General features: G+C 35.5%; 4 protein-coding genes and 1 long non-coding RNA gene across 7 annotated transcripts; 3 read left to right on the top strand and 2 right to left on the bottom strand.

The window, feature by feature from the left end:
- The first annotated feature begins 6,863 nt into the window (after window positions 1-6,863).
- LOC113302090 (SUPPRESSOR OF ABI3-5-like) lies at window positions 6,864-14,474 on the top strand. Of its 3 annotated transcripts, none has more exons than XM_026550937.1 (16): window positions 6,864-6,985; window positions 7,836-7,972; window positions 8,177-8,217; window positions 8,544-9,306; window positions 9,391-9,462; window positions 9,640-9,732; window positions 9,804-9,883; window positions 10,603-10,750; window positions 10,960-11,041; window positions 11,123-11,214; window positions 11,308-11,376; window positions 11,477-11,647; window positions 11,964-12,159; window positions 12,550-13,470; window positions 13,794-13,984; window positions 14,129-14,474. In XM_026550937.1, exons 2-16 carry the CDS (start codon window positions 7,925-7,927, stop codon window positions 14,303-14,305), a joined length of 3,144 nt encoding a protein of 1,047 aa, XP_026406722.1. In that variant the 5' UTR covers window positions 6,864-6,985; window positions 7,836-7,924; the 3' UTR covers window positions 14,306-14,474. The 3 variants fall into 3 exon arrangements, with proteins under 3 accessions (XP_026406722.1, XP_026406721.1, XP_026406723.1); XM_026550936.1 differs by having other exon boundaries at window positions 10,600-10,750; XM_026550938.1 differs by lacking the exon at window positions 7,836-7,972 and having other exon boundaries at window positions 6,897-6,985; window positions 10,600-10,750.
- Window positions 14,475-14,988: 514 nt separating this feature from the next.
- Window positions 14,989-18,673, bottom strand: LOC113302274 (phosphatidylinositol N-acetylglucosaminyltransferase subunit P-like). The gene is made up of 5 exons (XM_026551166.1): window positions 18,653-18,673; window positions 17,535-17,780; window positions 16,008-16,080; window positions 15,529-15,647; window positions 14,989-15,325 (listed from the first exon to the last, which is right to left on the bottom strand). Exons 2-5 carry the CDS (start codon window positions 17,716-17,718, stop codon window positions 15,201-15,203), a joined length of 501 nt encoding a protein of 166 aa, XP_026406951.1. The 5' UTR covers window positions 17,719-17,780; window positions 18,653-18,673; the 3' UTR covers window positions 14,989-15,200.
- Window positions 18,674-26,174: 7,501 nt separating this feature from the next.
- On the top strand, window positions 26,175-27,857 carry LOC113302089. The gene is made up of 2 exons (XR_003336648.1): window positions 26,175-26,950; window positions 27,215-27,857. It is a non-coding gene; the product is annotated as an uncharacterized LOC113302089 (long non-coding RNA).
- A 19,540-nt stretch (window positions 27,858-47,397) lies between these two features.
- LOC113302085 (UMP-CMP kinase 4-like) lies at window positions 47,398-50,810 on the top strand. Its single transcript, XM_026550933.1, has 10 exons — window positions 47,398-47,542; window positions 48,158-48,213; window positions 48,342-48,399; window positions 48,773-48,890; window positions 48,989-49,145; window positions 49,396-49,476; window positions 49,596-49,703; window positions 49,785-49,856; window positions 50,135-50,181; window positions 50,465-50,810. Exons 2-9 carry the CDS (start codon window positions 48,190-48,192, stop codon window positions 50,141-50,143), a joined length of 627 nt encoding a protein of 208 aa, XP_026406718.1. The 5' UTR covers window positions 47,398-47,542; window positions 48,158-48,189; the 3' UTR covers window positions 50,144-50,181; window positions 50,465-50,810.
- A 211-nt stretch (window positions 50,811-51,021) lies between these two features.
- On the bottom strand, window positions 51,022-52,453 carry LOC113302087 (50S ribosomal protein L18-like). Its single transcript, XM_026550934.1, has 2 exons — window positions 52,201-52,453; window positions 51,022-51,522 (listed from the first exon to the last, which is right to left on the bottom strand). The coding sequence occupies exons 1-2, from the start codon at window positions 52,384-52,386 to the stop codon at window positions 51,124-51,126; spliced, it is 585 nt and encodes a 194-aa protein (XP_026406719.1). The 5' UTR covers window positions 52,387-52,453; the 3' UTR covers window positions 51,022-51,123.
- Between the last annotated feature and the right edge of the window lie 19,636 nt (window positions 52,454-72,089).

Raw genomic sequence — 72,089 nt, 5'->3', positions numbered from 1 at the left:
TTGAATTTTTGATTATATATTAATATTATATAGTTTTTTTTTAATCCACATTTGGGGAACCCCTTATCCAAAATAATTTTGGTATTTGCTAAACTACCCTTGACTAATTAGTGTTAATTATGTTAGTTTGTCAAGGTGAATTAGATAATAGATTAGTGTATTTAGATTAAATTTTAGATTTTGGTTTTATCTTTTCAGGTGTTAGTTATAGAAAAGACAGTGTAAAAGAAGAAGGAAGTGTTAGTTATAGAAAAACAGTGTAAAAGAAAAAGGATTTTGGGAGATTTGAGTGATATGAGAGATTCTAGTGAGGAATTCAATATCGAGGCATATCTCACCAAGAAGAAGGTGCTTACATTGATTTTGATAAGGACTCTCAATTGAAACCTTATGTAGAGAATCAAACTTCCATTCATGAAAATCCCCAAATCAAACCCTGAATCAAACTTTAAGTCAAGCTTCAAATGAAGGACCAAGTGAAAATTCATACAAGGTAACTGAACAAACTAATGATACAAGTACTCCTAATAATAAAGTATTGGTGTCTTAGAGGTGATTTATGTGATTTATGTAGGTTTAATTCGTGAATTTTCACACCCACAGCCGTCATAGTCGGTACTGTCTTCATTATAACCATATGCCAACATTTGGTATTCCACCGATATTCTGGTTCAGTCGGCATTATTCCGCATGGTCGAGGATATAAAACAATGCCGACTGTTTGCTCCAAAATTCGACATTGTTGGAATCTTCGGCATCTATGATGAATGTCCCTTGATATTGGAAACAAACTTTCGGTATGAAACGTCATTGATGACATATTCATATAATGCGACTGCGTTGAAAAAATTTTCCCAGAGCAGTCGGCATTGATTATTTCTCAATATGACCCACGACAACGCTGACTTTTACACAACCGACATTATTTTAGTTTTTTTCTCTTTGCCGACTGTTGTCATTTTTTGCATTTTTTTTGGTTAGATCGTACTTCATCATGGCGAATACCTTAATCCCATGCGAGAGTTGGGTCCAGATAATTCTGATAAGTATGCGACCGATTTGGAATTTGCGAGTAAAGAGGGGCAATTAAGTGGGCTAAATAAACAACTCTCAAGAATAAGTGTATATTAGTGAGAAAACAGTCAAGGAAAAGATGTGCGGTTTGAGATGACTTACGAGAAAGGTGGGTTATACGCTAAGAACATCCATGAGATAAAGGATTTTGTATTCCAAAAGAAGGCTAATAGAGTATACAAGTCTATTACGAGGAAGGATGCCCCTTCAAGCTTGTATTCAATTTGAAGAGAAATGTATGGAAAAGTAAAGTGTGGAACTGTCGCGATAACCATCCGGATCTGGAGTCTTTTATTGGGCACTCCTTAGTTGCAACGCTAAAACCTCATGAATTCTATGAAGTAAAGAAATTGACTAAAACACACACCATACTAAGTTAAATGCTTAGCGACATCAATGTGAAGGATAAAACCGATGTGTCTTCCTTAAGTACAATTTATAGTATACAAACCACTATAAGAAGGGAATGTTTGAAAGATAGGTCGGTTATGCAATAGTTTTTAAGGTTAGATATCGATCGCAACTACACACAGAAGGGAAAAAATGAACCGTACAATAAGGTTATTCAGATATTCCTTGCTCATCCTTTAATGACACAATTGGCTCAATCATTCTTTCCTGTTCTTATGATGGATTGCACTTACAAGACAAACAAATACCATATGTCGTTATTCAACATCGTGTGTCATACATCGAATCGAGAAACATTCAAGTTAGCTTGGTGTTTTATGAGAAACGAGAAGGATTGCAATTTTATTTGGGGATTACAACGATTGAAGTTTTTCTTCCGTGAAAATGATATTCCAAGGTTTATAATAACCGATAACGATGACGCATTAATAACCGTGATTTCCGATGTTTGCCCAGATGCACAATTTTTTTTTGTACATTCCACATAGTGAACAATATGAAGAAAAATTGTCATGCGATTGTTGAACCTCCAAAGGAGAATATTAAGAAGTCAAGGATAGAATCTCATGAGGAAGAATTTTGTATAAGCCAACTATCACCGGAACAACAAGAGAAATTGGACGGAAAACACAAAGAAAATCATGAAAAATAGTTAAATTTTTTAGGAGATTGGGATTTCTTGGTTTGGTCCATCAACGTGACTAGATATGAAGAAAAATTGAAAAAGTTATTGCTCGGTGGAATGATAGGTAACCAAACGTGGTCTTTTATTGTAGGAACCAATGTGAAAATGCGAGGGTACGAAAATACACCACCAACTTTTTCTTAGGCAACCTGTATGTACTAAACTCGAATACAATTCCGAGAGTTCAACTTAATGAATCTCAATCAGGAATTATACAAAGAGATTATATCTCTTTCTCTCATAATCAGAATGTAAACAGAGACTAGTCCGTGAACCTGATTATACCGTGAGAGTACTTGGACAATTCCAACAATCAATATACAAGAATCAAGTCGTATCCGACAATTACGATGGACTTATCTACTTGAATTGATTTTACGTACACCCGTGATATTTGAATTATAAAGATAAACAATATAATGTGGAAAAAAAACACAGACACCAGAAATTTTTTTAACGAGGAAACCGCAAATGAAGAAAAACCCCGGGATCTAGTCCAGTTTTGAACACCAAATTGTATTAAGCCGCTACAGACTCTAATCTACTATCAGAACTTCAGACTGGAATGTATTTGGGACCGAATCTACCGTCACAGTGATTCAGTTACAGTCGTGCTCCTTACGCCACTTGAATCCCAGCAGGACTCCGCACAATTGATTCCCTTAGCTAAAATCCTTTACAGCCTAAGAGTTGCTTCAACTCAATTGAAGAATTTAAACCAATATGCCTCCAACATATAAGCTTATATGTGATTTCTGTTTTGCTCAAAGATCAAGGTGAGGTAGGAAATCAATTGTAATGGACAAAGTCTAGCAAACCTCAAAATCCGGTCTTATGACTCCCAAAGAGCATCCTAGATTATTATTCACCTCACAAGTAGATACTTGTGGAATCACAAAGTTTGAGACGAATAAACTTTGTGATTTTTATCTGTCTTGTTTGTTGGAGAAAGGCTCAACAATCAAAACAAGATCAGGATACACGAACTATCAATATAAAGATAGTTGAATCTGGCTTCACGAATCCCTAAGTGAAGTCTTTTCAGTCGCTAAACCTAAAAGGGTTTAAAGGAGAGGACGACTCTAGTTTAAAACTAGGACACACAAGAATAGTGTCAGGGATTCAAAGATCCTAGCTGTTTGAGGTTCTCCTTATATAGGCTTTGAAGATCAAGGTTTCTTTAGATTTAAGCTAAGTTAGCTTTGTAATCAAGCAATCAATAAACACTGTTAGATAAAAAACTTGACCTGAGATTTACATAGCAAAATATACACTCTGGTTAGGATTAACCATAACCGAACCGTGTACAAAGACTTGTTCATGAAAAGTTAGCCGAAACTAGCCAATTGAACGATAAGCTTAACCATTTTCATATGACACTTTAAGACTTTAAATCTTGAGTCACAAATGTGATCAATCATGTCTAAATAATGTTTTTAAATAATTGATCAAATGCCGATTATCTCATAGAAATAATTCCGATGCATCTGAAAATATTCGACAGGGTAAGTACGCGTACCTGGTACGTGTATTGTACATGTTCGTGATTATTTTTGTCATGGTATGTGTACCGGTTATACCCTTAAGACAAAAACGGGTTCAGGAATCCACAATTTTTTTATGGTTTGCATACTGGGTATGCGTACCTTTTCGGTATTGAAACCAACAAATCTTTTAAGTTTTGCATACTAGGTATGCGTACCTTCTTGGTTCACGAGTTAACAGACTTTTTATGATATGGATACGCGGTATGCATACCAAAAAGTCGTTGCCAAACTACAAATACGTTGGTACGTGTAATGTACATGTAACACAACTCTGAAATTATAACATTTTTCCCAGTATGCGAACTAGTATGCATATTGTCATATATCCAGATTTACAATAGTTTTGTATCTCTCTAATAATTAATGACACATATCACTGTTCCAAACTATTTTCAAATGATTAAATCTTGAATCATAATTAGGTTATAAACAATAAATTTTTCTTAACCAAATTCATCAAGTATGAACAAATGTTCTTAAGCTTAGCATATTTCGAGAACGATATTCAAGATAAACTTGACTCGAAATTTTGTTATGCATATACTGCCTGTGACAATGTCTCATGGATAGAAAGGTGAAAACTTGAGAAATAGGTGGTCCAGTCTTCACTTACCTTTTGTTGAAGAAGTTCTCCAGAGCTCTTGTTGATCTTCGGCTTCAAACGGTTGAACGCAATGATATCGGATACTTAACCACACACTTTTATCCTAATCCGAGACTTGACTAAATGTAGAAAATCAAGATATAGTTTTGACAACTAAATTTGACAACAAGCTTGAGATAACAACACTTGTGGGTTTGACCGAGCAATGCTCTAACACAATGGTTGGATCCATACAAAGAGGATTTTTTCGCAATACTAGTGGATTAATTTCCATAGTGTCTATTTCAGATCGTCCATTTAAAGAAACACAAAATATCTTCCATAGAAAGAAAAACAAAATCTCCCCCATTTCAGTCAAAAGCTCCTTTTATTCCCTATGTTGTTCAGTAACATAGTCGGGTCATTTCTTACTTTATTCCAACGCAACGCAATGAATGATAAATCAACTCATTTCTTTGATTTGAAAACCAAAATACTTTTCATTGAAACAAAAACAACAGGAACGCAAAAGACTATTGGTATAGGATAAAAGAAGTGTCTTTGCATCTTTTTCTCAATTTGGAAAAAGAGGGACCTATCGTATTTCTTAATATTATAACTATAATTTGTTATTTCTTCAAGGGCCGTCTTTATTTGAAGACTTGATTTGAGTCCATGAAAAATACTTCGGGTTTTTATATTGGATCCAGTTATCATAGTGTAATGGTCCAAAAGTTTGATGAAGTCATCTAGAAGTTTCTATAAACTTTCCAAACATAGTGGACATAACCTTGCCTCCACAATATCCATCTCTCCATACTTTCACTACCTCTACTTTCACGGGGAAAATCAGTGTGTATCCTAACTACTATAAACAGACTAATTCGTTTATTCAGAAAAGAGAACAAGCTTATTAGAAGCTTTGTCTTTTCATAGTTCAACACCCTTACACACAATTCAAAACCACTGCAGTTTCTCAAATTTTTCTTCTTCCCACCCTTAAGATCAAACCATCTTCTCTCCCATAACCGAAGCAGGACGAAACATCCATTTTCTTGGTTTAGGATTGTTTTGTACGATTTTGATTTTCGAACCTAAAGAAAGTACCTCGATGGTACATTGTTCCGCCTAGGAGTAATTTTTAGGTACTTACAATGGTATTAATAATTATTTGACGAAGAAATTTTTAGAATCATTAATGAATGGAGAAGTTATGGAAGAAGAGAAGAGAAGAAAAAGGGGAAGAGCCGATAGTCGAGAATGAAAGGGGATACCAAAGGTTAAAGTGATTTAAGTTTTCTTTTTCTTTTTATTAGGATAAATGAAAGTATGGACATTTCATCACTATAAAAAATACTTCCTTAGCCAAAATCCAGCTCCATGTACCCGTTAGTATCCCTCAATTTGTGGGAGATCCCCAAATGTGAGTTCTTATTTTTGTCTCTATATAAAACTCTCTAGATTCCCATTAGGGAGGTAGTCAATTGAGATTATAAATGACTTTTAGAGAGTTTTCAAATCTATTGTTAGTCCATAGAGGATTTTGGAGAGTCTCCTAATGTCTATTGTTATTGGTAAGAGATTTTTTTAAGTTATTTAAATTCTCCGAAACTCCATGTTATTGGATAAGGATTTCGTAAGAGTCACTCCAACACTCCTGTTATTTGAAGAAGAAATAAAAGTCATTGATTTGTAATTTTCAGAGATTTGGAGAGACTTCATTTATGAGAATAGGCATGATAGAAATCTCTCCTCAAGAGGTGATATTCTGGGAGGCTTGGAAATTTAAGAAATATTTGTTTTTGAGAGTAAGACCAATTTTTTTCTCTTTTTTTGTTTGAGATGATGACCTAGGGACGAGCCATTTGCGCAGTAATACAACCGACATCGTCTGAATATATTTTGGACATCTTCTCTCTCTTCTTCATTTCCCTCGTGTAAACCATTCGAGCTTTCTCTTTGCCACTTCAAAGGACATCTCTTCAGATGAAACAACGAAAAAATGCTAACCATTGATGAGATAACATAACAAATAAAAAAATGTGGATGACTGAAAACTAAGGAAGACGAACCAATATTTTACTAGGTATTCATGGTACTTTTATTAACATTATAACGTGCATAATAAAAAAAACGATATATGTTTTAGATTGTTAGTTAGATGTTTTACATTTTTTGTCTCTATAAATCACAGAGAGCTCTTTGCAAATCTCGTATTTTTGTCTCTACAAATCATGAAGACTCTCTAAAATACTCTTAGAGAATCACTTGAAATATCCTAAATTTTTAAAAAATCTCCGAGAACCACCAAAATAAAAAATCTATGAAAGTCAATATAAATCTCATTTGACTATCCCTTGTAAATTTGTATCGCAAAGACTCTATAAAGCTCTCATAAAATCACTGGATTTCCAGAGAATCTCGTTCAAATAAAAAAATCCATGAAAGTCCACTTCCCTGTTAGTGTATGATCAAATTGATAAAGGCACTCTTTGCAAAACTAGCGGCAGGCTCAAACTCATCCAACAGTCCTTAATGAGCCACCTACAGAAACTTTCTTCGAGAATAAAAGGCAGCTCAATTACGCCCAAATCGTTTGGTATGTGGTGTTTCAGTATTTTTGATCTTCTCGACGGAAGGAAGCTGGAAGATCTCTCTGTAAAACGGTGATTAATTGTTGTTATCGTGAGTTCTAATCTTTTCTGCCTGTCTCTCAATTCAAATAATCATCTCAAGTTCTGCGTTATTGTAATTACTTAATTTTCTTTCTCTTCTTCTTATTCCATTCTCTCTCGATATCGATTCGTTGTGCTTCAATTTTCCAATTGGTGATATCGGTGTAATTTTCAATTACTATACGCTTCAATGATATATCCTGCAATTATTATATCTCTTTACTTTGTCCATATGATAGGTGTTTAACCCGTTCTAGGGTTTTCGTCAATATGAAATTTTGGCTTTTTGCTTTCCTGAGTATATTTTATAATTCTAAGCTCCATCTTGGGTTGTTTTTCGATCTTCGAAACACGTTTTTTAATCCATTATTAGAAAGTTCTCCATTTTGTTCAACCAAATATGCACACTTTGCATACCTTGGTATGGGAAACTGTGGGAGATATATAGTTATAGTTAGCTATTAGTTGAGCGTAGTATTGGATTGAAAATGAACTCATGTAGTGGATCTGCTAGGCCAGTACTGAAAAAGCATGGAGTTGGAGTAACATAGTTATATTCATGCGTAGTTCATGTTTTGGTACAGAGTTGCCCTTATATAATTATCTCGTGCTAAAGATTTGTGTTTGAATCTGGAACATAGGGATCTATTAGTAAAATTGTTTAAGCTGGGGTTGATTATTTATGTGGGAGCTCTGAGACAGTGTGACCTTATAATTTATCTGTTCTGAAAGCTTGAAGATGGGTTTTTATGGAAGGGGTTTGGGTTTTTGAGGACTCCAATGAAAAAGGTGGCCAAGTCATGAGAAATGTTTCTCGGGTCAAGTTTGCATAACTATATCTGTTTCTGCATCCGTTACAGGAAAGATTTACAGACAACCTGCTACACGGATCATTTGAAAGAACATCAGGAGCCTTGCAGAGTTAAACTCCAGTGGAAGCTTGCGAGTAATGGATCCTGGACGTTATGTACATCAGCAAGGATGGGATAATAACAGCGTAAATGCGGTTTCCTACTTATTTCACATAACGGGATGATATACAAGAAATATAGGCCTCATGTGATTATACTCCATTTTTACTGGCATCTCTTCCTTTAAGGAAAATGAGAGAAAGCTGTTCGCCAGTGAGGTTATGGACTGGATTTGCCTACCTGTACCATGATTATTAGTTGCTGACTTAGCTTATTCTCTTAATGGACAGGCTCTGGAGGGGTATCCTGCAGTGCATGAGCCAGACTTCCGGTAAGTGCCAAATGTTGCTCCACATATGATGTCTGCATCCTAGTAATTTCATTAATATATATTACCCACTCCGTATGGTAGTTCTCATGCAGTATTCTTAAAATTTTATACTACTCTCTAGGTGTCTTTGTATTTCGACATCCACCTAATGATCAAACTAATTATGGCCACATTCTTATGCCATGTGAACTCAATTCTCTCTAGTTGATTCTGATTACTGGGTGTGTACTGTGCTCGTTTTCTTAAATTATTTATTTGTGATTCAGTGTTCAGTCTATTATATGACAATTTTATTTTATCTTTCTTCCTGTTACGCATTTTGTCAGGGGTGGTGGTACATATAATGGTAGAAGGTTTATTGATGAGGGATTCCCAAGAGAGCGCACCTACCCTAGGAATGCTTTTCATCAAGACATACTTGAGAGGGATAATTATGCACCCCCACCAGCAGTTGGCTCTTGGCCTCAACCAAGAAGGAAAGGTTTTGACGATGAGTCAGCACTAGCAAGAGATTCAAGACGATATGAGAAACCTTATGGGGATTCCTTACTTGAAATGGACAGATTTCGTGAACCTGATAAATATCGCGGAATTGATAATTTTCAAGAAGCGGATAAGTTTCAAGATAGCTATCGTGGCAGTGACAGCTACCACAATCACGGGTTTGATAGGTCTGCGAGGTTTAGTGGACGTAGCCGTGCTGATTTTCCGCCGGAAGATTATGATTATAGGCATCGTATCTCCCGTGGCAGGGAGGATAGCCATGAAAGAGATTATGATTATAATCGGTCCAGCTATGATTCTGACTATGACAGAGGCAGTAAGGGAGATGATAGTTGGAAGAGGCGTGATTCTCGTGATCGTATACGTGATAAAAAAAGTTTGAGCAGGGAGAAACATCAAAGTCCACCCAGGAAACGTGAGCGTTCTTGGTCCCGTGGACGTGATGATCGCCAGAGATCAAGGTCTCCTCGAGGTCGCAGCCATGGTCGAAGTCACCGGGAGGACAATTATGATGAAGGGAGGCATGAGAGGAGTGAGAGGCGAAGGGATCGTGATGATAGACGAAGTCATGAGTCTTCTTCATCGGTATGCACATCAGATACCATGTTGTAATCTTTTATGTATATATGCTCAAAAATAGTTGCTGACCCCCACCATTTCCACATTTAGTTTCCATCTGCTACAGTTGTGGTGAAGGGCTTGTCACAAAACACAACTGAGGAAGATCTTTATCAGATCCTAGTAAGTAGTAACCTCCATAAAACTTCCAACTCAGAAATATGTTCTCTTATCTTATTTGTTTCCGATGTTATAACTATACTGCGCAAGGAAGATTTGTGTTTCCTTGAAAAGAAAAGATATTGTTTTGGTTGTAAGAAAGATTTTATACCTTTTAATATGGATTATCTATATTCATAGGCAGAGTGGGGCCCCCTGCGTCATGTTCGAGTTATAAAAGAACGGAATTCTGGCTCTTCCCGTGGATTTGCATTTATTGACTTTCCTTCTACGGTATCTATCTAGATATTTAGTTCTCTATCTACTTTTTTGTCTGTACCTAGAAACTCATTATGGTATCCCAGGTATCGGCTCGTACTATGATGGATGGAATCGGAGATGACGGTCTCGTTGTTGATGGAAGAAAGCTATTTTTTGAGTACAGGTACATGTTTTGAATAAAGAAAGCTCTTTACTAGTGCTTTATATTTCATTGTCCTGCGAGATGGAGATTTGAGTTAGTATTGATGTAATTGGTTACGGTTATAATATGAGGACACAGTTGGTTTGCTCCTCAGGAGTCAGGAGTTAATGCATCACTCATGAAGCCTACACACTGTGCCAAGGATCAAATGTCTTACTGTAGAACTACCTAATCATTAGGAGACTTTCTCACAATGGATTCATTAGAAGATGGTTGATGTGAAACCTTCATCCTGTTTTCATTTTTTTTTTTTTTTTTTACTTCAATCATCCAGACATCCACTAAGTTGTACTTGTAGACCAGCTCAAATACCTTGAACCATATGAAAGTTTCTTTTAGTAAACTATTGTAAAATTATATAGCTAGTTCTTTCGAGGGTGAAATGCTGTCCTATAATTTGGACTATGACACGTACAAGAACTGCGTATCTTCAGTTAAGTTGTTCAGCATTCCATGTCCAAAATCTCATTTGTCTGAGTCAATGCTTAAGTTTCTTAAGTGTTTTGTTGTATTAGATGTTATTCTTACAGTTTGGGTATTTTATTTTATACCTTATGACTTGTAGGTTGGGGCTCAGAATTTAGTTTGCAGGCCAAGTCCAAGCCACTTGGATTTAATACTATTACATTCTGATAGGGACATACCTCTTTCGGCTAACTAACTATCTTCTGTTTCAGTAGCAAGCCGACTGGTGGCACAGGTGCACCTTCTTATGGACATGGCAGTCCAATGAAATCTAGTCATGGTAATAGAAGTTTGCCGCCATCTGATTGGATGTGCACTGTGTGTGGTTGTGTGAATTTTGCAAGGCGAACATCCTGTTTCCAGGTCTGTTTTCCTTTCATTCTATGCAAGATGTAGGATCTAGGACCAAATGACCCATGGATCATCCATTGCTGTGCTCATCTGAAAATTGTTTTTCTATATAAATTTGCAATTCATCCTTAGAAGAACCATGGTTGTGATTAAAACAAACTAGACACTGTCATGTTCTCTTGAATTTTCAGTGGTTTCTGATACAATCTCTATTACTACAGTGTAACGAGGCAAGAAGTGATGATGCTCCTGCTGCAGATTTGGCATCATCTAATTCTACAGGAAGGAAGGGGCCTGATGCTGGTAGCTACTCTTTACTTTGTCTAACTGGTAAGTGCTGTAATGCTTAACATCATCGGAGTAACTAATGATATTTCATGGCAGGTCCTACTCATGTATTAGTTGTCCGTGGGTTGGATGAGAATGCAGATGAAGAAATGCTTCGTTATGAGTTTTCAAAGCATGCTCCGATTAAGGTAATAGCTGGTTCTCCTGCTCGTTTTACACTCTTCTTTGTCATTGAAAGTCTTGATATCATTGTTTATTATTTTTGCGATATCACTTTTCAGGATCTTCGTCTTGTTAGAGACAAATTTACGCATGTGTCTAGAGGGTTCGGCTTTGTCCATTTCCATTCGGTAATTCTATCCCCCATGGTCAATTACAGTTGTTATCGCCTTCCTCATTTTTGTTGTATCTTTCTTTCTTGTAACATCTCCTCTTTCATTCTTTTTCTAGGTGGAGGATGCTACAAAAGCTCTAGAAGCGACAAATGGAACCACTCTTGAAAAGAATGGTCAGCTCCTACGGGTAGCATATGCAAAAAGTATACATGGACCTGGACCAGGGGGGTCACAATCTAGCAGCCTAGCTGCAGCTGCAATTGAGGCGGCAACGTTTGCTCAACAGGTTTTCCCCCCTAATTTATTATGCTTGCTTTACACTTATAAAATCCCTCATCAAGAATGTGCCACACTATAGCTTTTTGTCTTCTGCATCCGCTAGTGAATCAAGTTATCCTGGTTTGTTGTTAGCTAGGAAGTATTTGAGCTTCTAGCAATATTAATAAACTTGCAAATCATGGCGTTACTTTCTTAGAAAATTTGCTCTGGCAAGCCCTCATGGTGTTCTCACTGGTTGAACTGGAACTAACAATATCTTTGATTGCTTCAGCATATAGTTGTATCAAATTAAGTATTTTTTTCTTTTCCATCGTTCTTTTCAGTATGATGCTGTTGGTTGGGCACCAAAAGAATATAATCCTGATGCGAAACACTCTGCCAGCGGACAGGAGCAACAAGGCGGAGGCGAACAGGCAGATCCAAAAGATGATTCAGCCGTTCAATCTGGGTTTGTTTGGGATGAAGCATCCGGTTATTATTATGATGCCTCTTCTGGATTCTACTATGATGGCAGTTCAGGTTAATATCTTTCTTTACTGCAACCAGTGAAGCAAATTTGATAGTTACTATATTTTACTGTTAGCTTCATGTCTGAAGGCCTCTTATTATGCTGGATTTGTTTGAACCATGCCAGATATATTGCTTTTATTATGCTAAAGGGAAGTACTGTAGAACCCTGCAAAAATGGAACAATTTTCTTTTAAATAAAATATATCTGACTGAAAATTGTTTTGACTTGTATATTTTCCTTGGGTTTTAAAAAATTTCCGTTGTATAGTTTTGATGGTTCTGATGCGAGTTTATCTTCTAATTTGGTTGTTGTAGCGTAGCTAAAAACTTGTGTCTGCTTTAGAAGTTAAGACTTGTTCTGTAATCAATCTACCTGCTTGGCTTTTAATGTAAATGCAGGTCTTTATTACGATGGTAACAACGCTACCTGGTACTCGTATGATCATCAAAGTCAGCAATATGTACCTTGTACTGATCAAGATGACAACAAGGCATCTGGGAAGCCATCAAATGATACATCATCCAAAGCCTCGGATGGCGCTAATAGCAATAGAAGAGTAGTTATATCTGCACCTGCTGCAACAATATCATCAAATGAGAAGGTGGCATCATCGTTACCAGATGCTGTCCAAGCTGCCGCAGCAGCAGCATTAGCGGCGGAGAAGAGGGAGAAAGATAAGGTAAAAGAGATAAAATTGGCTTCAAAGGGCAGTATTCTGGCGAACAAGAAGAATTTGAATAATGTTTTAACCAAGTGGAAGCAAAGAAATCATGAGGGTCAGGCTGCGCGCATTGTTCTCGATGACAATCAGCCATCTGCTGCAACAGATGCAAAAGCCAAGTCTACAAGTAGCTCTGCTCTTGTGCTTGGATCTGTAGGTCGTGATGCATCTAATATCTCATCTATAGCTGTTGCTGCTCAAGTGGAATCTTCGGCTAAGCCAAGGCCAATAATGGGAGTGATTAGGGGCTCTGGGAGAGGGACGGTGAAATCAGATACAGTGTATTCGGGTTCACTGGGTGGAGTTCCCACACCAACTGCTGTGGGCAGCTCTGGGGGATCATCAGTGAACCTAGAGACTCCAGCTGCTGCCACTCCTTTCAAAACAGATGTCTCTGCATTGGGCTCTTATACACCACCCGTGGTTGCTGGGAGTGGTAAGAGGAGGTTTTCTGAGATGCCAATTCAACAGGCTTCCTCTCAAAAGGAGCAACAAGCTCAAACAACATATAGAGACCGTGCAGCTGAGAGGAGGAGCTTGTATGGATCATCATCATCGCTTGGAGATGATCAATCAGATCCTGGGCTAGGGGATTCAAGTAAGCGTGCTTGCTAAATTCTTCTTGAGCCACTCCAGTTGTCATTTTTATATTGTGTATACAGTATTCCACATATGAACGGTAAACTAGATAGATACAAAACACATAATTCCCCACAACCGCACCCTAAAAATCACAAACCTCGTAGACTAGATGAGTGTGAACCCCCCTTTTAAGTTTTAATGCAGGAGGGCTCCATTACATGTGCCATCGTAGATGACCTAGATCTTGGATGAGTTCTCAGCTTCCTAGCTTGGTTAGAATCTTGTTCAACAGGAAACAGAATATTAACGTTATAGATGTTTTTACTGTTCTATGTCAAGATCGGCATTCCAGAAAGGGTTCTTTGTTGGATCCATCGGTGATGCCCTTTCCTCCTGGGGTTAGAGGTGGGCGCGTTGCAGATGTCAATCGCAATGTTGAGAGTTTTGAAGTGATCACTGCCGATAAAGCGATTGGTGAGAGCAATAAAGGCAACCGGATGTTGCGCAACATGGGATGGCAGGAAGGCTTGGTATGTGGTTCAACTTTTATTTGAACTGTGATTGGTATGATATGTTGTTGAAATTTGTTTGTGTTTCGTCGATATGTATCTTATTTAAGTACACATTATTCTGATACACTTTGGATGTCTTCTCTTGTGTCGCTATGTATACAGGGACTTGGAAAGGACGGTAGTGGGATAACGGAGCCAGTCCAGGCTGAAGGGATGGATCGACGGGCAGGACTCGGTAGTCAGCAAAAGAAAGACCCACGTCTGGAGGTAAAAGCAGGGGATAGTTATAAGACTGAAATGCACAAAAAGGTTGTAGCAAGGTTCAATGAAATGGTTTGAGCGGTTGATTTAATAAATAGTATTTTCGCCAATTGTTTGCTTGTTTCTTGTCAAAGCCTTATTTTTGCTGTGTCGTTTATACTTCCGTTTTACTGGGAACATACTGATCAATTCAGCCGCTGTAAAGTCTACATCATTAAGGATTTATAAAACATTTTTGTTCATATGATGAGTTGAGAAACAATTTTGTCTGCTCTTTTAATTTGAAGGATCATGGAATTAGCCTTCGGTTGTCGAGAATCAGTTTCTTCCAAATTTATTCTTTCAAACTTTAAGAATTTCGTAGATTTTTTGTCAGGTGAAGTATTATGCATGGACGTACTTGCTGTTCCAAGTGGTTTCGAGTTTGAACCTATTTAAACCCTCTTTTAATCGTGTATGGGTACACGGAGCGCAAGTGCATAAACACAAGTGTGATGTGGACGGTGGGATTGCATGGTGATTACACCCTCACCGTCTCGATCTACTTCACTTCTTGGGGAGTACATAATGTTCACCACTTGTTCTACTTATGTGACTATGTTAACCTTATAACACATAACACACTTTTCTCATACTAGCTGGACCGATAACAGAAAAGGCAACTAGCCTTGATCAATTATCGTTCTACGTCGCTTCTGCTGAATTATTATTTGGTCTTATGTGCAATTTAAAGAAACTGTAATAGAAATGCTAAGATGAAATCCATGATTCCATAAAATAAAAATATTGTCATCTCAGTATTCTAATGTACATCCATGCCTGCTGCCTATAATTCAAAGGTTTTGTGTTATCAGAAGAACTAGAAGAAGATAATTACAGTTTTGTCTACACAATTCAAGAACAGTGTAGGATTGACATTTGTCTCGTGTAATTCGGCTTTTTAATCCAACTAAAGTCAAAGAGTTCCTCCTCATCAATTTGCAGAATTAAACATGAGACTGTTAACTTGATGGATCCCAATATCCGATATAGGTTCAATAGGTTGCTCATCTCCTTCCTTTGAAACCTGAGAAAGAGAATGTTCTCTGCTGAATTCATCTGCCAAATTGAAATGGTTTTAAAGAGGTCACATCTTAGTAAATGTAAAACCAATCAAAATTGCAGTTAAAATTGCAGTTGTGTAACAGCTATAGATAGATCTAACAACATATTGATCAAACAAATGATCTTGGGATACAATAACAATCCCAAAAGATAAAGAATATTTTAAGTGCTTCTAAAAGAGTTGGCCAAAGGTTTACCATAAATAGTGTTGAACGAGGTGGGAGGAGCTGTAGCCATGAAGTTCAGACCAATGTAAAATGTGATTGCTAATACTATATTGACCATGTCATAAGATGGCAATGCCAATGCCCAGTACCTGAACAACAACACACTGGTTATGAAAATGCAAGCCCTACTCGAACAACTTGAATGAAGTTTCTAACTGAATAGCAACATGAAAGAAAAAGGCAACCACTTCAGAAACAGTTCTTCCTGAAAACATTTTCCACATTATGCAAAGCTGCATATGAGGATCCTCTTATACCTATCCAGGTGTCAAAAGTACATAGTACACACTCCCTTATTAGCTGGATAAAAGTACATAGTACACACTCCCTTATTAGCTGTCGCGAACGAATTTATGTAGTTTTAAACCCAATACACTTTAAGCAAACCCATGCAATACCAGGACTAGCAAATATACAAAGAAATGGTCACGATGGAAGATCTCACTGACCTGCTAGGATAGTAAGTGATCCCTACAGAACGCAGCCAAGGTTCCGGAGTGTAGGCCCATACAAAGTATATAACTGCTACCAAAGAGTTGCGGATTGAACAATATCAAAATAAGGTTTTATAAGAACAAGTCTTATGGTGGAATCCATCCATTTTCCACGCCACCTCAGCATTTGGAACTGTAGATGGAAACGCAAGTGTAATGGTGGAATAGTAGAAACGCTATTCTTAATGGAGCTAAAAAAACGCAATTAAGAATGGAGCTAAAAAAACGCAATTAAGAATGGAGCTTTTTCTTTCAGCCGTTAGATGTCAACAACTCATTTTAAATCTACGGATAAAAAAAAACGCAATTAAGAATGGAGCTTTTTTTTTCGGCCGTTAGATTTCAACAACTCATTTTAAATCTACGGATAAAAAAAACGCAATTCTTAATTGCGTTTTTTTTTAGCTCCATTCTTAATTGCGTTTAACGCTATTCTTATTGGCGTTTAGATGGATTCCACGGACCCTTCCACCAAACCATGGAACCTTGCTTGGATTTTCTGTGAAAAATCCCAACTTGGAAGCCACTAGACTTGACATTCCATGAATTTTCCACATTTAGGATAGGTTGGATTCCACCATAAGACTTGCTCTAAGCAAACTATAAAATATTTTTGATTCTGATGGTCATAAAATGAAAGTTAATCAGAACGGCACCTTGGCCTGATACCGAAATATTTGGGCATTTTGTACCTAATGGGTTTAAGTGATTAGGCGCAGATTTTGGGGGATTAGTTATTATTCGGCTGCCGATTTAGACATATTAATGGGAAATACCAGTTTTTACAAAGTTTTAATGGGTACTACTATCTCTTTCTATTATTAGATTTACATGTATATATAGATTCCCGAATAGTCCCCAACTAGTCCCTACAGGTGCCAGGCCCACCCAGCCGCCTGACGACCGCCTAAAAAGTTCTACTACATAGCTGACGTTGTACAAAACAAAAGGGCATAAAAATGGATCATATTTGCCAATGACTAACAGTCACGTTAAGTGGTTTGCAATTTCATAACTCCTACTAAGGGTGGACCAAGTAAAACAAACTCAAGAATGTCATATACTCTTATGTTTGTGAGCATAATCTATAAAAACAAGTGAACCCAGATTGTTGGTATATTTGTGAAAGATAAATAACAACTCCAGACATATTTGTGAAACATAAATATTCGAAATTGGTATCTCTACGAAAATTTGCAAAACAATGATCAAGCAAAAAAAATTCCTAAAAACACACACCCTTGGGTCGTCAAAATGGAAACAGAGATAATTCAAGGGATCCTACCCTAAAGTCAGCCACTTGATAAACTTGATGGGACTGAACTATGGCTATTGTTTATTAGCAGAAATGTTTAACTTGATGGGACTGAACTATAGCTAGTATTTTCGTAAGCAACCCAGTTAGAATACATAATCAAACTGTCAATTATTATCTTGCACATAACAGGAAAGTACGAATTAAAGGATAGTATTGTACTTAACCTGTAGTCATGATGGTCGAAATAGACCCCACAAAGCCATATACCTCTGAAGGCTTCGTGCCATGTTCTTCAGATACAGGAAATCCAGAGACTTTGTCATCCGGATCTGTAAAGGAAACAGTGGCTCTCTCCTTTGATAAACTCAGTATCCTTCTCGGGCTATTGAGAAAAGAAGGATCCTTCATTGTTTCCAGAACTTTTTAACACTCGCCAGAAACTTATCAAATAGAACGCCACATGCTAATTCCTGCACATTTTCAATTAACTTGAGTTCCAAAATCTACAAGCTCATTGCAAAGTTACTTATAAGCATCATTATCACTCATAATGTACCCCATTAACGGTGCCGACTAGTTTGATCTCGAATTATGATCACATTCAGTTCGAGACAATGCTTCTAATGAAAAGAAGTCCCTTGAGAAAATAGTCAGGGTATAGTTCCAACTTCCAACTCACCAAAAAGAAACCAATCAAAGAAGAAAGCAAATCAATCTATTTGATCAGAGAACAATTGCATAAAACTATAAATCAATCTATTTGATCAGAGAACAATTGCCTAAAACTATGTACCTTGGAGTCTATTCTCAAATTCCAAATTTACGCATCTTATCAGATACCCTATAAATGTAAACAAGAGTATTCTGTTTGTGGTCCAACAAATTGTTCAATGTTCTACCACTACATGAAGCAAGCAAGAAAAAATCAAACAAAAGGTTACATTGATTGCACCAATCATGACAACAGAATGCTTGGATAAACAGTAATTATTAGCAATCAATATAATGTATATCACATTAGAATGCCTTAGTGTACTGCCTATATATAAACCTAAATAAAAACATCTGCAGAAATTTCAAAATGGTAAAAGACTTTTCTCGAGTTGGAGAGATTTCTGGAATGTGGTGTGGGTTTTTCAGATGGACTAGATTGGATGCTTGCATTTTAACTACAAAAAGTTGTGAAGAAAATCAGATAATAATTTTGGGTGTCAGTGGAAGAATCAAGGAATACACTACCAACAAAATTCTCAAAAAATATAACTCAGGCATTTTGACAAACATATATTAAGTGAAAATAAACCATAGACTGAGAACCAGAGAAGATTATGCAAATTCTTACCCTTCCAATATGCAAAAAATGGTATCTCTCTCCAAAATCTTTATAGAATTGGATTCCAGTATTCCAAAGACCTCTCTCTCTAAATGCTATACCGTGTCTAAGATTTCGTCTTAAAGTGAAGAATTTATTTGAAGGGGTTTAAAATCGAAAGATGGTAGAATGCAGCTTGGCTTTGGAGAGCTATGTAATGTATTTTTCCAGTATTAGTAAAACTACTGATCCTCCAGATGGTGATGATTTTCCTTCTGATATTGTGCCTTGCATTACTCATGACGACAATGATATGCTTATTAGCAAACCTATTTTGAGGCATACTGAATTTTTTCGAGGCATACTAAATAATGCTAAAATAGAGTCAGTAAATAAAAAACAACATCATCCCTTATTCACCCTTTTTTGACAATGGTATAACTACCCTTATATAATTAGTGTTAATGATTATAATTAGATTTGATTAGCTAGGAATTTTAAGGATTGATTAAAAATTAAATTATTAGTGGTGAATTAGTAGATAAATCAAATTTATGTGAGAGAGTTGGAATTTTTGTGAGGAAGAAGATGTGAAAAAAAAAACTTGGGTTTTGAATTTTGAGATTTTAGTGATTAGAAATGACCAAAATGTGTGACTCAAATCAGAGGTAGACTTCTATACGAGGTTTAATTTCTTTTTATAAGTTAAATCTGTTAAAAAATTGAATTTTTAAAACTCAGATCTACTGACTAGATGAACAGTTCGGCTGATAACTTTTCAGCCGAACCTTCGTTTTCTGAAAATATACCTAGGTTCGGCTGACAAGTTATAAGCCGAACCTACGTATATTTTCAAAAAACTGAGGTTCGGCTGAAAAGTTATCAGCCGAACTTCACTCTGTAACTGAAGAATTTAGGTTCGGCTGGTTCGAACAAAATTTAGCAAAGTCGCATTAGCCGAACATAGTGTTTCTCTAAATCATACACTAGGTTCGGCTCAAAATTGATACTCCAAGATCAGCCGAACTGATCTTATGAAACCCTAATTTCATCTTTGAAATCATATTCTACCGATCAAAGAAAACAAAACAAAATCAATCAAAAACAAGATGAGTTTGTTACAAATATACATTCTAAAATACATCTAAGAGCAATTGAGATTTGGATTTCGCACTCCAACATCGCTCACTTCGATTCGTGTTTCGTTTGATTGATTGAATTGCAGTCCAAGATGTTATAGTTTAAAGGTTATTTTGATTTTTGATTTTAGGTTTTTGAGGATAAGGGCACTCTAGTAATTTAAATTTTTTAAGGATATATAGGTAATTGCACTACCTTTAGACATCCCTTATAAACCCACTCTAGATGGTATAATGAATGAGTATGCCTCAAAAAATTTGAGTATGCCTCAAAACAGGTTTCCTTATTAGTGTGCCTACTAGTGAGGAAATTAAAAATACCCTGTTTCGGATGCAGCCTTGGACTTTTGCTGGCCCAAATGGTTATCCACCTGGGTTTTATCAAAAAATGTGGTCTGTAGTTGGAGAAGACACTGTAAAGATGGTTCAAGCTTTCTTTCACTCTAAACATATTTTAAAGCAGCTAAACCATAGTTTCATAAGTCTAATTCCCAAAACTAATACTCCAAAACATCCTTAGGATTTTAGGCCAATTAGTTTAAGTAATGTAGCTTATAAACTTATTAGTAAGTTATTAGCTAGTAGACTTAAGAAGGTGATGGATAAATTCATAAGTCCCTAGCAAGCTGCTTTTCTCACATCTATGCAAATTACTGATAATATAATTATTGCCCATGAGTGAGTTCATACCATGAGGAACTGTAAAGCAACAAAAGGTCTTATGGCTGTCAAATTAGATATGTTAAAAGCTTTTGACAGGATTGAGTGGAAATTTTTGATAGCTATTCTTAGGAAACTTGGCTTTCATGATGATTGGTGCACTATGATTATGGAGTGTATTTCAACTGTCCCTGCTTCTGTTTTTCTTAATGGTTCACCAGGTGAGGTGTTCTACTCTACAAGGGGTCTTAGACAGGGAGATCCCTTATCTCCCTATCTTTTCCTTATTGTGATGGATTGTTTTTCAAGATTACTAATCAAAGCTGAAAATGATAGAATGTTGCAGGGTATAAAAGTTACTAATTCTATCCCCTCTGTCAGTCATCTATTTTTCGCAGATGACTGTCTTATCTTTGCTAAGGCAACTACCCAAGGAGCTAGGCAGTTGGACAACATTATAAGGAACTTCAGTAAGTATAGTGGGCAGTCCATTAACTATGGTAAATCAGGTATGGATTTCTCCCCTAAGATGGATGGTAATGTTAAAAGGCAAATAAGTAACATTCTCAACATTAAGACCCTTGGCCTCAAGGATAAATATCAAGGAGTTCCAATCCAGATCCAGCAAAACAAAATGGAAACCTTTAAGCATTTACCTGATAGTTTTATGGATAAATTAACCACTTGGAAAGGTAAGAACATGAACCAGCTAATTAGAACTGTTATGGTCCAGTCTGTGTTAGGTACACTAGCTTCCCATCACTTAGCTGTCTTTCCAATGCCTAAAAAACTTAATTTTAAGCTATATGGAAACCAGAGGAATTTTTGGTGGAACAAAAATCAAGGGGGTAAAGGTTGGTTTCCAAAAAAATGGGATATTGTAGCTAAACCTAAAGCTTTAGGGGCTCTCAATATCAAAAAAACTGCTGAGCTAAATAGTGCTCTCCTTGAAAAACTTGCATGGAGAATGCTTACTGAAAAAGATGTTGAATGGGTAAAAATTTTGAGCTCCAAATATTCCCAAACAGTAATCCTCTTCATGCCTGCAATACTGATCGTAGTTGGGTTTGGAAGGGTATATGCAGAGGCATTGATATCATTAAACAACATTACTGCTGGGAAGTAGGTGATGGGAAAAATATTTCCATTTGGAAAGACATTTGGGTTCCAACTATATCTGGAACCCTCCCCTCTAGGTTTATGTCTAGCAACATGGAAACTGTGGATCAGCTTATAGTTTTTAATAGTAACACTTGGAATATTGATCTGTTAAATGTGTTATTTGATAGTAATGTTGTTAATGAGATCTGTAAAATAAGAATTCCTTTAAATGGTGCAAATAGGTTAATTTGGAAACCAGCTGACAATGGTTTATTCTCTGTTAAAACTGCTTAAAGAGTTGTTGATGAAGTAACTAGTGTTACTACCCCCTCTGATCCTCCTCTAAATTTTCCTTGAAAGTTGTTCTGGAAACTTCACTTGCCTCAAAGAATTTTGCACTTTCTTTGGAAATGTGTTCATAAGTGTCTACCTGTTAGGGATAGAATAACTAGACATATGCACAATGTGGATACCATTTGTCCTCTTTGCCACAAGGAAGTGGAATCTATAAATCACTTGTTCCTAGATTGTCATGTGACTAAGTTGATCTGGGATGCTATGGAGATTCCTAATATTGATACAACTATAGGTCATGATATGACAGATTGGATTACTAGCTGGCTTACTATTAAGAATGGTAATAATGTCCCTCATGTCCATAATAATCTTGTTAGCTTTGTTTATGTCCTGTGGCATGTTTGGAAAATGAGATGTGTTGTAGTTTTTGATAATATACAGATTCAGATAAATGTTACAGTTCAACAGATCAAGAAGTCTATTCTTGAGCGGAATGAACACTTGGCTAAGGTAAAAGCCAATAAGATTCAAGTGCAAAGTGGAAGAATATGAGTACAATGGACTGCTCCAGCTGAAGGATTTCATAAAATAAATTTTGATGCCTCTTTTTGCAAAGAAACAAAATGTATGGGATCTGGACTAATCATGGTAAATGATGCAGATGTCTCCAAAGGGGCTTGGTGCATCCCAGCAGTAGCAGAGGATGCAAAACAGGCAGAGGCATTGGCTTTACTTGAAGCATTTCAAATAGCAAGAAGGGTTGGACTGTCTAAAGTTCATCTGGAAGGAGATTGTGCCAATGTTATCAATATAATGGAAGTATAGGAGCTGTTAAATGGAAGAACAATACAATAATTAGAGACTGTGTTGAGTTATAAAAAGTTTTAAATAAATGGGTAATCAACTATGTACCCAGAGGAACAAATTGTGTTGTAGATTTACTATCAAAAGATGCAATTAGCATGACATCCATTTCTTGTTGGTCTAATGAAGCCCCTATGTGGCTTGATTCTCTTATTAAGGAGAAACTATATGTACAAGAAGTTTAAAAATTTAATGAATTTCCTTTCCTATTTAAAAAAAAAATATATAATGTACATGATTGCTAAAGGGGATACTGGGATTAGCAGGGGATACCATTTGAGTGATCCAACGGTCAAGATTAATTTTTATGTTTTTGTCTTATATAGAATGGTATCCCCTGGAAGAATTAGTATCATCCTTTAGCAATCATGCAAAATTAATGTATGGTATGACAATCGAATCCAACGTTTTAGAATATTTAATTTATTTATCAATAGGTATATTTTTTTCCCGTCAATAGCCTTCAAAAAAGGTTAATGATATCGCTCAACAATCGGCCTAAGCCAGATTGGAGGTATAGACCACTGCACGTGCTAAAGCATGAGCTGCAAGTTACATAAACAACGTGACTGAAAAGTAAATAAACAAGCAACTAAACTAAAAAAAATAACTGAATGTCTTTAAAGATATATCCGTTCTTTAATCTCCATCAAACTTCCCATCTGAAAATTGTTGGATGAGATCCTTCACCACTTTCATTAATAATGTGAGATAACTTCTGCTCAACAGCTTTCTTTGAATAGTCCAAATAGCTCTAGATTCAGCTTCAGCAGTAGATTCAACATCAAAAACCATTGATGCACAAAAGGAAGCTTTATTTGTGAAACCCCTGATCACATACTCTGCACCATTGTCCAGAGATGTTTCACCAAAGGCGCCATCAGTATTACACTTTATTCATTTATCATGATAATGATTTGTAACTTAGGTTTTCCAGTTAATAACATAGATCTAGCTCTACTAATGACAACAAAATGAGTTTCCTTCTGGTAATTGAAAATTAGATTGTTTATACTACTCCAAATGAACTATAAAATAGCAGCAAAAAAACATTGATACTCTTCAGGAAGTGATCATTAAAAAGTAACATGATCCACAAGACAGTCAATCAGAGTCCAAGAAAACAGAATAATTCACATAAAGAAAAGATATAAATCACTCATAACTAGCAAAAGGACAAAGCGCAAAAGTATGCATGACATGTTCATGAGGATCAGAGCATCTAGAGAAATCCACATAAGTCATATGCATTCTAGTATGAAGAACAGTTCTAGCAGGAATAACATTCTTAGCAGCTTTCCAGATAAAAACCCGAACACGATGTGGTATTCTAAGTTTTCAAATGCACTTCCAAAGTTTACTACAAGGGGAGGCCCTAAAACCTATAAGTTCCAAGTAGGAAGATTTTGAAGAAAATATGTCATTCTTTGAAAGCTCATAAGCCCTCGTATCTGGAGTGCATAACTGGATTAAGGGAATATTCACAATTTTCTTAACAAAAGCATTATTAAAGTGAGTATTTAATCTACTAATATTCCAGGTTCTAATGTCATGATTAATGAAGTAAGGGACCTTTAACACTAGGGTTACGTGGGACTAAAGGATTTGGAGAGGTAAAACCCAAAATTGATATCCACTTGTAACACCGGGGATTAATAAGTTTTCCATCACCAACAATCCAAGAGATACAAGGTTTTATAAGTTCTTTTATGGTATGCATGCATTTCCGAGTCTAAGAGTAGTTACTAGGAACTTGCCATTTAAAAAATCAGTCTTAGGAAAATACTTAGCTTTGAGGACAATACCTACATGCAATTTGGGTTTTCAATGTTTTTCCAAGCATTTCTAGCCAGCATACCCAAGTTATTCAACTCAATTTTTCTAATACCGAAACCACCCTATGATTTAGGGGAATACAAGATATCCCAACCAAGTAAATGCAGTTTTTTATCCTCATGGTCCAAAGTTCTACCCAACCAAAACTTATAAAGATTATAGTCTATCTTCCTACAGAGGTATTTAAGAATTAAAAAAGCTTACATATGGTACAAAGGGATAGCTTGATTAATATGTTTAATCAATGAAGTCCTTGCACCCTGAGATAAGAGTCTGTGGAACCAAGAAGAAATTATGACATCCACAAACTACAAGATACCCATGTGAGTTTGAATTTTAAAAACTAGAAAATCAATAGGATTACATATATATTCTTCTCATAAAATAACGGATGTGGATATTGAGAATGCCAAACAACTGATTCATAAGATGTTCTGGAATATTTTTATTAAACAAGATACCATATTTATCAAAATTCCATGTGGTTTGTTAATGTCCAAATAAATCCTTCTTTTATTGTAAAAGTAAGGTCGCTCATGTTATTCTTTCGGAAATGACATAAAATGGGGGAAAGTTCTTAATTGAATTTGTGCTTAATTGCCAAATATTTTTGGGGAGTGCGGCTGTGGAATGTTTTAGGATTTATCTTGTATCTTTATAAACTCCTTGATGAATACACTAAGTTTCGACTATGTGAAATCATCGAAACGGAGTTGATACTCTTTTAGTCATGAATTATCTCTTTGAGAATTTCATTATGATCCCGTACGTAGTTTTCGTACCTTTGCCAATTTATATTGACAAAAAATGGGAGAATTATTTGGTAGTTCACACTACATACATATGGTTTACGGATCATTATGTAAGGGGGAGTGGTTTTCATTGTAAGATGAAGTATTTACTAAGGGTGAGTGATACATATCACCGTAGTATTATTGTCAAAGTTGTGATGCAATTGCACTTTGATGCTGTGTAATAATACTATGACACTATATTACAATGATTGAGAACATTTGTTTTCTTATTTTTATGGCTACCGATCTTCAACAACAATGATGCTGAGTTGAACATGTTCAGAATCGCTGGAGTACTTGGAGTAGCGAAGAATTCAAGGAATGTTGAAGAGCCAAGGAAATCAAGCATGATGGATGAGAAGCTACAAAGTTTATTTATTTTGTAATCCATATGTATGGATAGTTTTGTCACTAAAATTGAGAAAGGGGAAGATTGTTAGAGCACTACTCGGTCGAAATCGCAAGCATTGCTATCTCAAGCTTGTTTGTAAAGTTTAGTTATGTAAAGATCCTTAAGCTCGTCAACACTATTAGACTAGTTAAGAGACGAATTAGCCGATAATAACTCGATTAGCTTAACACAAACGTTAATTAATAGGAATTAATTTAACAACGACCTAGATACGAAACTAGTACCATCGGTTAGATCTCGGAAAGTTATGTGGAATGGACTACTCGAACGTGTGAATCGGATATCGGATGAAGAAGAAAACATCAAAATAATATGAAGGGCAAAATTATCATTTCCGGAAAAGTGCTTTTGATGCAACAAGGACACGTGTGGATTTCCCTTATCGAATTCTTGGGTTCCTTTAACATTTTGACCGTCCTTATCTTCAAACCAATCGAGAAGAATTCATTTCTCTCTTTTCTTTCCTTTCTCGTTTCTTTTTCTTTCTTCCTCTTCTTCCCTATTATTTCCTGCTCGATTTTCTGTGAGAAGATTTTTAGTTTTGAGATCGGAAAACTTAAGAAAAACACTAAGGTTTGGCTGTTGGTGCTCGGGTTATTTTGGTTTGGCAATGAAAGCAGAAGAAATGGTAGATTGGTTAGAATCTGGAGTTAGGGTTCTGATATTTGGATTTAATTGAAGTTTATGTAAAATTGAGAATGAAGGCAAGTAATTCATGGATTGGTTTAATGAATTGAAGGTTTATATCGATGTTTTGAGATCGAACTGTAGAAGAGAAGTTTGGGAATGAAATTAAGGTTTCTGCATGTTGTTTTGGAATTCGAATTGGTCAAAGATTGAGATGACTTAGATAGAATTGTAAGATGGGTTTGTCTAATTGAAGCTTCTGAAGTTGTTGAGGATAAAATCAGTGAGTTAGGGTTTATGTTCTTCATCAAATTAAGAACTAGGGCTTCATGAGAAGAATTCAGAGAAGATTAGAAGGTGGAATTAATGTTCTAGGAAAGGAAGTAGATGATGGGTAAGCTTAATTTGAGGTTATGGGTAAACCGAGATGAAGAAGAACAAGATTTGAAAGATGATACTGGTAATTAAGGTTAGGGTTTCATAAGAAATTTGGGGAAGAAATTCAGAAGATGTAAAACCTGGTCTCGAGAAGAATTGAAGAATCGATTCAAACAAGAAAATGAGTTGGTGTCAATTTGTTGGAATGGAACTATTTAAGGTAAATGTTTCTCTAAGTTAAGTTAGTATAACATTCATTTCTTTGTTGAGTATGTATGTTGGATATTATAATTGAGTTGAGGATTGTAATGAATTTACTGTGGTTGTGGAGTTATAAGTTATTGGTGGTGATGTTGTTGAACTAATAGGAAGATTATTGAAGTTGCAGGGGATATATGTATGAACTGTGTATGTATATTAGTATGAAATGGAAATTGAGTTTTCTATTGAGCTGAGTTAACTGTGGTGGTGCTGTAAAGTGCAGGGATGGAATGAGATGGCGTTGTTGCTGAATTAAGTATGAACTGCAGATGGTTTTGTGGGTTGCAGTTGTAGTTCAAGTTGCATGTGATGATACAGGTCATGTAAGATGGAATGGATTATAATTAAGTGATGATGTATAAATGGAATTGGGGTCATGATGATGGAGTTGGGTTGATACTGAGATTTTGGTATGGATGAGTTGTAGATGAATGTTGGGAATTTGGATATGTTAATGATATTAAGTTGCAGGGTTATGTAATAGGCTTGTAGAAGAATTGCCGTAACAGAGGTTGTATATATGAATTGAGTTAGTTGTCGAAGTTTGAGTGTGCTGGTGAACATTCAATGAGAAAGAAAGGTCTTGCAGTTGAGGAATGAGTGGTGGTGTATGGTTACTGAATTTGAAGTACAACTGAGATGTGTATGGCTTGGTACTGCAATTGCAGGTAAAGCTTAAATTACAATTGTATATTGAATTACAGGATTCTGTTTGAGATGAATGTATTGTTGAGTGTTTTACCTGTGATGTTGTTGAAGGGTGATGGAATAGAAGTTTGGTTAAAGCCTGAAATCAGGTTGGTTGTGTAAATGAAGTTGTATTTGATTTATGTTGTGTGCAAGAATCTTAATTTGAGTTCTTTTCAGCTTAGCTGACTCGACCTAGTGCTTTTGACTCAGTCTATCTGACTGAGTTAATTGGGAATCTGTTTTACCTGGAGTCTTAGGACTGAGTTAACTCAGATGACCGATTTAGACTTTGACCGATTTAACCACAGTTGACCTTTGACCTGGACCTAGACGTTTACTGTTAGTTGACCCTTGACCGTCACTTTGACCGTTAGGTGACTTAGTTGGACTGGGCCATAGATTAAGGGGTCAGTTTAGTGGGCTCGGGCTTAGACCTAGTATTTATATTTTGAATATTTGGACCATTTATGGTCCGAATTAACCTTTGTCTTCTACTACAAAGTTGTAGGTATTCACAAGACTTATCTAATAGAATATAGAACCAACCCAGTTCAGTTAATAAACCTTAGTTATGCTAAAGATAGATAAATAAAAGATATAGAACCTTAAATGGGCCTAGAATCATTAGAAAGACTTGTATGATTCTTGTGTGAGCCTTTTGGCTAGATTTTTAGACTTCTTGTGTGATTAACAATTAGTCTATATTAACAACGATCGATTCAAAGAATGAACCAGTGGATCGTGGATCTCGAGGTAGGCGTGGCTTGTCATCAAAAGAGGTGGGAATACTTTTGACTCTCTTGTAACCATTGATGTTTTCTTTTACAAAAGTTATGTTTATCAAATTCATGCATCGTCTAGTTGTGCATTCCATGCTTTGTTTAAATTGCATTATGATAATTCGGTTGATTCTGTGAATCTTTCCACGATTTGGAAAGGACTTGTAATGTTTTGTTTGTCATTATGAATTTTTATGGGAAATACGAATTTCCACTTGTGGTATATAGGATACGCTCCTTCACATTTATATCTACATGAATTCATCTTTTATTGCTTAGAGTGGGCCATCATGGTCTTGGTGATATCAATAGCTAATGAATGTGGTTAGCACGAATATTATACATTGTTTGAAGAAGGAGTTTGTCCATATACATGTTTGTTTATTTTAGTAACTTGGTCACTTTTTAATGTTTGGGAAAACATTATTGTTTTCCAAATCTTGTCATGATTACTTGAAAGTTAAATGTTATTCCTACTGGGCACCCCTTCTAGGGATGATGTGCTCACCCTTTCCCACTTTCAATTTCAAAGACAGATCAGGGTTGCGCAGCGAAAGCTTCGAGAAGTTGACTCCATTAATTAGTTAACTTCTGCTATGTTTATTATGTTGTTTATTCTATTTGCAAACAAAATGACTACTGTATATGTACCATTTGAGAGAACTTCTTATATATATATATATATATATATATATATATATATATATATTCCTGAGCGGAGCTAGTTTTGGATTAAGTTTTGTTGCAGATTTCTTAATTGAATGTTTAAACAAATGAGTTAGATTCTTAGTGCCTCTTTATTTAGCTAATCTCTTGGATTAGTCAGCTGCTAGCTTAGGGGGCGCTACAAGTTGATCAAAATTATAGTCTTGATTTCTAGTCTACTTATAGCTATGTCTCGGATTAAGATAAAATGTGTAGTTGAGATTTAGACTTCACGATGTTCATCGATTGAAGACGAAGATCTACTGAGGAGAGCTTGAAGAAACTTCATCAACAAAAGGTATGTGGAGACTAAAAATTATGTATCACTTAGAAGTCTACCCTATTCTATCTTTTAATGAGACTAAGTCGTATACCTATGTAGACTTTTACGTTATACACATTTGATATTTCGAGCTGAGTTTATCTCGCTTATCTATTTCTCGAAATATGTGTTGGAAGCTTTTTGCTTCTACTATGTTCATCATTATTCTTGACGAGTTTAGTTGGAGACAAATTTATTTGTTGGAAACTAAATATTAAAAACACCTTACATGATTTGTGTGAGACAATCATTTAATGTCGACTTGAAAAGTTTCATATTGATCATTCGATTACTTGAAAATTACTTGAAGCTAATAGTTTGTATTAGACAGCTATTGTCGTATTTTAAGGATGTTTCAATGATTGAAATGGGAGTTTAGAATAATTAACCATGTCTGGATACAACACGGTATGCATACCTAGTATGCGAACTGTATTGTTATGATTCAGGTCCGGGAACCTTGTTTGCGTATCTAGTATGGGAACGGTTTTACCTATAAAGGTCCGGGAACTTTGTTTGCATACCTAGTATGCGAACGGTTTCACCTGAGTTAGGTACGGGACAGATGTTTGCATACCTGGTTTGCGAACGGCTGGACAAGGCCAAGGTCCGGAGTTGTTGTTTGCATACATGGTTTGCGAACACAATGGTTAAGTTGTAAAATCGTTTAAGTATGATTCTCATACTCATGAACTAAAAAATTTATGAATTAAGGAATGCAATCTTTGCATACCGTAGCTTAATGTTCATGAATTGATTCTTGTATAAGTACTTTGTACAATTACGAATCAATCCGATTTTGTTTCAACTTTTCATATATATGTCTATGAGATAGTGAACAACTGAACAACTCTATTTGAAACACAATTAGATTCATTTGATTATCTTTCATGATTGATTGATCATCATATTTGATATAGAAGTGTTAGATGAATATGGTTAAGACAAAAGTGTTCATATGGCTAACTTCGGTTAACTGTTATTGAGCCAACTCAATATACACGTTTAGGTATGGTTACACATATCTAAATGAAGGAATATTTCATTTGTGTGTAACAAGCTAAGACCATCTAACGGTGGAGATTGATTGCTTTAATTTAAAGCAGATTTAGCTTGAATATTAAATCAGGAGTTCATCTAACGGTGAATATTGAATGCTTTATTAATAATCTATCTTAGCTTTGATTGTAAGCAAACCCTAATTTGAAAGACTATATAAGGGAGAACTCTAGTAACTGGAAAACCTAATCCCGACACTTTCCTATGTCCTAGTTGCAAACTAGAGTCGATTCTCCTTTAACCTAGTTTTTTTCAAAACCCTATTAGGTTAACGACTTGAAGATTTCATCTGGGATGCGTGAAGCTAGATCCAACTATTTTCTCTGTAGTTGGGTATTCTGATCTTACTTGTTCTATCGTGTTGAGTACTATCTTCTTTAAGATTTGCTCGTGATTTATCTCCAATAAGTAAGATATAAAAAGTAGTCACAAAGTTCTTCGTCTCAGACTTTGTGATTCAGCGATAACTTCTTCTGCCACCATATAGTTAATTTATTGTGAGGTGATTGATATTTCTAGGCTGCTCTTCGAGAGTATAAGACCGGATTATCAATTGGTTCCTGTTCACCTTGATTTATCATAAGAAGAAAAATAACTTCATAGGTACTTCTATGGGAGACAGATTTATCTATCAGAATAAATTTATTTGTGTGAGACAGGTTTGTTTAAAAGTCTTCGACTTTGGGTCGTAGCAACTTTTAGTTGTGGGTGAGATCAACAAAGGGAATCAAGTGCGCAGAACCCGATATGGTTTTATAGGCGTAAGGAACGCGACTATACCTTAATCGATGTGAGACTTAGTTAGGGCTCAACTATATTCCAGTCCAAAGTTAACTTGTAGTAGGCTAGTGTGTGTAGCGGCTTAATACAGTGTAGTGTTCAATCTGGACTAAGTCCTGGGGTTTTTCTGCATTTTCAGTTTTCTCGTTAACAAAATTTCTGGTGTCTGTGTTATTTCTTTTCCGTATTATATTTGTTTATATAATTGAAATATCACAGGTTGTGCGTAGTTCAATCAGTTGATAAATCCGACCTTGTTTGTTGGATATAACTTGATTGACACTTGGGCATTGGTCTTTGATACCTTCCAAGTTATTTCTCTTATCAATCAGGCTCGCAAATTCCTATTTGTTTGATTTGATGATTGTATTGAGAAAGAGATAAAGCTTTTTGATATATCTCTTGATTGAGCCTGCTTTTAAGTTGATGCTCTCGAAATTATATTGGAGGTTGTTCATACAGATTGTCGAACGAATTATTGGGTGTGGTTGTTATACCGCCTCTTTTTCAACCTTGATACACCGAAATTTTCGGAGATTGGTTAAGATGATATCAATCATCTTGATGATTCTTGGAATTGTCCAAGGACATTTTAACAATTCTTGGATTCAAGATAGTTGTGCACTTTTTCTTATTTTCTCTTGTACCATTAGTAGGATTTTCAACATCTGAAGATGTATCCATTTTCAAAATGGTTAAATCACGTATGAAACAAGATGAGATTAAATTTGCGATTAGTGCAATATTAGACGTTTCCTCTTCTTCATAGTTGTATGAATCTGATGTCTCATACAGATTTACAGCTAAAGCCTTACTTCCAGTGTATTTCCTTAGATTAGGAAAATCTTTAGCCAAATGACGTCCAAAACCTTTATACTTGAAGCACCGGGGCTGATATTCATCATCTTCTTCTTGATATTTGCAGTTCTTGACTGGAACACGATCATGAGGAGGAGAAGAACGATGATTATACTTTACGAATCTCTTATTTCTTTTCTCTGAGAGATCCTGAAACTGTCTGGTAATCAAAGACAATGTTAATTCAATATCATCATCTTAATCTTCTGTAATCAATTCATTGGAATCATCAACCAATCTATTTTTCTCCACATGAGCTTTTGTAATTTTTTCATCTTTAAAAGCAATCTCTTTAGCTTAATTAGATTGGGATTCATGATCAAAGATCTTTAACTTTCCAACAAGTGTGCTTCGAGAGAGAGTTGAAAGATCATTTGCTTCATGATGTTTCTTATATTCGTATATAGATGGAAATGATCTGAGAATTTTGCAAACTATATATTTTTCAGAAATAGTCTTTCCAAAAGATAAAAAAGCATCAACTATCTCAGAGATCTTAACATGAAACTCTCCAAAAGTATCAGTATTATCCATACGAAGGTTTTCCCAATCAGAAGTGAGGTTTTGAAGTCCAGCTTCCTTTTCTGATGTATTATCTTCGAATATAATCTGAAGATTATCCCAAGATTCCTTTGAAGTTTGGTGGATACATGATGTTGCAGATATTGACTTACAATATGTATGATAGCGTTCAAACCATCTGAATTCTGCTTTGTAAAATCCTTTTCTTCACTAGTGTAATCAACTAAATGTTTAAACTCAGTTTATGATCCATCAATGTTCGGACGATTATGTCCACAAACGACTAGTAACCAAGTATTAAAATCATGTGATTGAAGAAAATATTTCATAGCAGATTTGTACCACAGATAGTTAGTTCCGTCAAATCTTGGCGGCACATTAAAAGAAATCGATTCATGTGAATTCAAATTCATTCTTATAGGTTACATCGCACCAAACACAAATTGTTAGATATTTTCGTTCTTGCTCGCTCTGATACCAATTGAAAAGACGAGGGTACCCGAATACACCACAATCTTTTTAATTCAACTTATAAGTCTGATACCAAGTGTGATCGTTTGTGGGCAAAGTCGAGACGATACAACAACTTGATATTCACTTGACAATGGTTACGGTACAAGACCGATTGACTATATGATCAAAGTGAAGTTATTAGGATTAACATACAAGTGTAATTTACTTTATTATAATAAGACAATTATAATGCAAAAGTAAAGTATATGATACAATATGATTTTGTTAACGGGGAAACCGCAAATGCAGAAAAAAACCACGGGACCTAGTCTAATTTTAAATACTCTCATAATTAAGTCGTTATACAAAGAACAAAAGCCAACTTCGTATAGTCGAGACCAAGTAAAATATCCTTACTTACTTAGTTCCCTCAGTATTCCCGCGTCTTCGACCATTTGGTCATGCACGTAAAACTCAAGAAAGAAATCACTATCCCAAGTTGCTTTACTCCTTTTGACCGTATTCCAAACAGTAGAATACGATCAAAAGCATGAACAAATGTGTTTGGTAACCACTCTATTCAATTTTATGAAAAGATATGTTTAGTCGTTGAAAAAATATCTTATGTTTAATCTAATAAACTCATTTGTCTGGTTAGATCAATTCGAATCTTAATTACCTAAATAATCAATTTCCAGATTTGCAATCGAACAATATAGAACTCAAAGAGAAACTATAAAGTGATTCTGATCTTACCAACTACATAATCACAAGTCTATCAAAGATAAACAAGATCTAGTTGGATCCCAGCCGATCAAGATGTGTGCACAAATCACAAAATAAATAACTAATTAGATAAATCTACTTCATCTTTAAGTCTTCAATTGCCTTCTTAATAACCTGCACAACACAAACTTGAATCCTCCTGTGATCAATCATGCACATAACAGAGTATGTTAACAATGGATTATCATAAGATGTCTTTAGATCTAACAACAGTTCTAAAGATCTCGTCGATACTTTGATCTAATTTGAGTGACCCTTATGTCAGAAGAGAAGGCTCTCAAGAATAATAAAACTATGTGCAATCAAAGTTTCAATAACCTTTAGTCAATCAAATCAATAATCGAAAACTAAAATAACAATGCAATTATCTAGCTTCCCACTAATGGTACTTGTAGAGCTTTTTGATCCCACATAAGTCTTTAAACTAGCGGCCGTAAGAGATTTCTGATTAGGGTACTTCCCTCTCCGGATAGACGGCTCCACCAAAAACAACACGAATGAAGTTTTCCTGCCTCTTAGGATAGTTTTCCAACTATTTATAGACCGAGGTTGTTTGGACAACAAGGAAATTCCAAAACCGAAAATATTCTCAAAATATGCAATAAAGTACCTAATTTTGGTTTTCCTATTTCCAATTAATGTCAAACAATATTTCCGAAATCTCTCGTAGAAAATTTCTATTATTAGTTTATCACATTAACTAATAAACCTTTTCTAGAATGTATGCTTTAATTGCTGGTAATTAAAACACATAATCGAAATTCATAATTAAATGCTTTTCAATATTTCAGTTTGGGATCACCTTGAGTACCGAGGAATATCTTTGAACAATTAATGATAAGAGTTATGCACATGTTCAAATAATGTCGACATTTAGAAGTTTCCTATCTTAGGAAACCTCAATTTCAAATTCACATACAACATAAAGAAATATGTGAATATTGAAAACTCGGTTTTTCTCTTGGGACCGGTTCCACCATGACTCCCAAACTAAGCCAGGACCGGTTATACCATGACTCATAATATAGGTTATGAACGGTTATACTTTGCTTCCCAATACTAGTTAGGATCGGTTGTACCATGTCACTAGATATAGGTTATGACCGGTTCTATCTTGTCTCCCAATACTAGTTAGGATCAGTTATACCTTGTCACACAATATAGGCTATGACCGGTTCTACCTTGATTCTCACATAAGTTAATATTGGTTCTACCTTTTCATCTTGCATTGGTCATCTAAATAATCTTCAATGAAAAACCGGATCAACACACTCATTGATTTCCCTTTCGATTACGAAACAAGTTCGTACATCTACTTACTTAAACCAATGTAATAATACATAGTTTCCAATGATGAAATCATACTTATATCCCACACATAATCAAGTAACCAAATACATAGATTATGTTGATGTCGTATTTACGAAGTTCTAAAGATAAGCGTTATACTTCGTAATTCAATATAATTCCCTGACACTTTGATCATACTATTATGACCAAATCTAATACTAGAGTTTCATAAATATAGCTTCGCATGTTATGTTTTCAATATAAAGCGACTTGAAAGATACGTTAGGAATGGAAACAAGTCAAGTCAGTATTACTAACCTCAAGTGGAAGGATGATGTCTTCGTTGTAGTCGTTACTTCTTCACATTCTTCAGGTCTTCAGAGTAATACTTGTAAGTCTTAACATTCCTAGACTTTCTAGTCTAACCTAAATGAAGTTGACTCTAGTTATTAATCAAGCGACTCTAGATGAGTTTTGATACTAAAAATATGACAAACAAACTTGACATACCAACGCTTGGAGGGTTCAACCGAACAATGCTCTAACAGTGTTCTTCACAAAATATACAAGTATTATGACATTACTTGTCATGTGGTATTTAATAAAACTTTTTTCTTTTCTTTTGTAGATGTATTATCATTTATTGTTATACTTTATACATTTTAACATTTTTTCCTACTGTGTATTCTTCTATCATAAGAAGACAACTTACCAAATTAAGGTCTTGACTTTAGTACTCGAGACTTGATATTAAAATTAATCAATATATCAAAGTAATGAAGTACATGACTAGACTTCTACTACTCACACTGTCTGATTTTCGATTATAGGATTCCGTAACTTTCGAACAACCCATGGCCGAAAAACACAGTTATTATTAGTCCGCACTGTTAAAATTTTGTATTAAACAATATGTAACTTTCGAGAAACTAGAGACTTAAAATTTCATAAAAACACGAGCTTGTCAGAACATATGCTCGTTACCATACTTTGGGAGACTAAGCCTTTAACTTTGGAATAAACAACAATTGTTGTATTTTATTATTTTTTAATTAAAAAACACACTATTATTAAAAAGAAAAAATATAAATATATCTTCTGTGCATAACTATAATTTTTTAATTAAAAATATAAATATATTAGATAACGTAGAGAACCATTAGAGGTAGTTTTAAGAAAACAAAAATTATAATTATGCAAATAAAATATTTCAATTCTGTACTGAGTCTGGAAAATTCAAATTCACTCTTTTTCCAAACGAAGCGGCCCAAAGAATCAGTAGAGACCCCGCATCAACGTCGAAATCCATATCATCTTTGAAAGGATGCATTAGTTCAACAATATGAGCATTCCTTTCTTTCCAAAGACCTCAAGTAACTGCTGCAGTTAACGTGTTCTACAGACGCTGCAAATTTCAAAATTTGTATCATATAACTTTCAAAATCGGAAGAAAATTACTTTCAAAAGTTTAGAGGTCACAAATTGTGACTTACATCTTTTAGTTCATGGTTGGGTGAAAACCTTCGTTATCCAAGGATGGACATTTTGACAAGTTCTACTTAGTCATCTCTGGCTATTTTATCAACACTAGAACATGATCCCACTTCCACCCATGTGATAATCATCCCGGTCATGTCAATTATTTATCTCAAGTAAGTTGCTGACAACTATATAATAGTCAGGTAAAAGTTATCTACACAACTAACTGGAAAGATTATCGGTGCAATACTTGGCATAAGCATTATGATCTTTCTATGACTTATGGCTTTCCATAATTCCTAATGTACTTAATACGGAAATAAATCTATGGGATATCAATAATATTAACTAATATTTTATTTCCATGTATACCTGATTGGAAATAATAAATGTTAGAAAATATAGCTAAGTAATAATTTACGTATAAATAAACATAAAAATGGTATGATTATTTCAACTTAGCTTAAACACTAAGAAAATTTAGCTTGATTTCAAAGCTAGCCTTGGACGATAAACTATATATAGGGGATCTGTTCAAACATCACAAATCATCCCATTACATATGTGTGGATACCATGTTTCACATCCTCTCCTAAGCTCAAATGACTAGTACTAATGTGAGTATTAATCTCAAGTCCAAGTTCTAGCTAGGAATATCCTACATGACAATTGGTTGGTTTACCGTTTGTGCTTGTAGTGAAGGGATTAAGAAGTTACGAGTTAACATGAGAACCTTGTTTTAAAAGTGTTTCATTTATTGTGATCCACACTGGGTTTTAGCGATTACACAATTTGTCCTTTTGACTGCACCGATTTGATAATCTAGAAGCAAATCTTAATCGAACCTTGTTTTAAAAGTTTCTCCTTTATTGTGATCCACACTGGGTTTTAGCGATTATACAGTTTGTCCTTTTGACTGCACCGATTTGATTATATAGAAGCAAATCTTAATCGCCCGATTGTAGTTTAAGCAGCAACAGTCTTATCAAAGGAATGAAGAAATATTTCTAGACAGTAACTAACTTTTGTTAGGTGATTCACGTACTTTGGCTAGTAACTTGTGTTAGAGCACTGCCCGGTCGAACTCGCATGCGTTTCTATCTCAAGCATGTTTTTCAATGTTAGTGATCAAAACTATAAGTCTATTTCTAGTCTACTATTAGCTAAGTCTCGTACTAGGATAGAAAGTGTAGTTGAGCTCAAGACTCCATGGCGATCATCATACAAAGATGAAGAACTACTCAAGGAACTGGTGGAACTTCATCGACTAAAAGGTATGTGGAGACTTGAACTTATCTATCACTCAAAAGTCTATCTACTCTATATCCTATCTTGAGACAAAAGTCGTTTTGCTATATAGACTTTGATTATACTCATTTGCTATTACGAGCCGAGTTTATCTCGCTTATCTATTTCTAAAAATATGTGTTGATAAGCTTTCGCTTTGGCCAAGTTCATCTTTACTAGTGATGAAAGTCATGTTAAGTTTCAATCACATGAAAACAGCTTTGACGAAAAATGGTTTGTGAACAACAACTATATAACGTCCTCTAAGAATGTTTCAATGATTGAAATGAGAGTTTATATTATATAGCCATTATTGGATATAATCATTGTGTGGTAACTCATACATGTATAAGTCCTTATTCCTTGAACCAAAGTATGCGTACTTTTTTGCTCAGGAAAACCGGAACAGAGTCTGTGAACCCAGTCCGCGTACTGTCGGAGGTTCTCTTCCCGAGAAAATATGTTGGAGTTTATGAACTATTTACAAACTTATTCCGGGTACTTAAGGCCGCATACTTAAGTTGGTTATTTTCTAAAAACGATTATTCGTGAACTTAAACTTATATAAACTAAGGAATGCAAGTTTGCAAACCGTGACTATAAAGTTTATGAATTGATTCGAGTGAATCAAATCGTTTTTGTTTCAATTGTGTCTATTATAAATATCTAAGCAATTGAAAAACTCTCTAACTAGTTCATTTGAGTTATTTGAACTAAAAGAATATGGTTGATATGAAAGTGCTCATATGGCTAACCATTTGGTTAACTATTGTTGAACCAACTGGATGTACATGTTTAGGTACGGCTACACAAACCTAGATAAACGTGCATTTCATTTGTGTGTAACAAGCTAAGTTTCGATCTAACGGTTGAAATATATTAGCTTGAATCTAATCAGATTTTCATCTGACGCTGAATATTGAATGCTTTGTTACTAAGCTAACATTGATTGCAAACCCTGATTTGAAAGACTATATAAAGGAGAACTCTAGCAACTGGGAAACCTAATCCCCACACATCCTGTGTGATACTAGTTGTATTATCTAGAGTCGATTCTCTTTTAACCTTAGGTTTCTACCGAGACCCTGTAGGTTAACGACTTGAAGACTTCATTGGGATTGTGAAGCCAGACCGATACTACTTTCTCGTAGTTGTGTGATATGATCTTGTTGTTTCTATCGTACTAAGTACAATCGTAAGGATTGACTTGAGATTGATTTCTCCAATAGGCAAGATATAAAATTATTCACAAACATCTTCGTCTAATCGTTTGTGATTCCACAATATATAGTTTCGCCATCATAAGATTTAGATAATTGTGAGGTGATTGATAATACTGAGCTGTTCTTCGGGAATATAAGTTTGGTTTATCAACTGGTTCCTGTTCACTTTGATTTATCAAAAGACGGAACAAAAACTCGTAGGTATTTCTGTGGGAGACAGATTTATATATTACCGTAGACTTTTCTGTGTGATACAGATTTGTTTATTAAAGTCTCCGACTTTGGGTCGCAACAACTCTTAGTTGTGGGTGAGATCAGCTAAGGGAATAAAGTGCATAGTATCCTACTGGGATCAGAGACGTAGGAGCGTAACTGTACCTTGGATCAGTGTGAGATTGATTGGGGTTCAACTACATTCCAGACCGAAGTTAGTTTGTAGTAGTCTAGTGTCTGTAGCGGCTTAATACAATGTGTGTTCAATCTGTACTAGGTCCCGAGGTTTTTCTACATTTGCGGTTTCCTCGTTAACAAAACTTCTGGTGTCTGTGTTATTTCTTTTCCGCATTATATTTTTTTATATAACTGAAATATCACAGGTTGTGCGTTAGAATCAATCAATTTGGAAATCCAACTTTTGGTTGTTGATTGAAATTGATTGATACTTGAACATTGGTCTTTGGTACCGTTCAAGTGATTTCTCTTGTATTCAATTAGACTCGCAGATTTCTATTTGCTTGAGTAAGTATTGAATCGAGAAAAAAAGATATAACTCTTTGATATACTTTTATTAAGATTGAGTCTGACTGTCTAGTTGATTCTCTTAAAAGTATATTGGAGTTAGTCCATACAGATTGCTAAACGAAATATTGGGTGAGGTTGTTGGACCCCCGCTTTTTTAATTGGTTGTAGACGGAGGGATACTGCTGAAGCGGGATAACTTAATGCTAGTATATGTCATCTCAACTAAGAGTGTAAACCGATGCAAATAAATGAGGATAATGCATTATCCAAATCCAAATCCTAAAGTATCACCAGTGAACATCTGAGCTCAATCCGAAATCTAAACGGATATAAGCTTTTCCCACTTCGAATTCGAATCCGAATATCTGGAAATCACATAATATCCAATCCGAAATCATAAGTAAAAAAAGAATACTGAAAAGAAGAGGGTACCCAAATATACCTCAATCTAAAACTTTTCCACCTATAAGTCCTTTCTCCGAAAGTGATTGTCTATGGACTGAGTCGAGACAATACAAAAAATCGGTTCACACTTCATGTAATCGTCTATGGATACGAGATCGAGACAATACAACAACAAAGTATGTTTACTTGATAAAAGGTTCGGACTTAACCAGACACAATATGATTGCTTATCAAGTAAATAGGAGTTAACATTTGTGTAATTTATTTTAAATTATAATAACAACAATTATAATTGAGGAAAATAAAAGTAAATGACACAACAAGATTTTGTTAACGAGGAAACCGCAAATGCAAAAAAAACCAGGGACTTTGTCCACAATTGAATACTCTCGGGATTAAGCCGCTATAAAAAATAAAACAAACTTCGTATAGTTGAGACCAAGCAACTAAACTTAGTTCACCTAGTTCCGTCTGTATTCCCACGCCTCCGACCTGTAATAAGTCACGTATTTGGAACAATTCCTTTGGTTCGTATTCCAAACAGTAAAAGAACAACAAATTTGTTTGGTATCAACTCGTTTCAACCAAGTGATGTGAGTTCGACAAAGGCTCTTCTGTTTATCTTAATAAACTCCTTCGTCAGGTTCTTAGATCTATTTTATTATCAACTACCGAAGTAATTGTTAAGATTTTATAATCAATACTTTTAATCACAAAGAATTTTATTGATGCTGATATACACAACTAATCAATCTAATCTACCACAAGGATAAACCGATTATAGTTGGATCCTCTTTTACCGAAACAAGTATTGTGCACACCAAAGATTATGAGTCCCAAATCAGAAATTTTCAAAGTCTTCTTTGTCTTCAAATCTTCTTAGATCTTCAATAAACACCTGCACACAATCAACTTGAATCTCTTGTGATCAATCACGCACAGAACGAAGTCTGTTAACAATGGATTATCACGAGACGTCTTTAGATCTACAAACAGTCTAAAGATCCCCGTCGAAACTTCGATCTAGTTTGAGTGAATCTTATATCAGAAGAGAATATTCTCAAGCATAAACAAACTAGGTGCAATCAAAGTTCAACCACCGTTAGTCAATCAAATCAATCGAAAACAAAAGATAAACCGCAATTATCTAGTTTCCCACCAACTGTACTAATAGATTTTATCAATCCCAAAGAATACTTTAAACTGAGCAGCCGTAAGAGATTTCGCCTAATTAGGTTACTCTCCTATCTGAATAGACGGCTTCACCATTAGCAGCATAACTGAGATAGTTCTTGTTGTACAAGGATTAGTTTGCTCGAAATGAAAACTTTCATATTTATATACCAAGGAAGTTTGGACACCAAGGAATTTCCAAAACCGAAAATATTCTCAAGATATGCAATATATTTCAGATTCGGTTTCCATAATTCCTGGAAATGCTTTGTCCAAAATATTGACCGAAAATCTCTTAGAAAATCTACAACTAGTATATACACATTACTAATTTTCATTTTCCAAAAATAAAATTAAAAACCTTAAATAAAAGATCTAAATTTATTTTATTCAATCTGGGATTTTCTTCCTTTAGCTAAGGAATAACTTTGAACAATTAAAGATAAGCGTTACTGCACATATTCAAAGTATGTCGACATCCTTACTTTGTAAGTCCTCTTTCATACTTAGAATCTTGAAACCGATTTTCATCTGACATTCAAGAACTATGTGATTGATCAAGAACACTCAATCACAAATCATGGGTTTCACGGTTCTACCAAAACAAGTTTGAAAAATCGGGGGTCTAACAACCTCATACAATATTTGGATTATCAATCTGTATGGACTAACTCCAATATACTTTATAGAGAATCGACTAGACAGTCAAACTCAATCCAGATAAAAGTATATCAAAGAGTTAATACCTCAATCTCTCGATTTGATCTTTACTCAAGCAAATGGAAATTTGCGAATCTTTATCAAATACTATAGAGATAAACTTGGATGGTACCAAAGACCAATATTCAAGTGTCAATCAATTTAAATCAACAACCAAAGGTTGGATATTCTATTTGATTGATCTTAACGCACGGCCTGTGATATTTCAATTATGTAACAAAATATAATGCGGAATATAAATAGCACAAACACCAGAAATTTTGTTAACGAGGAAACCGCAAATGCATAAAAACCCCGGGACCTAGTCCAGATTGAACACCACACTATATTAAGCCGCTACATATACTATCTTACTACAAACTAACTTTGGTCTGGACTGTAGTTGAACCCTAATCAATCTCACACTGATTCAAGGTACAGTTGCGCTCCTTACGTCTCTGATCCCAGCAGGATACTACGCACTTGATTCCCTTAGCTGATCTCACCCAAAACCAAGAGTTGCTACGACCAAAAGTCGAAGACTTTAATAAACAAATCTGTATCACACAGAAAAGTCTATGATATGTAAATTTGTCTCCCCCAGATAGACCTAAGAGTTTTTTGTTCCGTCTTTTGATAAATCAAGGTGAATAGGAACCAATTGATAATCCAGACTTATATTCCCGAAGAACATCCTAGTATTATCAATCACCTCACAACAGTCTTAATCACATGGTAGCGAAATAATATGTTGCAGAATCACAAACAATGAGACGGAGATGTTTGTGATTTCTTTTTATCTTGCCATATCGGAGATATAATCTCAAGTCAATTATTCAATTGACCTCGTACGATAGAATATGGTAAGATCATATCGCTCAACTACAAGAAAAGTAGTTTCGTCTGGCTTCACGATCCCAATGAAGTTTTTCATTCGTTAACCTATAGGGTCTCGGGAAGAAGCCTAAGGTTAAAGGAGGATCGACTCTAGCAAACTAACTAGTATCACACGGGAGGTATGGGGATCAGTTTTTCCAGTTGCTAGATGTCTCATTTATATAGTTTTCAAATAAGGGTTTGCAATCTAAGTTACCTTGGTAACAAAGCATTCAATATTCACCGTTAGATGAAAAACCTGATTTCTCCAAGCTAATATCTTTCAACCGTTAGATCGAAACTTAGCTTGTCATACACAAATGAAATGTGTTTCATTTAGGTTTGAGTAACCGTACCTAAACATGTACACTTGGTTGGTTCACAAATAATTAACCGAAGTTAGTCATATGAGTACTTTGATATCAACCATATTCATCTTTCTCATAACTAGTTCAAATGACTCATAAGAACTAGTTGATAGAGTTGTTCAATTGCTTAGGTCTTTATTCGTAGACACAATTGAAACAAAGTCGGTTTGATTCACTTGAATCAATTCATGAACAATATAGCCACGGTTTGCAAAGATTGCATTCCTTATTGATTTATTGTTTTAAGTTCATGAACTTCCGATTTGAGAAATAACCAGCTTGGGTACGTGTACCTTAGCTAACCGGATTTGACTTTGGAAACTCGGCAGAAATTTTCGGTTCGAAAACTTCCGTGAGTATGCGTACCTAAGGTGACTGGTTTTCCAGTTTGTAAACTACAAACTCCAGCAGCAATTTTCGGTTAGAAAACTTCCGCCAGTACGCGTATGGGTACGCGTACCTAACCTGTCTCCTTTACCAATGTCGCATGCACAAGTGCACACAATTGGTTTCCGTCACATGGATTTGTACACTAATGTGCGAACACACTATATATGCTTATATCCATAGTTGGTTACATAATCTCAACTCTACATTTCAATCATTGAAACATTCTTCTATAATGTTATAACAATCGTTATTCATGACTATCGTCATCAAAGCTATTTTCAAGATTGAAACGTCATCATGACTTTCGTCACGGATAAAGATGAAAAGTGGTTAAAGCAAAAGCTTACCAACACGTATTTTGAGAAAAAGATAGGCGAGTAAACTCCGCTCGAAATAACAAATGTGTATGTATGAAAACTATCATACTTATACGACCTTGTCTCAAGAGTAGGAGATAGAGAGATAGACTTTTGACTGATAGATAAGTTCAAGTCTCCACATACCTTTTAGTCGGATGAGGTTCCACTGGTTCCTCGAGTAGTTCTCTGTCTTCATAAGATGATCGCCATGGAGTCTGGAAATCAACTACACTAATCTGTCCTAAACCGAGACTTAGCTATAAGTAGTCTAGAAATCAAAACATATAGTTTTGACAACTAAACTTGACAAACATGCTTGAGATAGCAACGCATGCGAGTTCGACCGAGCAGTGCTCTAACAAAGTTTCGGTTCTACCTCCATGTGAGTACTGTGCATAGTCACACTAGCTTTCCAAAATTCGGTTGACTAGGTACTAGGATCGGGTCCCCACATATATATGGTATCTAACTTGTACTTTTTGCACATTTCCATAGGATCGGTTCCCCTTTGCCTAAAAACGTGTTGCACATGTCCATAGGATTGGTTCCCCTTTCTGCTAAAAAATTGTTGCACCTCATACAAGAATCGATTCCCCTTTGTGATAGGTTGCACCTCTTACTAGGATTGGTTCCCCTTTACCCAAAGTCGGTCATACCAAGAACACAAAATCGATCATACTATCTCAGGTGATTACTTAAGATCGGTTTCACTAATAAAAGTCATATCAATACAAAAGTCAGGTCTTTGTGAATAGTTTTACCAAGAACATAAACAAGTCATGAGCGGTTATACTAATTCACATATTGGTAGTTCAAAAGATATGCAATGAATAACAATACCAATGCCTGGCGATTTCTCTTTCGATTCATAAAACAAGTTCATGAATTTACTTCCTTAAAACAAATGTAAAACATTGTTTCCTGGAATGAAATCTTCACCTTATACCCATACATAATCACAATAGCATTCAAACGATTATGTCGATGTCTTATCTACAAAGTTTAATGGTTAAGCAATAAACCTCGTATTGTATTCCTTAATACTATGTCTAACTAGAGTATAATCATTCATGCTTCACAATTTTGTTTTCAATATGCACGACTTGAAAGATACGTTTAGGGAATGAAACAGTTCAAGTCAAATATCACTAACTTCAAGAGGAAAGATGATGTTGTCGTTGTAGATCCTTACTTCTTCACTTCTTCAAGTCTTCGCAATACTTGTAATGTCTCATATCCTAATACTTTCAAGCTAACCTATACGAAGTTGACTCTAGTACATAATCAAGCGACTCTTAAATGAGTTTTGGCTCACTAAATATGACAACCAAACTTGACATACCAACGCTTGGTGGGTTCAACCGAGCTATGCTCTAACAAATATTGTTGTTCGTATTTTTGCAAGCAATTAAAAACATATTATAAAACTAAATCAGTATAGAGATATTTATAAATGATTTATTTTCTTACAAAATACTAAATAAATTCTGGAAAAAAAAGAGAAAAAGAATTAAAGGATATATGTAAATATACATGTTTGTATGTTTATGATAAAATTCGAATACAGATTATTTGGATGCGGACAATTTCATATCCTAATTCATATCTAATTAATCACATTTTCATAAAAAAATACCTGAATATATGGATTTGTTTTACGTTCGCGAATAACATTTGATATTTGGGATGCGAATTTGGACAGATTTGGAGTTTTCAGACATCCATTGACATGCTTAGTCTCAACTATACTAAACTGAAATCTGACAGTAAATAAGAGTGTAACAGCTTAATTTGATGAGTATTCAATATTGAACTAGATCTCGGGACTTTGCTGCATTTGCAGTTTTCCTCCTTAACAAAATCTTATTTTTCCCGTTTACTTTTGTTACTCGGCATTATATTGATTTCTTTCTTTTTCTTTATAATCAAAAGTAAAAGTATGGACGTTGAACACGTTGCCTATTCTGTGATGATGTCTATCTTCAAAGGATCACTCAAGATGTGTCATGCATTAAGCCAACAAATTAGTGATGTACTGGGTGTCGTCGTCTTTTCATTGGTCATTTCATGTTTGTACATACTTTGGATGTCGATATGGTCATTATTCAACTGTATACAAAGGATATCATTTTATCTGGTTCTTTAAATGATTTGTTGAACTTCATAATCTCTCATTTTCAATATTCTTTTCGTACAAAAAAATATGGCATTGCGCTATTTTCCGGTTGTTAAAGGTACTTTTCATACTTCATCTTCTAAAATCCTTCCTACACACACAAAAGAAAAAAAAGAACAAAAATGAAAATGAATATTTCTGAACAATTCACTAAACTTGTTAACCTTACAAAAATCCTGTTGTTAAGAGTCCAAGAATTTTTATTCTACACAAGAATTTGCTTACAATATAACTTTTACTACCTCCGTTTCTAAAAAAGAGATACTTTCACTTTTCAGTTTTGCCGATCTTTAAACTAAAATGAAAAAATGAAAGTAATTATTTTTTACAAACCAAGGGAGTATAATTTAATAGCCTTGGAGACATGGCAAGTTACTTGCTAATGTTATCTGAGATTGAAATGTTAGCATTAAATTCTTTATCAATGAGAAATAATAACAGGGGGTGGTTGCCTTTGCATTAAGATATAGTGTCCGATATTGCTCTAGCTCTGTGCAATCTTACTCTACAAGCCCACATAAGACCATTTCTTATGTGAACCAAGTCAAAATTGATAAATCTTTAAATTCCAGTCTGTCATTCTTTGCATCTTACTTTCTTTTTCTGAGAGGAATTTTAGATGGCATGTGGGAAGCAAAACGTAGATTTCACATTTCTAAAATAATAATAAGACCTTTCGGCAGAGAACAATCTACGTTTCTCAAGTAGACATGTAGTAGATATGAGGAACATTTTAGAGTATTTGAGAATTTTAAAATTCTAACGGGCCTAAACCTGCCAGCTCTAGTTACGGATCGATGCCTTTTGCCCTTTTTTCTCTTTCAAGCATATGCGGATCCATGTTTCACATGCATTGTGTGCAGACATGATTTTTACACGGTGAGAATGTGTGTGTCAGCTCGGCTTTGCAATGGATGGTCGCGCAAAAGCATGTTGGTGACTACTGGCTCAGCTAGGAGGGAAGCCATTCAAAGTTTTATGATTTCTTATATATAAAGGGCCCTGATAAACAGTGACTTCCCTTGTCTATTAAATTTCCTCTCTCTCCCCGTCTCTCGCCTCGCGCAAGATCTCTCTCTGTTGATTTCCCTCTCTTTTTCTCTCTCTACATTCAAGGCTTCAATCAATTAGGTAACGCCATGGATCTCTTCTATCTCTCTCCCCCCCTGTATATGTTTCTCTGGATCTGCTACTCTAATCTTAGATATCTCTGTTTTGATCTCATTTCTCAAGGTTGAGTTTTTATCTTATTTTCTTCTTCTGCTCGTGAATTCAAACAACATTGAAAATTTTATCCGGATCTGATTAATGTATGAGCAGCTCTGATTGATTTCCATGATTTAATGGTTATTTTGTATTGGATCTGTGGAGGCTGTGTAAATTTTAAGTTATTTGAGCTTAATTAGAATTGTTACGCTAAGATCTCAATAACCTGTCCTTTTAACCTCATTTTGACCTTTATTGGATGCTAAGTTGAGATCTTGTTTGATCTGAATCTTTCTAGAGTCTAATTTTACGCGTTAACCCTCAGAAGTGTTTAGATTTAAGCAAAGTTTGGGCATTTTGAGAAACTGCAATTCAGAACTATTAGAATTTTGAGTAACTAGATATTGAAATGTTTCAACTTCAAATTGAAAGTTGACACATAAAACTCTTCCGATCTCTTTTCAACTGTAATAAGCCTGTAAACTTGTGATTGAAAGTTAAATCTAGATCAGTATTGATATTACTATATGTGTAATGCAGATAACCAAGTCATTCATACTTAGCCCTCCGTCATGAGTGCTGAAGCTGTAAACCAGGTATCTTTCTGGTGCTCATTGCCTAGTCTATAGTTATTTTGTTTTGCATTTTGCTTGTAAATTAAATGTATGAGGAATCAAAAATATTATCTTGTTTTTTTCGTTTGGTAACGTAGTTATGGTTGTAGGAGAATGGCAATGGAAGCTTGGGGTGTGAGAAGAAAGTCAAAGTTGTCTTTGTTTTAGGTGAGTATATCCCGTGTAGCCGATCATTGCACTTGAAAATTATAGTACATTACTCTTGCATTCAGAAGATCGATTCAAACTGCCATGTTATTTAATCACCTTTATCGTAGTGTCTTCTTTTTGTAAGCAATAGCCAGTATTCTATAACATCTGCAGCTCCCTAAAGCATAATCTAGATCTATTAGATTCTTGTATAAATTTAATGCAAATTGAGATCATCTCTTTTTTATTCCTTTTTCTTAGTATATATTAGTATGTCTAGTGATTGTGCTCTTGATCTATATCTGCATATTATTCTGAGTGCTGCCATTACCAAAGGCTTCTTTACATATTCCTGTGCTGATATTGTAATTGGGATTAAATGATTGAACAGGTGGTCCAGGTAGTGGAAAGGGAACGCAGTGCTCGAATATTGTTGAGCATTTTGGGTTCACCCATCTCAGTGCCGGGGATCTCCTCCGAGCAGAAATTAAATCTGGTTCTGAAAATGGGTAATCTTCGGTTGCTATATTGAATTTGCAGATTTATTAGTCTTATTATGTGTCTCAATACAAGTATTCATTTCTCTTACTCATATTTGCGGCTGCAGAACCATGATCTCGAACATGATAAAGGAAGGTAAAATTGTACCTTCCGAGGTTACAGTTAAGCTTCTTCAAAGGGCGATGAATGAAAGCGAGAATGACAAATTCCTTATTGATGGATTCCCTCGCAATGAAGAGAATCGTGCTGCATTTGAAAATGTGGTAAGGCTATACATTATGTTACATTTTTTTTCCTTGGACAATAGTGGTTAGACAGAAAATTAACAGGATGCTCAACAGATATGGGTAAACTAATTATGATTCATCCAGGAGTTTCCAACTAAAACCCACTTTGGGTTTTTCAAAGTGATACATTTCTGAATGGTGTCTATGTAATTCCTCCAAGTAAAACTTGCATCTTTGATACCTCCTGCGTTGGTTGTTCTTATTTATGGATATACTTTATCTACAGACTGGCATTGTACCTGAGTTTGTACTATTTTTTGATTGTTCGGAAGAGGAGATGGAAAAGCGCCTATTAGGCAGGAATCAGGTTAGACAAGTTTTGCATCTAACTTTCAAGTTCTCTGGCTAATGTTTTCCTGACAGTTTATAGCTGTCCTCATTTAAAAAAATTAAATGATGCTTAACTCCATTTTTCTGGGGATGAAGGGAAGAGAAGATGATAATATTGAAACAATCAAGAAGCGCTTCAAGGTTTTCATGGAATCTAGTATCCCTGTGGTTGATTATTACGCTTCCAAGGATAAAGTTAGAAAGGTAAGTTATTGTTAGTTTGGCCTTCAAGGCAAGCTTTAGATTCTGATTATAAAACTTAATTGAGATTATTTTGTTTATCAGATTGATGCAGCAAAGCCCATAGCTGAGGTTTTTGAGTCAGTCAAAACTTGCTTCGCCCCAGTTCATGAAAAGGTAGCAGGCCTTGTGTTATTCTATTAATCGTCTGTTGATGTATCCGTAGTATCTTAAAACAGGCCCCCATTGAGTTCCCAGTAGACTGGTAAAAACAACAATGTATACTCTCGTTTTATTCCTGATAAGAAATGTGGAATTTAGATGCCATTTTTTTGGGACTGGTTGTCAGGTCTCATTATCCAGAGGCAGTTTCTGATAACCTACCCACCACACGTAATATTGCCACAATTTCTGTTTGTTTACTTAAAACGATTGTGTTGTACATGTTGTTTCAGGCTGCATAGATGTAAGAACTGCACCCCACAATACCAACATTATTGAGGTAAAAACTCTATTAACTATCTCTTCTCGTATAACTCTTTCACGCTTGCAGTTTGCAGCTTTAGCATATGAATATAATTACACACTCATATTTCTAAATGTCCTATCTCAATTCCTGGAACTGAAAATGACTAGTTTGCGCACGAATTGCATAGCTTTATAACTTCCTTAAACCAGTTGATTTAGTTTCCCCGAATATTAACTACTATCCGCGTCTACAATTCCTTTCTGCACAAAGAACAAAAAATCATGGGGTTTTATTTTCGTTCTGATTTTCATTTCAGGTGGTGCTAACTGGTATGGTGTTATTTTTGCTGCACTAAATATACTTATTAACACAAAAGTAACAAGGCAGCATATCTATTTACTTGCAATTATAATAGTTACAAGTGACAAAGGCAATTATGTTTCAAATATATTTTTATCTTCTTATCTTGTGATGAAATTCTCTTAATATTGAACAGTAATAAAACTATCCATGAAGATAGTTCTTTATTTTTTCTTTATGGTACAGTCTTTAATTTTCCAATGTACAAGGTGTCATACCTTTATATGTGATTTTATTTGTAAACCTGCCTTCAATTCCAATTGTGTGTTGTCAAATAGAAAATTTGGTGATTGCTTTCTAAATGTTACTCTTGCACATTTTTTCAATTGGCGAAACAGGTGGCCTTTGTAATTTTTTTGTGCGTTTTACTCTTCCAGAGAGATACATTTTTATTCTCTTAATTTCCTAAAAATTGTGCAAATAATAAGAGGGAGTAAGATAGTAGCCACTTCCACTTCTGTCATTCGCATGTGTATTCATTGCATGTCACAGTTAAGAAAGAAAGACTGTTTATTTCAAAAAGGAAAAACAATATTAATAAAGAATCCATTAACTACTAAACACACAATGAAAAATAAGTTGTTTCCAATTTCAAGTACAAATTGCAACTTAAATTCAAACAAAAATAATTCCATTTTCTTTTATAGTATCAAGGATGATCCCAAGTTTACCTTCGATCCTCTCATTTTTCTTTGGCTCATAAGACATGGCGAACACATCACACTCTTTTGATCGCTCTGCTATTAGCAGTCCCACAGTTTTACAAGCACTATTATCAATTAGAGATGGCAAAGTATTCCTCAGATCCTTGGCATTAGTACTGGCGACAGAAATAACCTTGCAGGTTCCACGATGGACCACTTTTGCATGAATAAATCTCTTGGAGAAAAACACATTGAGTAAGAAAGGCCGCATATACATGTCTGTCCTTTGCTTCCATGATTTCTTGTTAGGTCTTTTTTCGATTTCACTGCGAGATCTCCGTGTATAAGCTGCAGCTTCAATCACCAAACCCTAGAACAAATTATGTCAGAGAGAAACATCAGTCATTCCCTTTTTACTATTCCTCTACATAAATGGTTAGGAATCAACAGTGGTGAGATTGCCATGGCTGAATAAAAGATAGTCACTGAAGCAGGAGTGTAGACTTGCAATGTAATAAAGATCCGAAATCCTATACTTGCTCTATATATAGATAGCGGAAAAGTACACACATAAAACTCTATCACCTTGTAGATACTCCAGTTGTGAGTCAAATGGGAATAAATCATTCTTGATATTATAAGACAAAACTTAGGCATTCGCTTAGGCGCACAACAATGCTAAGCAAAATGGTCTAACATGAGATGACCACTTCTTTGACACAAACAATTTCAGTTTAAACCGTTTAGAAACTTTGCACTTGGGGGCAATGACGCAGCTAATGAAATAATAACGGAGGATTATCAATTTCTGGTTGAAAATATTACAGTTAAGATTTGTTCGAATAATCCAAATCCATAGAAACTATATCTACGAAACTCATTTACTTAAGTTTCCAAAACATTCAAATTCATGAAATTGGGTGTTTTAATTCGGATACCGAACTACCAAATTTAGTGTAAAGTTCAAATGATTACTAAATTAATCAATAACACAGGAAATGAAACATAAATCTGAACTAGGGTTTATCGAAAAAGAGGAGCAGAATACCTTGTTGCGAGTAGAAAGAGATGGATTCCATATAGATTCTGCAGCTGAGATTTTTAATTGAGGAAATGAAGAAACAAATGAAAGGGAAGAGTTGATATTTTTGCCGTTATCTGCTCGGTGTTTACAGAAATCTGACGAGAGAATCAAAGACGACGAAGATGTGGAAATACTACACAAGGATGACATGTTCCTTCTTTCTCAAAGATTGGTTTCTGCAAAAATATTGTAGGCTTCTAGTTTTTCCATCAAATAAAGTAGAAGTTAACGTTTAACCCCGAACCATGATATTGGGCGTACCAAAATCTTCCAAGGCATACCGAATGAAGACAAAAAAGGTTGTGAAATAGCAAAATCAGATAACCCCTTAACCCAAATTTTTTTTAATGGCAAATCTGCCCTTTACGTATTAGTGTTAATAATCTTGATTAGTGATTAAATATTTTGTTTAGTGATTAAAATAATTTTCAGAATTATAAGAGTTGTTTAGATGAAAAATTTGAGGAAAAAAAAATCAAAGTTTTGGTTTGGTTAAGAAGGAGAGAAAGAGAAGGAGAAAGTGAGAAAATTCTAATTCTTGATTCAATGGAGGATGAGGAGGGTCATATATCATCTAAAAAACCTAGGAAAATGCACATCAACTACACCAATGATTCCCAAACCATTGGACGATGAAAAGGTTCGACTTACATTTATGAGCCGAACCGATCCCTTTATGAACAGTTCGGCTAGCTGAAACTGTTTAGGTATGCGCCGAACATTTGCTAGACACTAGTTCGGCTTGTATAAAATTTTCCTAGAAAGCCGAACCTATTCCTGAGAGTTCTGGAATAAAAAATGTTAATGGTTCGGCTTATATAATGAAAATCGTATCAGCCGAACTGTTCATATACACTTTCAGGCTGAAAATTTGAAAAACCGTTCGGCTTAAAAAACAACAACATTATGCGCCGAACTTAGGTTCGGCTCACAACGCAACTATATTATGCGCCGAACCTAGGTTCGGCTCACAACTCACCTAAATTATGCGCCGAACCTTGATCTGAAACCTGGATATTGACAACTAGTGAACAGTTCGGCAAGCTGAAAGTGTTATTGTTATGAGCCGAACCAACTAGTTCGGCTTGTTTAAAAATATCATAATGAGCCGAACCTAGTCCTGTGTGATCTGGAAGAAAAATTATGTGAGGTTCGGCTCATAGATGTAAGCCGAACTGTTCATCAATGGGTTGGTTCGGCTCATAGATGTAAGCCGAACCTTTTCCTGAGAGTTCAGGAATAAAAAATGTTAATGGTTCAGCTTATATAATGAAAATCGTAGATTTTAACTCACTAAAATCAAGTAGATTTTATCTTCATCTTCAAGAGAATGAAAATACGAAGATAACGCAAAAAGAATGAGGTCATTCCGACATTGGACGAAGAAGTTATGATCAAAACAAGATCGAAAGAATTCAGTCTACAGCGGGAAGTTCGGCTGATAACTCATCAACACGAGTCAGTCGAACCTAAAGCCTATAAATCAATATTTTCGAAGTGTTTAAGGGTGTATAGGTCATTGCATACCCATTAGACACCCCTTATCAATACACCCTGGTTAGGAAAATGACTTTGTATGCCTATAAAGTTTTTGGTATGCCCAATATTATGGTTCTTAACCCCTCTATTAGTGGGCTTTGGACGCTTTATTTCACCCCTCCAAAGCCCAGGACGCTCGTCCAAATATCCCAGTGTTTTACTGTTTAATCGAAAGCAGTAATGAGTGTTCAAAGTTGCAGCGAGTTCCGATTTCCAAGTTTTCAATATTCCACAAATAACTTTCCAGTGATTCCATATATAAATCAATGTTTTTGAAAATGAATTAAATCTCTGCTTAGTTTTCCATCTTATTCTCTTTTGGTTTCTCATTCAAAATTGTTTTTGATTTTGATTTTTTTTTTCAATTTTTTGTTATTTCTTGATTTATGATTGTTACATCTAATTGTTTTATGATATTGATTTTCTTTTGTTATTTCTTAGATTTTGATTTTCGTAAAACACTTTTGATTACTGTCTTTTTTTTTTGATTTTTTTGTTTTTATAATGCATGATATGAAATCGAACTAATATTCGACCGTAGGCTTCTGATTTTTACTCATCTATGTGTTCTAATAAGACTCCGAATCTTATGTCTTTGATTAATCGATGGAGTATTTGATTTCTATTTATTTTTTGAATATATAGAATGTGAACTTTCATGTACACTCTATCTGTTTTAGGTTATTCAAATCTGAAAATGTGATTTGAAGATTCAATTGTTATTATTTGAAGATTCAATCTGAAAGTGTTATTCAAATATTTTATTAGAATGTGATTTTTAATATTTTTGTTATTTGATTCAATTTAAATTGAAGAATTCATTTTTTTTAAATCTATTTGTGTTGATGATTTTTAGATCCTTTTATATATGATTTAGATTTCTTGATTTGTTGTTCATGTGTGTTTCTATAACGCTCTGAATTTTGTTCATGGTGATTGATATATTTTTTGTAGGATGTATACTCTGTTGTACATTGTACATTTTCCAGTGAGAGATATCTTTTTATAGCATGTGTATTATTTTTGTACACTGTAAATTTTATAGCATATGTATTCTTTATAATATGCAGGGGTATCAACCATGTCTGAGAAGGTTGTTTATGCTATTTTGAATCATGGTGAGCATTCTGCGCCTTTTCGTGTGAGTATGCGGAACACTGTAGATGAGTTGAAGCGTTTTGCATGTAAGCAGTGGAGGTTTTTGTCTTCTGAGACTATACACTTGAGCTATGAAAATGATCAAATAATTTTTGTACTTGGTGATATACAACTGCAAGGTCTAGTCCCTCATACTATCTTTATTAACAATGAATATTTCTATTTGAATGTTGACGTGATTCATAAGACTAGTTCTCGTTGTAAATATGGTTGTAGTACTAGTTCTGATTCTAGCACTGCAAATTCTTGTGTAACTGAAAGTCTTAAGCTTGTAAGGGTGGTAGATCATGATGCGGATGAAGGAAAACCTCTTGTTTCCGATGAATGGATTTATATTTTTTTGACAAGATAGGTAGAGAGTTTATGGGTGGTGTTGAAGATGTTAGAATTGTTGTGGATAAGTACAAGATGGATACCGGTTAGAAGATTAGTATTATGAAAAATGACGAGACTTGGTATACTGCAAAGTGTAAAGAAGATGGTTGTTCATGGAGGATTCACTTTTGGCATGTGAATGGTGACATTTCTCGGTTCTATCTGAAAGATGCTAATATTCTTCACAGGTGAGTGGTGTTCATATTAGTCCACATTATGTATGATTTTCTTAGTGGTGTACATAGATTTGCACCTTATGTATGTAGGCTTTTTAGGTGTACATTGTGGTGCACATTACATATTCTAGGATTTTCATGTGTATGTCCATAGTTAAGGTGTAAATGATTGTGCACCTTGTATATGTACGATTTCTTTATGTGTACTTTTTGGTGCACATTACTTATTTTTTTTCTTCAATGTTTTGTTTTTTGTAGCTATAGAGTTGGTTTGAGGTTGAAGAGTCCTCCGGTGACAACCAAGTTAGTCAAGCATTTGATCGCTGAAAATATAGAGGGAGATCCTAGTTTAAAACCCAATCAGATCATTTCACTTTTTAAGAAGACTTCTGGGTCCGATATTAAGTATCACCGTGCTCGTAGAGGGAGAGAAGTTGTATTTGAGCAACAATTTGGCGACGACGAGAAGTCGTACAATGATTTAGTTTGGTATGTCAAAGTCATTGAGGAAACTAATCCTAATAGCTATGTGAATTTTGAGGTCGATGCCATATGCTGAGTTCGGTGTTTAGTGTTTCATTCATTTTTTTTAATGAGTACACCTTGCTTGTACACATGTTTATATGTATACAATGTTGTACACATGGATTTGCTTAATGTGTACATTCTTGTACACATGTTTTATCTGTCATTCTGCAACTGTGTGTACATTTTTGTACACATGGATTTCCTTAATGTGTACATTGTTGTACACATGTTTATCGGTCTTCTTTCTAGATCATTTTTTTTTATTTATGTTTTGTGTTTTTATTATTTTAGTTTGAAGATTATGAAGAAGAATGTTAAGAGAAGGGTAGAAGGTTTAGAAAATTTCAACACTAGGCTCACTCCCATATAAGGATTTACTAAAGGAAAACATCGACATTGGTCGTACTTGGATGGTTAGTGAGTCTGGGGAAAGCTTGTACGAAGTCCATTCTCCCAGGTCTCATTGTGTAGATCTTTTGCAGAAAACTTGTATGTGTCATAGGTGGCGAGTTAATGGTTTTTATTGTGCACATGCTTGTGCTGCCATTCAAGCTACAAGGGAGGACATATATTCATTTGTTCAACCATTATTTCATCACCGAATGGTTCAACTTGGCATACCATGAGATCATTTTCCCCATCCCCAATTTTGACAATCCGCATGCTTATGATTCTAGTGATAGGCTTATTGTTCCCATTCATGTTCCTTTACCTGGTAGACGAAGAACACAACATATTAGGAGTACTTGGGAGAAGCAAAAGAGGGCTATGATGTGCACAAACTGCTTCACCCTTAGTCATCACAACAGAGCTACGTGCCCCATTCCTTGATGCTTTTTACCATGTTATTTTTGTTTTGAAAGATTATATGTTATTGGTTTTTACTTTTGGTAATGTTTTTCAATTTACTAGGCCTAGATAATTAGTGTCAGGACATGTGTACCATTATGTACACCTTCCTGTACACTTCAATTATTAAGATTTTCTAATCTATCAGTACATGTGCACAGTGATGTACACCTTAATATTTTATACTCTTTCAGTACATGTTCACAATAATGTACTCCTTTTTAACATTTTTCCTAACCTATAATATACCTTGCAAGTCTGACACAAGTTTACATTCAAAACATCAATATTGAAACTAATAAAAATATTAATTCAAGGTCTTTATATTACTGATAAGTCTTAAACAGAAAGTTAGAAAATGAAATTTTAAAAGTTGTATGAAGATTAAAAACGTTTAAAAGCAATTCAAAAATTGATTTGTATGAAGATTAAAGATTTTGGTCTCGTCTTAGGATGATTTTGGAGTTTTTTCTACTTCAATTGTTCTTGAAACTTCATGTAATTCTTGTGCTTTTCTCTTTTTAGCTACTGTTTTTGGATTTACCATGATGTTATTGCTACTGTTTGATTATGAAGATTCAGGGTTTTGATTTTGTGTTTTATCTGTCGGCTAGGTTAAAAATTTTGATTTCTTTCTTCTCTGATTTTCTTCTCTCTCGGTTAGACTAAATGATTTAATTTGTTTTTCCGTTATTTTTCAGTTTTTCTTTGATCGAACGTGTCGCATCCATATTCAATATGTCAGTTACACAATTTTTTTCATTCGCCGCACGTGTGCTTTATGAAACTCGTGTGAATGATATCAGCGTCTTTACACATTTTTAAATAAATTATGGACTAATCTGTACCGAGTCAGCTAGTGTTGGACTGATCCGTACTTTTGGAGATTTTTTTGGACTAAACCGTTTTTTCCTATAAATAAATAACAGAGTGTAAGAAGAGTGTAAGTATATAAAACCGACATTACTGGTGAAACAAGTCATAAAGTAAAGACGTAGCATGATATTCGGGACATGACGACGATTGAAAAGTAAAAACCTAATTTTCTTCCGATCATACCGGTTGGGGAGATGAAACGAAATGGAGCAAACTGTGAGGGGAAAAAAGATGGCTACGTAGACACATTTCAGAACGCAGACATGAGATAAATAAATAGATGATAATTCTCCTTAAAAAGGAGAAGTTTCATCGGAAAAGTTAGTTCAAATTGCTTAAAGGAAGTCGATATTACGACGAATGAGGTCCAAAAGCTGATTACACTAGAACCAAGATATCCACCGCCTCAACTCTGAGGTGACGTGTGGAATGACATTCAAACCATCTGATGACCAAGTTTAAACCAGAGACATCACATTTAACGCAGGGCTACAACTGTAGAAGAAAGTATAATGCGTCAGGATATCAGAAACCCCAGCATATCTTGTAAACCCTTTATGTCTATAATTATTTGGCTTGCATAAAGCAACGAGATATGATTAAAAAGATACAGTTTGAGAGAACATTGAAGTGGGAAGTGAAGTAGCGAGAGAGAAGAGAGTTCACTCTTGTAGAGTTTGAAAGGGTAAGACCTCGTAACAACATTAATAAAATATACCCTCCTTCCGGCAGATGTGGTCTTGAAATGGAAGAACCACGTTAACTCTTTGTATTCATATTTCCTTACATGCGGTTTACTTATTATTGTTTGTTACCTCTATAAAGTCCTATACGGTGTGGTAATTAGATCTCTCTTTGGGTTTGGTTGTCGGGTTTTGTGCAAATACACTTAGTGAGTGATGAGGCAAGGGCAAGGGCTTTTCTTGAGGTAGTTTTGCGGGCAAAAAGAAATGACATCTAGTTACATCCAGAAGGTAACTAGATAATGTGGTTGGAACTCTGAATGAAATGGGAATGCGAGAAAATTGACTTTAAGAAACTTTATAGAGCTGAATTTGATAGTTGGAGGTGCACCAATGCCCATAGAGAATTTCTTCATGTGGCTCATTGTTAAGCCAAACAAGCTTTAACTTATTTAATAGGAACAGTGACGTGAATCAAGGATTCTAAAAAAAATTTCAGATGGATGAAACCTCATTTAAATTTAAAAGAGAAAAGTACATACCAACTAATTTAGATGCAATCATAAAGCCGAAGCTAAATGCATTCATCAAGGAGTTTAAAGATACAAGATAACCCCTCTAAAATTCCACAGCCGCACACCCCTCAAGATATGACCATCAAGCACAAGTTCAAAAGAACTCTCTCCCATTTGATGTCATTCCCGAAAGAACAACAAGAGCGACCTTAATTTCGAAAGAAAAGAAGGATTTTTATTGGACACCAAAAACCATAAGAATGATTTTCTATATCCAAAAACTCAATCAAATTAATCACAAGTAAACCCATGATTAATTTAATCGGAATACGCAATCAAATTAAACACAAAAAGTGATCAATTCAATTGATTGTGCTCAACATAAGAGAACTTATGGAGACACGAAAATACTCAACTAGATTAATTACAAGAGAACTCATAATTAATCTAATTGGAATACACAACCAAACTAATTACAAAAGTAATCAATTTAATTGTCATTTTGCTCGACATAAGAAAAGTTACGGAGCAATAACTAAATAACCAAACAAGATGATTAATTTAGTTCAATATGCTCGACATAACATACCTCACGGAACACCAACTAAGCTAAAAAATCAACTTGGTTGTATAGTGCTCAACATAAGATACATTATGGAGCCTCACAGTAATACATAAATATATGGATCAGGGATGATCAATACTGCGGAATACACAAGGATTCATTCTATCTTCCCATCACTATTTGCATAACGATATTAATAGACATAATCCTTGAAAACAAAAGATTTTAACCTATCTTCCATCAATTAATTGACAATATAGGCTTAACTTTTGTATTTGTCAAAAGTCCATTCATTCTTTTACCATTACGTGAATATTGACCACGAGCGACTTTACTTTTGACAAAGTATGGGACAAACATAGTTCACGGACGTAAACACCAATCCCATAACAAATTGCAATATAACAAATCATAAAGATTAATACTGCAAAAACATCATCCTCCAAATATTTTTAGAATTTAATACCAATAAACCTAAAAAAAGAACAAGAAGATGAACAATAATAGCTATGTGTAGTCACAATCATTGTTATTCAAAGCACTAGTTATTCTTCCAACTAAACCAAAAGAACACTTACTAGGAAACTAATAAAACTCAGTTTTCCTTGATGATTTCATACCTCTGGAATGGTCCATCGAAATAGGAGTCACTGATATCCTTGATTTTGTTGACTGTAGAGACCAATGTAATTAATATCGGATATCGATCTTGTCTCGGCTGGGACCGGTACATTGGTACAACATTATATCGGGGAGATTTCGGTTTCAAATATTGGTGTAATATCGGTATCAAATTTTATGTTTATAATTTTTATGACAATTATATTTCACCTGTTAAGTTATATAAAACATGGAAAAACTTAAAAATACCGCACACACTGACATTTCCTTGCTGGTACAATAACTTGGGGGCACCAACAAGGACTTAAAATTGCGAACTCTATAAAATTGTAAAATGCCTAAGTATGCACACGTAATGAATACATGAACTATAGTTTGTGGACACGTATATAAGTATGGTATATCCAAACAAAAAGCAAGTGTACCACTTTTTCACCGCACTGTAGTGAAAGGACTAGTTTGGTTTTCACTTTTCGTTTGGTTTCTCCGCCTCCCTCTTTCATATCTTTTGCTTCAGATCAGATTGGAAAAATCTACTCCAGAATATCATCTTCATCTTTTCTTACTCTGTTTTTCTTATTTACTTTGGAAAACCTAACTTAATGCAGAGGGTGGACAACAATAACCCGTTATGCAAAGAGATCTTCAACAACAACAACAATTGATGCAAGGAGTTATTCAACAACGACAACAAGGATCTCCTCAAGGATAATCATTTTTTATTTTTTTTCACAAACCCATTTTTGTATGATCGATTTTCTTAGCTTGTTTATCAATATTGGTTGATTAAATCTTTTTCCAGCCTTTTTGAGTATAATATGTAAGACGAATCAATAAAAATGGTTCCTTTAATCTTTGTATGAGAAATCAACAAAAATAGTTCTTATTAATTTTCGTATCAGAATGTCAGATTAGTCAATTTGATGAAAAGAAAAGAGAACATTTCCGGCCGAGATAAACCGGTTCTGGCCGATACGACCGGTACCATCCGAAATTTCCGGGAAAATATCGTCCCGACGATATTGTAATAATCGTCTCGTTCTTGGAGCGAAACGCGAAATCTCGCCGATATCTCGACCGAGATGGCCGAGATTGACTACACTGGTAGAGACACCATGCTCATGAGTCAGAACGTTAGTTTTTCGATCAACAAAGCGAACAAAGTGTCGAGCCTTAGCGCAGTCAAGAATAACTTTCTTCTGATTCCTGATCAAGATGTTCTGAGTACCAAGGATTTTTGCTTGTCCATAAATAAGTTTGTTTATCTGCAGTTGATGGTTAGCAAATTCGTTCTTTACTTCATTCTGAACGAAAATTAAATCCTTAACAGATTCTCCAATCCAAGAGTTATACTCTTTCCTTTCAAGCATCTTATTCAGAATAAACTCTTGAGCAGGATCATTTCCTTTGAGATCATCCTCTACATTAAGGTTAACTTCTTCCTTGGGAACAGTTTCCGTCGAGTTCATTTCTGAAGACTAATGAACGCATATATGAGATACATATATGTTCAAGTGTACACCCTAGATAGGAACCCTAGAGTTCCTTGAGGAGATATGGACGTTCGTGGACTAAGCCATACGCCAAAAACTGGACCCAACCAGGAAAACTGCATACTGTGTTGATTTCAAAATTTCTCCAGCCCTAAAAAGAAAGGTCACAGTGATGAAAGAAAGAAATACTAAAAATTCACATCATAAGATACATACAAACTGATGAAAATCAGCTAATTACTTGAGCATCTCTCAAACATCATCCTTGTATCTCTCAAGTTAGATACAAGGACGAAACTTTGTGCTACTAAGTAGCAGAGGGAGACATAGTCTCACCATAGGTTTTGAGAGAGTAGTCGTGATTTCCACCAGGATATCCGACCTCAGTATTTCTTGTTTTTCCTTGGCAGTTTCCAAATATAGGAATATTTCTCACAGCCCTTCCCGAAGGTTCAACAAAAGAGGCTTTCTGATTAATGATTCTAGGACCTCTAGAGACCGGTTCTAGAGGATTTTCCGAAATGGCTCTACATAGTCTAGACTTAGATTTACCAGAGTTGTTCTTGTAAGCACAAAACATGCTTTAATTAGTATCACAAGAATTTATACCACTAGAATGCACCAAAGTCCTGTAATGCTTTCTAGGAAAGAGATCATTTTTATAAGATGCCTGGTTTCATGTGAGCATGAGGTTCACTGCAGTAGTCGACTGACTATTTACTCCATTTAAAGTGGAAAGAAGAAAATTACGAAGTTTAGAAATTTGTTTCTTCCTGGAAAAACAACGGATAGCATAGTGATTTACTTTACCACAGAAAGTACATGTTCGTGGAGAAGGCGCACTAGACGACATCTGTTTTAACTTTACATCCCTTGAGAAGATTGTAAATTATATAAACTTTTCTTGACACAATCTTCTTCTGGAGGATATTTCTTCATGTACTGTATGTCAATAGGAACAGTTGGGACAGAAGAATTTTTCCTTAAGACAGAGTTTTCCTTTTCCAAGGTCATACACTGTTCATGGGCTAGGATTCTTCTAGCTTTTCTTTTTCAACACGAAAACTGTCAAGATCAGATGAATGCGTCTTGATCAAACGTTTTTCTCTAATTGAGCCTTCTTTGACAATATTTTCAAGATCACAAATCTTTTCACGCTGTAGACTATTTTCTTGAAGAAGTTTCTCAATATGTTTAGAAAAGGACTCAATGATGTTATAGAGTACACGTTCTCGATCAATAGGCTTTCCAAATTCATCGATGAGTTGATCATGATTTTGAAGATCAACAAACTCAGTAGAATTTTTGCGATTCTGGTGAGCTCCATTTCAGCTTTTTCCATTGTGTCCAATGTCTCATTGGAGGAATAATGATCAACATAAGATGAGACAATCTTCCTACCTCGGGATTCAGAAGAATCAACTAAGGAGCAATCCTTTGAGGTATTCCCGAGACAACTGACATGGTTGAAGGATTTAAGAGGCATATTGGTATGTGTAAGAGATTCTGTCCTCAGACTCGGATTGCTACAAACACCGACTTGTAAGGTCTTGAGCGTATTTTTCTGCTCTGATACCAATTGAAAAAACGGGGGTCTAACAACACCACCCAATATTTTGCTTAACAATCTGTATGGAATAACTCCGAAATACTTTCTAGAGAATCAACTAGACAGTCAGACTCAATCTAGGTAAAAGTATCCCAAGGAGTTAATATCTCTCTCTTGTTTTGATTTACTCAAGCTAATAGAAATCAGCGAGTCTTTTATCAAACACAAGGAATAACTTGGATGGTACCAAAGAGGAAAAGACCAATATCCAAGGATCAATCTATGATAATGAACAACCAAAGGTTGGATTACTCTAATTGATGATCTAACGCACAACCTGTATTATTTCAATTATAAAGATAAAACAATATAATGCGGAAATAGAAATAACACAAACACCAGAAATTTTGTTAACGAGGAAACCGCAAATGCAGAAAAACCCCGGGACCTAGTCCAGATTGAACACACACTGTATTAAGCCGCTACAAACACTATCCTACTCCAAGCTAACTTCGGACTGGACTGTAGTTGAACCCCAATCAGTCTCCCACCGATCCAAGGTACAGTTGTACTCCCTACGCCTCTGATCCCAGCAGGATACTGCGCACTTGATTCCCTTAGCTGATCTCACCCACAACTAAGAGTTGCTACGACCCAAAATCGCAGGCTTTGAAAATAAACAAATCTGTCTCACACAGACATGTCTATCAAAGGATCAATCTGTATCCCACAAATAAACCCTAAAGGTTTTGTTCCGTATTTTGATAATAATCAAGGTGAACAGGAACCAATTGATAATTCAGTCTTATATTCTCGAAGAACAGCCTAGAGTTATCAATCACCTCACAAAAATCTTAATCATATGATAGAGAAACAAGATGTTGCAGAATCACAAACAATGAGACAAAGATGTTTGTGACTAGTTTTTATCAATCTCAATCCAATCAATCTGACTGTACTCGTACGATAGAAGATGCAAGATCAGATCACACAACTACGATAAAAGTAGTATCGGTCTGGCTTCACAATCCCAATGAAGGAGAAACGACTCTAGCACGCAAACTAGTATCACACGTAAGGTGCGGGGATTAGTTTTGCACAATAATAGATGTCTCCTTTATATAGTCTTTCAAATCAGGGTTTGCAATTAAGTTACCTTGGTAACAAAACAATCAATATCCACCGTTAGATGAAAACCTGATTTAGATTCAAGCTAATATTTCTCAACCGTTAGATCGAAAACTTAGCTTGTTACACACACTTGACAATGCACATTTCTAGGTTTGCTAACCGTACGCAAACGTATGCACTTTTTGGTTCAACAATAGTTAACCAAATGGTTAGCCATATGAGCATTTCATATCAACCATGTTCTTCTTCACCATAACTAGTTCAAATGAACTAGTTAGAGAGTTGTTCAATTGCAAGGAAATCTCATGTACTACACAAGACACAATTGAAGCAAAGATGATTTGATTCACTTGAATCGGTTCATGAAATTTTATAGCCACGGTTTGCAAATTGCATTCCTTAGTCTTTTTAAGTTTAAGTTCAGAAATCATCTCCAGATATATAACCTTCTCAAGTTCGCAGACTAGGTTCGCGGACTTAAGTTACCGGGCAGAGTTTACAAACTCTAGCAGAAATTCTCGGGAATGAGAACTTCGCCGGTTCGCGAACTGAGTTCGCGGACTTAGTTTCACACAAGTAGTTTGTCAACTCCAGCAGAAATTCTCGGGTTTGAGAACTTCGGCAGTTCGCGGACTTGGTTCACGTCATTCTTCCGGTTCTCTTGATCAACAAAGTTCACAAACTTTGTTTCAAGCAATATGACTTATACATAAATGTGTTTCCACAATAATGCTTATGTCCACCATTGGCTATGTAATCTAAACTCTCATTTCAATCATTGAAACATTCTTAGAGGACATTATATAGTTGTTACACCATTTCTCGTCAAAGAAATTTTCAAGATGATTGAAACATATCATGACTTTCGTCATTAGGTAAAGATCAACTTGATCGAATCGAAAAGCTTACCAACACATATTTCGAGATATATATAGGCGAGGTATACTCGACTCGAAATACCAAATGTGTATAATCAAGTATATATATATATATATATAGCATACGAATTCTTGTCTCAAAGAGTAGGAGATAGAGTAGATAGACTTTTGAGTGATAGATAAGTTCAAGTCTTCACACACCTTTTTGTCGAGAAGTTCCACCGGTTCCTTGAGTAGTTCTTCTACTTGTATGATGAATCGCCATGAAGTCTTTGAGCTTAACTACACTTTCTATCCTAATCTGAGACTTAGCTATAATAGACTAAAAATCAAGACTTATAGTTTTGATCACTAACATTGACAAACATGCTTGAGATAGCAACGCATGCGAGTTCGACCGAGCAATGCTCTAACAACCGTATATATTTTGGGAATGCAAACAATGGTCTCTATAAAAGCTAATTTTAAGAAATCAAGATGATAAACTAAAAGAATAAGTAATTTCGGAGGAAGGATAGAATGGCAAGATCCCCAATTTTTGAAGTCCAAATCTGCTTGCAATTGTTGTCGCCCCAATTCTTATGCAAGTGGCTGAACCTGTTGCATTCTATAGGATAGATAATCACCATATTTACAATATATTATTTCCTAGTTTATAGGTCTTTCATATATTAAGAATATTGAGCTCTATATATACCATGAGCTGTGTAACCAATTGAGTAATCTAAAAATCAGATATTCTTTATATCTTTATCTTTGAACTTGGTATAGCAGAGCTAGGGTTCTTGAATCATGGGCAGTGGATCAGAACTATATGAGTAAATTGGCAAACTAAGACATAAAGGATAAAAACATCTAAAAATCTGCCCCCATTATAGTTCAATCTGAAGGTGCAGCATTCAAGGCAGGGATTGTTCTCGATGAAATCAACTATGGTTTCTGGTCATAAATCATGGAGATGCATATCGTTGAGAAAGAAAAAAGTTTTTTTTATTCTAGGCAAGACAAAAAACCTACTGAAGAAGATGAGGGATATGAAAAGTGATACATAGATGATCAAAAATTCAAGACATGGTTATTGATGTCCATGTCACCAGAAATCATGAAGAGATATATTCGATTACTTACTGCTCGAAATATTTGGGAAGAACTATCTAAAGCCTTTTATGATGAAGAGATGATGAACTACAAATATTTTCTCTGAATCAACGAGCATTTTCTGCAAAACAAAATGACAGGGCACTCTCTATTTATTACGGAGAGCTAACTGAAATCTTTGTAGAGTCGGATCATCATGAAAAAGTGGTTATGGAGAATATAACTGATATTGAAACCTATCGAAAAAATCAATTTAGCGGCTAATGGCGCATATCTTCCTTACCGAATTAGATGAAAGTTTTGAGCTGATCCGTGGTGAAATCTTGAAAAATGATCCTACTTCTGGATTGGAATTATATTATGCACTTGTTCGCCGTGAATTTGTTCGACGTACAACGATGGTTAAAGAATCAGAAGAAATTGAACCTTCTGCTATGGTAACTCGGAACTGGTACAATCAAAAGAGACCCTTTCAGAGATATTCAAATGAGGTGGACAAGTATACACTCAAGTGTACCCACTGTAATCAAACTGGACATACAAAAAACATTTGTTTTGAGCTGGTTGGATATCCGAAATGGTGGGATCAATATCTCGAGAGGAAGAAGGAGTCAAATAAGAATTCTAATGCTGTTTCGTCTTCAACAAAGAAAGAAAAGAATTCTATGGTAACATCTGCATTAGTTTCAAAATTAGGTAATGATGGTAATATTTTAAATATCTCTTCATTTATTTCGAATAATTCATGGATAATTGATTCTGGTTCTACAAACCATATGACATTTGATTCCAGACAAATTTCATCTATTAAACCATCCTTCCAAAAAACAGTCTCCACTGCAAATGGCTCACAAGCTCCAATTACTGGTGAAGGATTAGTATCCGTCACTGAAACTTTGAACTTAGATTATGTCTTGGTAGTTCCCACCTTATATTATAATATGTTATCAGTTTCCCAAATAACTAATACTTTATATTGTGTGGTAATTTTTTGGCCTGACTCTTGTGTATTTAAGGACATCAAAACGAGGCAAACGATTGGTTATGGTGTTAAGCGTGGGAAGCTATATTACTTGTATTTGGTATCAGATCTAGTCCCTACGCGGGGTGTATGCCCGATTTTGGCCATCGTAACTAAATTTGTCACTTGTGCACGCATGACCCGACTTTGGTTATTACGTACATACGTCCATGTGTTAGAAATACTCGACACCAGATCAAGCTCTCACTGAAGCAGTTGTCGCTCCAAACTGTTCCAAATTTACCACTTCGGGTGTTTGGTTGTGTAGCTTTTATACATCTATACAAGAGTCAACGTGATAAGTTGGCTCCTCGAGCTTTAAAATGTGTATTTGTACGATATGTAACAACAAAAAAACGAATACCGTTGTTATCATGATCCAACCAAATTAATGTTTGTTACTTTGGATGTTGTACTTCATGAAGATTCCATGTATTTTTCATGTGAGTCTGAACTTCAGGGGGAGTACCACAAGGAAATTCAGACTCTTAAGTATGATGACGATATATCTGATACCGATGTATATGTTATTATTGGCCCTGATGATATACAATCAATCTGCTGATGAATAAATTATAAGAGATAAAAAAGTTTCTAGAGAAGAAACAAAATCAGGAAATACAGTATCGGATCAGAATACTGAACTTCAAGAAGAAGTTCTAAGAGAATAAATTCCATAATCTACAATATTCAAGAAGATGATACACCTAACCAATCGTCTACCCAGGATGTTCGTGAATCATCAAGAAAACAGCTTCCGCAACGTATAAACAAAGGTATTCCTAAACCCACATATGAACCAGAATCTCTAGTAAGGTCAAGTCCCCTATGAGACATCATGTCTCTACCCACCGTTTATCTGAATCAAATAAGGCATTTGTGAATAAACTATCAACTGTTTTATTCATAACAATGTGCAGGAAGCATTAGCTCATCCAAAATGGAAGGCAACTATGGAAGAAGAAGAGAGATGCTTAATAAAAAATGGTACTTGGGATTATGTTGATTGTCCAAAAGGAAGAAAGATTGTGGGGTGTCGTTGGGTCTTCACAATTAAATACAACTCAAATGGTGAGTCTGGCCTCTACAAAGCAAGATTAGTTGTTGTTGATGGTGGATTTTCGACAAAGGTCAAAATCGTAAAATCATGATACTGCATGTTTCTGACCCGGCTTCAGGAACGCATGTGACGATTCATATTCTACGATCCGTGAACTATTTCATGATCTCTGATCGATTTCCTCTCAGAGCCATGATGAATATGTTTCTCGAAAGGCCTCTCACTAGCTAAGCGTTCGATGGTGCACATTTCATCATGACCTCTATGTAGAATAACATGATTGGCGGTCCTCTGAACATAATTGTTTGTCGGAGGGCTTAACGCCTTCAGGATGTCGGCGATACTCGTTGTTCCCTGACTACATAGAGAGACCCACCTCTACATAGAAGAACGATTCGGCGGTTCTCTGTACATAATTGTTTATCGGAGGGCTTAACGCCTTCAGGACGTCGACGACACTCGTTGTTCCCTGACTATGTAGAGAGACCGTGTTTAGATTCAGGTGACTCTCCTACATAATTGTTTGTTGAGAGGGATAAACGCCTTCAGGACGTCAACAACGCTGCACGTTGTTCCCTAAGTATACACCTTTCAGAACGAGTACGATGCTTCAACCATCTCATATCTCGATTCCACAATAGATTATTCTACTGTGACATTCACCACTGAATTCCTAGAAAATAATCTATTATATCTCATTACTCCGTTCCATAAATCCCCGGACGACTCCATGGATTAGTAATAGATAACCAATTTATCTCATTAATCTGTTCCCTGAATTCCCCGGCTGGATTCATGGATTAGTAATAGATGCACAATTCATGATTATTATTCCTTCATGAATAATTCTCACTGAATTTCATGAATTAGTAATAATTACTCTAACAATCTGGCATCTGGACTATCACCGAGTAAGCCCCAATAAAATGGTGCAAGTGTACTCAATAATGATGCACGAACGAGCATTCAGAAATATGGACAAATGAGGAATCCTACACAAAACAGGAGAGAGAAAATAATAATAAAAAATAGAAAAGAGGCATCTAGGGACCGGGCCCACCGGCCAGCCATGCCCTCGTGGCCGGTCCCCCACGCCTCTTCCTTTTATTTTTCTTATTTTATTTATTTTCATGAACTCATGAAAACTCCTTCATTCAAGCAACTTTCCTTGTTTGAGCAAAACTCATGGTTTCTCCATATTTTCACGGTTTCATGAAAAATAATAAAATAGGGAAAGTGTCGTGGGACCGGGCTACCTAGCCGGCCGGTCATGCCCTATCCGTGGCCGGTCCCATAACTTGCAATCCCTCGTTTTCATAATTATTATTTCCCTCATCTCATGAAACTCCTCCGTTTGAGCAAAAATCATGGTTTCTTCATATTTTCTCAAATATTGCATAAACCATGAAAAAGCCAAAAAGTAAAATGGTCACATGACCGACTAGGCTACGCATGCCAAATAATAAAATATTACTATATTAATATTTTCCAAATTTTGATCAAACGAGCAAAGTCCTACTTGCTCATTCGAGCAAAATCAAGAATTTCAGTCAAAGATCGAACTCTTCTGAAAAACCAAGATATTGCTCAAACGCACACCAGAAAATACCAAAACTCTTAGGACTGAGACACGGACATTGTGGTGACATGGGAATGTTTCCTTGACCGACCAAGGCCGGCCTTAAGGCTTGCAAGAAGCCGGTCCCACGCATTCTTATAATTTTTACCTAATTTGCTGAATTGCTCATATTGGGTCCAAACTCTTTCCAACCAACTTGGAATTTACTCAATCGACCATCAGCTGGTCCCACACCACCAAGGGTCGGTTCTATGCCCTCTTGTCTGGTCCCTCACTTCTCCAAAATTAGGTTTCATCATTTAATGCTCGTACTTCTAATAAATGATCAACACCAGCATTTGATCATTCTTTCACCAACCGGTCAACTAAGGGCCCTGGTGCGCGCTCACTTGAGCACTTGGGAACCACATGGTCGTCCATCATCCCATGTGGTCTGTCCCTCCCTCACTCATGACCTATTTTCAACAATTCATCAATTGACGAACAATTGATTAAAATTTAGGGTTTCGAACAAACGCTCCACAAATCATCATTCTGAGCAAGTTCAAACGCTAATAATTTCATGTTGATCTAGTAATCAACATTCAGGTTAATTACATAATATTTGGTAGGCTACCAATATTTTAATTAATAATTTATTGGGTCATGTTACCAATAATTTGTCGAATTGAGCAATACTTGCTCAGTTGCTCGAATATTGATCCAATTATCAATATTCAATAATTTATCAATATCCAGTAATTCGTCGAATCGAGAAATACTTTCTCACGAATATTTATCCAACTATCACTAATTCGTTGAATTGGGCAGTACTTGCTCAGTTGCTCGAATTTACAACATTTGTTCAGACGTGCAATATCAGCATAAGAACTGTACGTCTAATATGTTCAATCCATGAATCATTGAGCATTCGTCACTCATGATCAATTCAACAAAACTTAGACTCACTGTCTAATAAGTCAACGACTGACTAATCAAATACACGTATGATTTGCAGACTCCACGTTCGTGAGACATCAATCACGTCACACATGGGGGATATCAGTTAGGATTTTGGTCTGGTGGCCTACAACATGTGTGTTCATCCACGATGAGAAATGTGAGTAAGTCGTGCAAACGGTTGAAGGAGTTAGCAAAGTAGTGGGTGGACAGTTAACCAAATCTCCGCACGACATAGAACTGATTTTACCACGATCTCCCACTTTCCTATTTTTTCACTCAAGAAACCGTCACACTTACTGGGATCAAGGTGTTTTGCTATTTTGACAATATAAATAAGCTCTGAATCGATGACCAAGAACAACAATTTTTCTAAACACAAGTTCTCTCGATAAAACTTATTTACACATATTTGCAGAAACCCACAACACATTCACAATCCTTGATCACCATTGATCTCACACACTTCTTAGCTTCCTTCCTACAGATCAACCCTCTTCCCTCTTTGTGACCGAATTGACTCTGGAACGACCACTGTCTTGGTTTAGGCCGGAGTCCTACAGATTGATCTCTTGAACTCAAAGAACTCCCGTGCAGTGCATCTGTTTGAGGTTCGGCAGTTCGCTCGGTTGAGGAGCCTCCGTCACACGGTCGTCTCTCCATTCCCTGAAAATCCAGCGAATCGTTTTTCCCCATCTACATTTGCTAAGGGATACAACCGAACTTATGGGATAGATAATACTGAAACTTTTGCTCCTGTAGCTAAAATCAACAAGTGCGAGTATTGTTATCTCTCTCTGCAAACTTAGATTGGACTTTACAGCAGTTCGATGTAAAAAATGCCTTTTTGCATGGTGAATTATATGAAGAAGTGTACATGGAGCTTCCGCCAGGTATTACTATTTCTTCATCCCATAGTAAAAAGGTATGTAAGTTAAATAAATCATTCTATGGACTGAAGCAATCTCCAAGAGCATGGTTTGGAAGATTTACCAAGTCTATGGAATTTCAAATGAAAGACCTTGGCTCGTCAAAATACTTCCTTGGGATTGAAGTATCTCGATCTAGTAAGGGAATTTTCTTGTCAAGTAGAATATATATCCTTGATTTATTACAAGAAGTAGGTATGTCAGCATGTCAACCAGTTCATACACCTATGGAAGAAAGGGTGAAACTGTGTATTGAGCCTGATCAAGTACTTGTTGATAAAAGAGGATATC

Source organism: Papaver somniferum, chromosome 8 (genome assembly GCF_003573695.1).
Source record: "Papaver somniferum cultivar HN1 chromosome 8, ASM357369v1, whole genome shotgun sequence".
NCBI classification, from domain to species: domain Eukaryota; kingdom Viridiplantae; phylum Streptophyta; class Magnoliopsida; order Ranunculales; family Papaveraceae; genus Papaver; species Papaver somniferum.
Note: the sequence above shows the minus strand (reverse complement) of the source record. Positions and strands in the feature narration are given on the sequence as shown.

Excerpts from the sequence above, each read along its gene's own strand:
- LOC113302085 (XM_026550933.1), top strand. The coding sequence starts at position 48,190 with ATGAGTGCTGAAGCTGTAAACCAG. Across the intron at positions 48,214-48,341 it reads GTGCTGAAGCTGTAAACCAG|GAGAATGGCAATGGAAGCTT; the intron begins GTATCTTTCTGG and ends TTATGGTTGTAG. Across the intron at positions 49,146-49,395 it reads GTGCTGCATTTGAAAATGTG|ACTGGCATTGTACCTGAGTT; the intron begins GTAAGGCTATAC and ends CTTTATCTACAG.
- LOC113302090 (XM_026550936.1), top strand. The coding sequence starts at position 7,925 with ATGGATCCTGGACGTTATGTACATCAGCAAGGATGGGATAATAACAGC. Across the intron at positions 10,751-10,959 it reads GGCGAACATCCTGTTTCCAG|TGTAACGAGGCAAGAAGTGA; the intron begins GTCTGTTTTCCT and ends CTATTACTACAG. Across the intron at positions 11,377-11,476 it reads GCTTTGTCCATTTCCATTCG|GTGGAGGATGCTACAAAAGC; the intron begins GTAATTCTATCC and ends TTCTTTTTCTAG.
- LOC113302274 (XM_026551166.1), bottom strand. The coding sequence starts at position 17,718 with ATGAAGGATCCTTCTTTTCTCAATAGCCCGAGAAGGATACTGAGTTTA. Across the intron at positions 15,648-16,007 it reads ATCACTTACTATCCTAGCAG|GTACTGGGCATTGGCATTGC; the intron begins GTCAGTGAGATC and ends GTTGTTGTTCAG. Across the intron at positions 15,326-15,528 it reads CTCGTTCAACACTATTTATG|ATGAATTCAGCAGAGAACAT; the intron begins GTAAACCTTTGG and ends TCAATTTGGCAG.
- LOC113302087 (XM_026550934.1), bottom strand. The coding sequence starts at position 52,386 with ATGTCATCCTTGTGTAGTATTTCCACATCTTCGTCGTCTTTGATTCTC. Across the intron at positions 51,523-52,200 it reads CTCTTTCTACTCGCAACAAG|GGTTTGGTGATTGAAGCTGC; the intron begins GTATTCTGCTCC and ends AATTTGTTCTAG.